This window comes from Geotrypetes seraphini, chromosome 2 (assembly GCF_902459505.1).
Source record: "Geotrypetes seraphini chromosome 2, aGeoSer1.1, whole genome shotgun sequence".
NCBI classification, from domain to species: Eukaryota; Metazoa; Chordata; class Amphibia; order Gymnophiona; family Dermophiidae; genus Geotrypetes; species Geotrypetes seraphini.
The window spans coordinates 38,021,148-38,093,236 of record NC_047085.1 but is presented as its reverse complement, the minus strand read 5'-3'; the positions used below and the strand labels follow the sequence as shown (position 1 = coordinate 38,093,236).

Below are 72,089 nucleotides of genomic sequence, written 5' to 3'. Positions count from 1 at the left end.
CCGATAATCAAAGCGCTTAGGCCTTTCCCCTGCCTCTAAACACCTAAAGTGAAAAGAGGCATTTTTAGAGGAAGGGAAAGGGCGGGAGGTGGGCCGACCTAGACTTAGTCGTACAGCAAGTATAACCAAACTTTTAATAGGTTGCCTAGTCGGAACTTATATGTTTTGACTTAAACCAAGTCAAAAAAGGTATAAGTTCCGAATAGGGGCCACTGAGCTGATCGCGGCTGCCACGATCAGCTCATCAGCCCGGGCAACCTGCCCCCTCCCCCCGCAACGATCGCGGCAGGAGAGATGGCTAATTTGTAATTTCTATTTGCAGTATCTCCCCGTTTTGAAAAAGAGTTGCGAAACGCGTCGGCAATGGGAATGAACAGATACTAAAAAGCTAAGTACCTTTATATATCATTGGACTTAATGTTATGAAACAATAAGCAAAGATACAATTATTAAATTAAATTAATTTAAGAAAAGTATATAAAATAAAGTAGATTCCAGTAGGATCAATGAGGAATTAAACCACTTGAAGATAGGATACTCGGTGGTGGTCTGAAGATCTTTGAAGAACTGGAAGTCTACTCTTTGGCATAATAGGGAAATATGCATAAGAACAGCCATACTGGGTCAGACCAATGGTCCACAGTGGCCATCCAGGTCCCTAGTACCTGGCCAAAACCCAAGTATACATACTTGTATTCACAGGGGAAATATTGTTCACATGGGAAGTTTTATTTAAATTGGGATGCATGATTTTGGTTTTTTTTTAAAAACTCCCAAGGCAGGCTGCCTACTTTGGAGGTGCCTCCGGGAGCCTAGGGATGTGTGCAAGCCCGCCTAAGACTAGGCGTTGGCGTGGTTTAGCCCAAAAGTAGCCTTAGGTGGACCTAGGTGGCCGTACGCATCTCCCTAGGCCAACGGGAGATGTGTACAATGTAGGCCAGCAAAATGCTGGCCTACATTGTATGTAGACGCAGCTGCTGAGTTTATCTCAGCAAAGAATCTCCCTACCATGATAAGTTTAGCGGCCTCAATTGTGGCCACCTGTCCCCCCGAATGATCACAGCAGGAGGGATGCCCAGTCCCTCCTGCCCAGCATCCCCTCCGTAACGATCATGGCAGGAGGGATGCCCAGTCCCTCCTATCAGAATCCCCAGACCCCCACTCCACCCCCACCCGGACCCCCACACCCCCATAGATCCCCTCCTAACTCCACCCTATGGGGAGGTTCTGGAAGAAGGTACTGGGCATCCTTCTTACCGGCAATCATTAGGGAGGGGGTTGCCAGGCATGAAGGACTGGGCATCCCTCCTGCCTAGATCATTAGGGAGGGGGTTGCCGGGCAGGAGGGATTGGGCATCTCTCCTGCTGGTGATTTATTGGGGGGGGGATCCTTCAGGAGGGATTGGGCATCCCTCCTACTAGTAGTCTTCGTGGTGGGTGGGGTTGGGTTGCTGCTATACTTATCGTGCCAGGAAGTTCCCTAACCGGCATCTGTAACATGGATGTCGGTTAGAGAATCGGATTCTTTTTAGGCAGGCTTAGGTATGATTCTGTATAGGACGCCCGTCAGCTTTTGAGACCGGGTGTCCTATACAGAATCCAGGCCTAAGTGATCTGTAAGAATCTCCCCATGCTGCTAATAAATGGCTGTTGAACTTTGAATTGTCAACGGTTTTACTATATATTTATAAATGTTTATTTTACTCTTATCGATGGGAGGGGATTCTGCCTATTCCACAATGGAACATAAATAAAAATATTTAAAATGAGTGGATAAATTAAAAAAAAAAAATACCACAAATAAAGTTTGATTAAAATAACATTTAATTAAAAAATTTTCTGAAGGTTTTTGGATCAATGAATGAGACCCCCATCCACATTTAAGCCTGTGTGAGATTGTATGATCTTTTGGCATGGATTTCTGAGATCCTTTACCTTCGATATTGATATACCTTGTTTTGGGCATCTAGTAATCACAGTGGTTTAGTCCGTTTTCACGTTTTGTTTGATTTCTGAGTTTTTACTATTCAGACCAGACTGATTATAATTGCTCTGTTTTGTACTGTATCCATTGCTCTCAACATCACATAAAGGACAGCAGGCTTCAGTTTTATTAATGTGCCTTTGACTGCCATAACCCCCCACCCCTTGAGGAAATCAGAAAGTGAACCTGGTGTTTTGTCTGTTCCATTAACATCCTACGTGTTTGCATTTTATGACACTCATCTCACCTCCCCCCAACTCCTTCTTTCCATCCCTTCCTCTCCATAAGCCTACCCACCCCTCCCTCTTCCTATCCCTGAAATGCTTTCATGTTTTCCCTATATATACTGATATTTCTCAAGATTTGCTTTTTTCTGATCTGAAGAAGAAGGGTTACCTTCGAAAGCTCATCATAAAATGCATTGAGTTAGTCCAATAAAAAAACGGTATCATCTTATTTCCTTTGGGGGGGGTTTGTTTTATTTCTTTAGATTACCACAAACCTTTCGAATGCTGGTGGTAACAATTTGGTTACAACTCTCAGCGGCGCTGTAGAAAGCCTTAATGTCCATAAAACTGTAATGTTGCTCCAAGATTAGTTCATCCCTTATTTAAAGGTTACTGTGTCCTTCCATTCTGTTTCTATGGCTGAAATGGGGAACCTGGTCAAAATGAGGCAATTTAAGTTACCAAGTGGAATTAAGATTTATGAGCACTGTTAGACACTTGAAAAGGATGGAGTGTCTCCTCCCCCACCCCCCGCGCGCCCTTTTTTCAGGCAGTTTAATTTTACTGCTTTGCTTCTCTGCTGAGGTTCGATTGATCTTTGGTCTGAAAAAGAACGACCACATTAGTCCATATTATCGATTATTGCATTGGCTAACGTTGGAAGCAAGAATACTATTCAAGTTTTCTTGTATTTGTTTTAAACTGATTTCAGGAGAGTCTCCAATTTATTGGTCCCCTCACTTTGAATTTTATAGACCATCAAGGATTACAAGAAGCTCCAGCTTATTTACCTATCTTAAGCCAAATGGTGTCAGATATAAGACCTTTTTTGAAAGGACTTTAGCGTTTCAGGCAGGCAAACTACAATGTTGGCTCGGTGAATGTCTTCATCAAGCCATGTCTTACTGTTCTTTTCGAAAATTAGTAAAGTCTGCTTTGTTTGACAAATTTATCACATAATTAGGTCTTTTTAACATTGTAATTATTTTACTAACTTTTAATCCTGGTTTTTTTAATCTTATGACATGTATGTACTTCGCTGATTGTTCAGTTTCATATTGTGTAAACCGCCTAGAACTCTTGGGTAATGGCGGTATAGAAGAATACATTTATTATTATTATTATTTCAGTATATAATTAAAAACACAATATTCTTCCATTGAAAACAAATGCGGGCTTATAAATGTCACCAAAGTGACATGAAGGAATGGGTAGAACTGAACTTCACTACCTGCTCCTAAACAGTGCAGGCTTTCCTTATGACTATTGTTAGGAGGGATTACACACTTTTCTCTGTAGGAAAATTGCAGCTGTCAGCTGAAGCTTGCGGAGATGGTAAATAACCATAACATTTTCCAAGCGAAATTCTATTACATTCTTCTTTATTTTCACAGGTCTCTGGAACGACCTTACTATCCCGCATTCCGCAAGCAACTGAAAACTTGGCTCGTCTCTAACATGTAATTCTATTTTCCCCCTTACTCTTCCATTCTCTATATAAGCTCATGTAAACCTTTTCCTTTCTCTTCTTATATATATATATTTTTTTATAATTCTTTATTCATTTTCATATTTTACATGAAGTGTACAAAATATTGAGTTACAACTAATGAATACACAATATCACTTTTATATCTATTACATAATATTCTGAACAAATTTTTTTTTATCCCCTCTCCCACCCCCCCACCCTTCAAGTACTTTCCAATCACCTTATACATATTGTATACCATATTATAACATGTTATGTAAAATTATTTTCACTACCCCCCCTCCATGTGTGCCATAAAGAAGACAAGATAAAGAAGAAAAGAAGAAGATAAATCCTACTATTCATTCAGTACAATACTTTGTCAATGGCCCCCATATTTTTATAAATTTAGGATATGTCCCTCTTTGTATTGCTATTACTCTTTCCATTTTGAATATATGACCAATTGTATTCCACCAAAATGTATAATTAAGGTTACTATGATTCTTCCAGTTATTGGTTATATGCTGAATGGCAACCCCTGTCATGACTAGTAAAAGCTTGTTATTTTCTGGTGAAATTTGACTTTTTTTTCTCATCATCATTGTTCTTGTAAACCGTGCCGAGCTCCACTTCCGTGGAGAGGATGCGGTATATAAACTTAAGGTTTAGTTTAGTTTATTGTTTTAAATGAAGACATTTTGCATGTGCGTTTTGAGCATGTCAGAGAGCAAAAATTACAAAATAAGGGTCAGGTTAAAGGATCAAGCAAAATTACAACAAATAGATATGCCAAATGCCTGCACATTTCCAACTGTATAGGGAAATAGGAGCACGTTTGAGTTGCAAGGGACGGGAGGCCTATGGGGGAGGGGAAGGAAATGATTAGAAGGTGAAAACACACTTTTGTGTCATGTCTCGAAAGTGTACTTTTCCAACTTGTTTTAATTTATGCATACATAGGGGGTCTTTTACTAAGGTGCGCTAGCCGATTTAGTGCGTGCTAAAAGCTAATGCGCCCATTATATTTTACGGCTAGCACGCCTTAGTAAAAGACCCCCATAATCTTTTAGATTGTAAGTTGAATTCTTTTGTTCTATATTGTACATTGAGAAAGTAATAGCTTTGAAAGTACTTAGAATTTAAAATAAAATTCCCCTCATGTCTAGTTTAATAAGAGATCAGTAATCCAAGTAATTAAAAATTGTGCCAATGAACTTTCCCGCCAGAATTTAAAATTGGGACCAATGTTCTTCCCCTCCACAAAATGAACTTTCCTGCCAAAATTCAAATTTGTGATCAACAAACATTCCTCAAAAAAACTCCCCACTATTTGACTAAGAGACACTATAAGACGGAAAAAAATCCCTCAGGACTCTGGCAAGCCTTCTAATTAAACTCAACCACCTCCGCCCACATCATCTTTTGTCAAAAGCGACTAATCGCCATACAAAAAAAGTTATGTAGGACCAAGATTCCATGCAACTCAAGGTTGCTATGCCTGAACTACCAGTTTATAATCTATTTAATCTTATATAGTCCTTATACTTAAAGCCGATGTTTCATGACCCTACGGCCACTTCTTCAGGGCAAACTAGGACGTGCAAAGATACACAGGCAGATTGTTGGCTCTTGATCTTGTCATGAAGGTGGTTGAGCTTAATTAGAAGGCTCGCCAGAGACCTGAGGCTTTTTCTTTATCTTATAATGACTCTTAGCCAAACAATGGGGAGTTTTTTTGAGTTAAAACATTTTGCATTCCCTCCACTTCACTCACTGGTGAATTGTGTTGTATACAACAAACTTTCCTGCCAAAATTAAAAATTCAGGACCAATGGACTTTCCCGCCAAAATTCAAATTCAGTACTAACAGATTTTCCTGCCTCAATCATCTCAAGCCCCAGTCAATCAGGATGGAGGACCCACTAGATCAGTGGTCTCAAACTCAAACCCTCTGCAGGGCCACATTTTGGATTTGTAGGTACTTGGAGGGCCTCTGAAAAAATAGTTCATGTGTTATTAAAGAATTGACAATTTTGCATGAGGTAAAACTCTTTATAGTTTATAAATCTTTCCTTTTGGCTAAGTTTTAATAATAATATTGTCATTTATAGCTAAAGAGACATATGATCAAGAAGCAGTTTTATTTTACTTTTGTGATTATGATAGACATACTGAGGGCCTCAAAATAGTACCTGGCGGGCCGCATGTGGCCCCCGGGCCGCGTGTTTGAGACCACTGCACTAGATGTAAAGACAAGCTGTAGACCTCACATCACACCCTGATGAAAGCCACAGCATGGTGGATGAAATGGCGGGTCTATCTACCCAGTTGCAATGAGTCACTCTTTTATACTAATTGCCACAAAATGCAGCCCTAGCGTAAGAATCGTGGAAGTGGCAACAGCAGCATGAGCAGCTACGTTGCCCCAGCAAAGGGGCTTATTTCAGTTCAGCTTATGAGGAAACTACCCATGGGATGAACACAGAGGATCTCTAATCAGAAAATAATGGTATATATTGAAGAACTAAGGCCAGTACTGGACAGACTTGCACAGTCTGTGTCCCGTATATGGCCAGTCAGTTGAGGATGGACTGGGGAGGACTTTGATGGCAGGCATGGTTTAGATGAGCTGGAGTGAGCTTTGATAGAGACTCTAGTAGATGGAACCTATGCACAGTAAAAATTAAATCATTAAATTATAGAGATGGTATGTTTGGGTACTCTGGATGGACGTTTGGGTACTCTGGATGCCGTCATTTACTATGTTACTATGTGAAAACCGTAAAAACTCTGTGGAGTGACCATGTTCCTAAATGGACTTTATTTGAAAGTGTCAAAGTTCCAAAGGTACACTGAAATCATCCACATAAAATAAATTCATCCACATAAAAATAAATCATCCACATAAGAGCCTTAAAGGACCTAGTCCGCTAGGGATACAGGACCCAAAAACCAAAAAAACTCTGTGGAGTGACGATGTTCCTAAATGGACTTTATTTGAAAGTGTCAAAGTTCCAAAGGTACACTGAAATCGTCTACATAAAATAATTCCATCCACATAACAGAAAATCCATTTACCATTTTTCCTCCAATGTGGGCTAATCTCTCAACCTAAATATAAAAGCTTCCTAGAATGCTATATTGATCCTCAGATGCACCACTCCACATTCAAACTTTATCATAACGTTTAGCTTGATGTGCAGAATCTTCCCTGGATCAATTTTATATGTTAATCAATTGGGGTTTTTTTTTTTAAATATCTTTTTTTTTATATATTAAATTGCATATCAGTTGATTATTCAAAAAGTATTTAAATTTTAAGAAATCATTAAAGTAAACTTAGCTTTGATTTGTGGTCACTGTAGGGACTTCTTTTGCTGATAAGTTTCGCGATGAAACGCTTTCTCAAGGCTGGGTCCCTATTTTTATCAACGCCATCCATATTGACCACTAGTTTTTAAAACTAATTTTATCAACGCCATCCGTATTGACCACTAGTTTTTAAAACTAATTTTATCAACGCCATCCGTATTGACCACTAGTTTTTAAAACTAATTTTATCAACGCCATCCGTATTGCTAGTTTTTAAAACTAATTTTATCAACGCCATCCGTATTGACCACTAGTTTTTAAAACTAATTTTATCAACGCCATCCGTATTGACCACTAGTTTTTAAAACTAATTTTATCAACGCCATCCGTATTGACCACTAGTTTTTAAAACTAATTTTATCAACGCCATCCGTATTGATAAAAATAGGGACCCAGCCTTGAGAAAACGTTTCATCGTGAAACATGTCAGCAAAAGAAGTCCCTACAGTGACCACAAATCAAAGCTAAGTTTACTTTAATGATTTCTTAAAATTTAAATACTTTTTGAATAATCAACTGATATGCAATTTAATATATAAAAAAAAAGATATTTTTTTAAAAAAAACCCAATTGATTAACATATAAAATTGATCCAGGGAAGATTCTGCACATCAAGCTAAACGTTATGATAAAGTTTGAACGTGGAGTGGTGCATCTGAGGATCAATATAGCATTCTAGGAAGCTTGATTCTGAGTTTGGATCTGGCTTTGCAATATTTATTAAAAATTGCAAACATTTTGACAAAATCAGGTGTAATATTTTATGAACAGTGGGTAGGTATTCCTGGAAGCGTGGGTTAGGCTGGTGCTGGAGCTGGCTGGGATGCATATACACACTACTACTTCTACTATCCATTCAGTCATGTCTGGCCCTTGGCTTCCAGAACTATCCCCAGTGGTTCACATATGAACATAAGATACATAAAATACTAGTACGTGCACACGTGGAAGGACATTTTTTGGGGAAAAAAACCCATCTGAGTGCAACTTGGACATTTCCAGCTGAACATCCAAAATTGGAGGAACAAAAATGGCCATTTTCGAATGGACGTCCAAATATATATATATATATAAAATTGTCTACTTAGATGTCTTGGTCACTGGAACATCTAACTTTATACCCCATTTAGATGTGGGTGGGGCCAGCATAGTAATGAATTCGACATTAGACATCCCAGGAGAGCAATGGAACACCTTAGAGGGCACTGCTGTGAACTTCACATAAAGGGTACCAGCTGTATATCTCACCATAACCCACTTATAAATTTATGGTGAGCCCCCCCCCCAAAAAAAAAAACACAACAACTTTAATATACCCTCCTGTGTACCACCCCAATAGCACTTATGGCTGCAGGTGGCACCCATATGGCAGCACAGTAGGTTTTGGGTGAGCTCACACATTCTACCATAAATGTAATGGTTAGAGTAGCTTAAGGGCCTGGGTTCTCCTCTCTATGGTTCATTAGTCCACCCACCCACCAGGCTACTTAAGACACCTGTGTGTAGCTCTACTAGGCTTCAGATGCTACTGTTTTAAAGACAGGTATGTACCTTTTTGTTCTCATTTTTGTGTGGTGGAAGGGGGTCAGTCAGCACCGAGGGAGTGTGGGGTTGTCTTACCTTGATGAATGCAGTGGTCATCTGGTCTTTTTGGGCACCTTTGTGGCACTTAGACGCTTCTAAAACAGGTCTAGTTTCATAGAAACATGATGGCAGATAAAGGCCAAATGGCCCATCTAGTCTGCCCATCCACAGCAACCATATCAAACCTCTACGTTCCGACCAGGATGTCTTGAAAAATGTTTGATTATTGCTACAAGACATCCATGTCTAACCTGCCCTTAGGCATGCCCATAGCATGCTTCCATCATGCCCAACTTGTGCTCTGGATGCACAGAGGCTGGGACACCTCAATAGACATCAAGAGAGGCAGTTTCGATTATCAGGACTTGGTGCTTAGGATGTACAAGTGCCGATGTAGGATGCTTTTCGGACGTCTATGTTTTTTAAATTGTGAAGCTGACCAAAACTACTTTTTTTTTTCCATTTTGACCAAAACTGAAACTTCCACTGAAACTGTCTAAAAGCTATTAGCCAAAACCAAAATTGAAACCAAAACTCATTATTTGGTTTTAGCTGAAGCAAAATGTACAGCGCTGTGTATGCCTTTCAGCAATATAAGTGATAAGTAGTAGTAATAAGCGTGAGCCAGTGAGATTGTTGGAGTTGTCCGGGTCTCGCTGTGTCTGGATAGGTAGAACCAATGTTTCAGCCATCATGCTGTGTCTTTTCTCTGGGTGTGCTGTGAGGTCTGCAATTTGTGTTTATATATAGTGGATCCTCAAACCTGATGGCCAAGGGTTGAGATGATTAAGGAAATTTGAATTTGACAGAAAAGAGGTTGGAAATTAATTGTGACAGAGGTGGCGTAGTAAGGGGTGTGTGGACTGCCTCGGGTGCTGTGTCGGTGGGGGCGCTGGCACCTTTCCACCCTGCCCCGCCACACCATGCCATCCCTCCCCCACCCTGTACCTCTGTAGATCTTTGCTAGCATGAGTAACCTCCCCTCCCCGTTGCTCGTGCCAGCTTGTTTCCCCTCTGAATCACTTCCAGGTCACAGGGCCAGGGAGTGACATCAGAGGGAAATCCAACACTGTCGTGAGGAGCTTGCTGGAGAAGCCACTCGTGCTAGCGAAGATTTAGAGGTATGGGGGTAGAAGGGAGAGCGTGAGTGTGGAATGGGAGGTGGGAAGGAGCGGAGGCGCAGAGAGGAGGGCGCTTTGTTTAGGGAGAGCCCTTTATCTCCACTGAAGTTATCAGGATATCTTGCTCTCTGTATTGCCTGTGAGGTTCACTGGGACTGACAGATCTTGCCGTCTGCAACCCTCTGCTAAACCCACAGTATTCAAGCTCAATTAAAATAATGACTATATTTACCTCCAAGCAAAATATCCTATATATAATAGGTGCAAACCAGTTTGGTTGTACCACAGAAAAGGGGCATATTAAATCCATAACCCTTTACATGGGCCATGGGTAATGAAAACGGAAACTAAAAGCCACAGTGCTTTTACAGTGGATGACTTTGCAGCACACCTGAAGCTGATGTCATAACTCCATAGAGAGGCTAATTTCTAAGAAGCTTATCCCAAATATACAGACTTAAATTCCTGCTAAAAATTAGTTTCATAAGCATTTAGAGCACTTTGTTTATGAAATAAACTATTGTGCAGGATCATAATAGCATTATTTGCAATTGCAAAAAAAGAGAGAATGCAAAGTTTAACTCTCTATATGCCCGCCCGGACTACCTTACAATTTGTGGTAGCCTAGTAATGTAGTTGACAGGCGCAATGGCCTAGTCATGGGAGCCAATTTGAGAGCAGAGCCAGAATAGGCAAGAGAAACTGGGGTCTGTTCCTGCCCCAATTATACCCCTAGACCAGGGGTCGGCAATCTGCGGCTCGCGAGCCACATGTGGCTGCGGCTCTTCGGGTCTCGATCCTTTAATCTCCCTCCCAACCCCATGATTTGCTCCCTCCCCGGGCCTACCGAGGTACCTGGTAGGACAGTGTGGCTCTTTGGAGCTGGAGCATGGCCCTCTTGCTTCTGCCTCCTTTTGGTTAACTTCCAAAATGGCTGCCATGACCTCTTGCTGCAGCTCGCAGTACTACAAGAAATGCTGTGAGCAGCCACAAAAGGTCCCCGCAGCCATTTTAGAAGGCAGCAACATGGAGACAGGAGTGAAAAGGCCGTCCTCCTGCCACGAAGATCCCTGCTGGACCATAGGCATCTCAGTAGGCTGGGAGGGGGGGATCATGGGGTTGGGGGGAGATTAAAGGGTTGGGGCCCAGAGAGGAGAGAGAACTTGTCGATGGGTTGGGGGAGGGGTCAGGCAGGGGTAGGGAGAGAGGGAAGAGAGGTGCAGAAATCTGCAAGGGGTTGAAGGGAAGAAAGAAGGGAGAGAAGCTAGACTTTTGGGAGGGAACAGAGATTAAGAGACCTGGAATATCTCAGACTCCCTTCTCTACCCACAGCGGCTCTTTGTAAATATTGGGTCAAATTTTTAGGATAAATTGGCTCTTAGCTTTAAAAAGGTTGCCAACCCCTGCCCTAGACCATCAAGGATTGTAACATAGGCCCAGGGAGGGCTTGCGAGGAAGGGAAACTCCTGTTTGGGGGAGGGAGAGATACAAATGGTACAAATCACAAATGTTTGGCTTTCACCAAAAATATTACATTACATTACATTAGTGACTTCTATTCCGCCTGTACCTTGCAGTTCTAGGCGGATTACAACAGAAGAAAACTGGACATTTCCAGGAAAAATGACACACTAAGGGCTGGTTACATAGTTGAGTCTTAGAGGAGAGGTTACAAGATGGGTAGCGAGCAGAGGAGAAATTACAATATGAGTAGAAATCAGGAGACAACTGGCCGGTTATAGAATTATAACAATTTAGGGGCTGGTTTCCTAGTTGAAACTTTGTGGAGAAAATGCAAGATGAGTGTCAATTTGAGGGGGGAGTTATTTTGAGGGCGGGGGAAGGGCATGGGGAGAGTTAGGATAGCTGGATGTGTTCTTTGAATAGCCGGGTTTTGATTTCCTTTCAAAATGATTTGTAGTCGCTTGTTGCTGTCAGCATGTTAGTGATGGAGGGGTCTAGTTTCGCTGCCTGCGTCGCTAGTAGGTTGTCATACATCTGCATGCGTTGAGTACCTTTGAGTGGGGGGTAGGAAAATGGGGTTAGAGTTCTCCTTTGTCTTGTTGTAAGGTTCCGGTTTAGGCGATTGTTTAGATAGGTGGGGGCTGTACCGTTTATTGCTTTGAATAATAGACAGTAAAATTTGAATTGAAGTTGTGCTTGTATAGGTAGCCAATGTGAGTCTAGGTAGGCATCGGTGATGTGGTCAAATTTTCCAAAAACATGGCCGTTAACCTTTATGTATTCATTCAGATTTATCCATTGCCTCTACCAGACCACACCATGTGATTTTGCAATAGCGTTATCATTATACAAAAATGCATTCCATCCCATCTACCTAATACAATAAATAAAATCCTACCTAGTTCTCCCACACTCTTATACACCACAGATAGACTGCTACCCTCAAATTCCATCCATTTCACTACACTCTCATGACTTCCTTTGCCAAGCTTTAACATGTTTCTGGAATTGTAGATAATCCCATTCCAATTGCACTGTTTCAGGCAATGTATTCCACTAGCCTGATGCAACCAGTGAAAAGGCTCTATGGCTTGTGAAGTGCAACCGCAGATCCTTTATTGTGGGAAACCACGGTATCTCCATTAGCTGATCTCAGCTTCTCATGTGGTTGACACACAGCCAGCAGATCTGGCAAATACAGCAGCCTCATACCACATCATTCCTTGAATACCACGTTCAAGATCTGAAACCAGCGCTTACATTCCAACGGAAGACAATGCAATCTCTCCCAAATTGGACGTAAGCATTCCTGAGTACCCAATCCACAGATCAATTGTATGTTTGTTTGGGGTTTTTTTTTTTTTTTAGCATTTGCAAGTGTCATAATGAATTCTTTAGCAAATCCGCAAATAACACATTCCAAATACAGTCTAGAAAAAAAATCAATGCATGCACAATTGGTCCCATATTAAATTCCCAGATCTAATGGATAATTGTAAATGACCCAAAAACAACATTTAATCTAATCTAATCTGGGATTTATGCATCACGCTATGCCGACATGGATGTTCCTGAAAACTCATCAAAAATGAATCCGTACCCCCTTCCCCAACTCGATATGCAGTCTTTTTATGATATTTATATCAAAAAACATCCAGTTAAATATACTCTTCAAACATTCATAAACGAAGACATGGACATGTTGGTGGAGGCGCTCCCCGCTTTAAAATAAATCTTATAAGTTAAGTAATAAGTTTTATACTCACTATTTATATTGGAGTTGATACAAAAAAAAGAAAAAAAGAAAAAAACGTTATATTTTGATCCAATGAGATCCTATGAAGATCGGGTTTGGTGGGCTTTGTCCACTAGAACCAACGGGAGATTAACCCTCTGAGGATCGAGTATCAAAGTATTTCTTTATGAATCTTCGTTTATGAATGTTTGAAGAGTACCATATTTAACTGGATGTTTTTGATATAAATTCCAGTTCTAAGTATAGCCACTAGTCTTTTTATGATATAGCATGGAAAAATGATCCAGTATTAGTATATATTGAACAGACTTTTACTCTCGCCCTTACCAAGAATGTTATGATTAGGTGAGGGATATGAAGGGATTTTAAGTTTGAATTTATGCTGAGCATATTTTATTAGATTGTAAATGTAACAGAAATTGGTTGTAATGGTTATACCATGTACAATGTGTTGTTTGACTGACTATTATGTATGTTTTGTATGGAAAACGCTTAGACTTAAGCGGTCTATACATTTTAAAAATAAATATATAAAATACTTTTTCTAGTCATAAGAGTTTCCTCCATTTTAGCTGTGTTGCCATAGGTCATTGTTCTTATGTCTCTTTGTCACAAGCTGTAACTTTCCAATCAGCAGTTAGAATTCCAGTTCATCGCCTACCTTGAGTGGAAAATCAACAGAATATCATTTGCAAATAAACAGAACCAGAATGCAACAGAATCCATCATCACATATATTTTTGTTTGGAAGGCCTATGAAAGTATTTGACAGTTTTAGATATTTAGGGGTTGCAATCAATTCAAAATGAACGTTTGATGAGCAAGTATCCAGAGTTTTACGAGGAGACTTCTCTGTCTTGTGTCAACTAGAGAATGACACGGGGACAAATTTTTCCATGTCCACGCAGGAACTCAATTTCCCTGACCCATCCTCGCGAGTTTTGTCGCTGTACCTGTCCCTGCCCTATTCCTGTAAGCTCTGCTTTAACTGCACAAGCCTCGAACACTTATGATTTTAAAATGTTTGAGGCTTGTGCAGATGAGGACGGAGTTTAGGCATTGGTGGAATGAGGCATTATGACATCACAATCTGAGCTCTAGAATGTTGCTACTTATGATTTTAAAGTGTTTGAGGCTTGTGCAGATGAGGACAGAGCTTAGACATTAGTGGAATGAGGCATTATGACATCACAGCCTGAGCTCTAGAATGTTGCTACTTCTGATTTTAAAGTGTTTGAGGCTTGTGCAGATGAGGACAGAGCTTAGGCATTGGTGGAATGAGGCATTATGACATCACAATCTGAGCTCTAGAATGTTGCTACTTATGATTTTAAAGGGTTTGAGGCTTGTGCAGATGAGGACATAGCTTGCAGGAATGGGGCAGGGACAGGAAAAGAACTCACCAGGATAGGAAAATGAGTTCCTGGGAGGATGGGGAAAAATTTGTCCCCGTGTCATTTTCTAGTGTCAATTTCATTTTTTAAGTATTTATTTAATGAATCAGTGCTTCATACATTACTACATGCAATTCTGATCTCATGGATTGATTACGGTAATATTGTGTACGTAGGTTTCCCAAGTAATAATCTTAAGAGACTTCATACAATTCAAAATGCTGCTGTGGGCAAACTGGTAATATTTGTAAATCTGATCATTACTCCATTGTTTACATATTACCATATGCTATAGAGTTCAATTTAAAATCCTCTCACCAACACATAAAACCTTCTATGAACATCAGACTTTTCCATGAACACTTTAACAGAACCCACCATACCCAATAGAACCCTTAGGCCATTACAAAACATCGGGATGGGGGTATTTCATGTAGCCAGACCCCGTTGGGAGATACCAAGAGAGGGCTTTTTTTGTTTGTTTGTTTTAGTGCCAAGGCTTACAGAATTGGCTCACAAAAATATCTTTAAGCTGAAACAAACCCGAAAAAATTTGAGAGCATGCTAAAAAGTTATTTTTCGGTCAGGCTTTTGATGTACATGAAGAGGGAAAATTGACAATATATTGATGAACCTGCGTAATAGGAGCAAATGTTTTCTGTTTATTAAAGTATGAATGCTCTTGTTGTATGTCTTTCCTATTTGTATAATGGAGTTCCATTCTATTTTTACTGCTTTTTATTTATAAACTGCCATGATATGTCTTGTACCCAGACCAGATGTATTCCATGTATTAGCAAAGGTGGAATGAAGAGAGCTGGCATGGTTAAAAGGTGAAGTGAAAGAGGCTATTAGAGCCACAAAACACCCTTTAAAGAATGGAAAAAGGATCCAAATGAAGAAAATAAGAAGAGACACAAGCACTGGCAAGTTAGATGCAAAGCATTGATAAAGAAAGCTAAAAAAAATTGAGGAGAACCTTGCCAAAGAGGCAAAAACTCAAAATAACATTTTTTTTAATGTACTACAAAAGCATATAAAACCTGTGGGGGAATCCATGGGGCCACTGGATTATCAAGGAGCAAAAGGGGCGCTCAGGGAGGAAAAGGCTATAATGAAAAGACTGAATGATTTATTTGCTTCAGTCATTAAGGAAGAAGATGTAAGAGATCTAACTGAACCAGAAATGGTTTACAAGGGTGATGATGCAGATGAACTGAAAGAAATCTCGGAGAACCTGGAAGATGTACTAAGCCAAACTGACAAAGAGTGATAAATCACCTGGACCAGATGGTATAAATCCCAGGATACTGAAAGAACTCAAACATGAAATTGCTGATCTTCTGTTAGTGATCTGTAATCTGTCACTACAATCGTCTGTAGTACCTGAAGACTGGAGGGTGGCCAATGTTGTGCCGATTTTTAAAAAGGGTTCCAGGGGAGATCCAGGAAATTATAGACTGGCAAGCCAGATTTCGATGTCAGGCAAAATAGTGGAAACAATTATTAAAAAAAAAATTGTGGAACAGGTAGACAAACATGATTTAATGGGACAGAGTCAGCATGGGTTCAGCCAAGGGAGGTCTTGCCTCACCAATTGGTGTGAATAAAACATGTGGATAAAGGTAAGACAATTGATGTAGAGTATCTAGATGTTCAGAAAGCTGTAGACAAATGTCCTCATGAGAAACGTCTCAGAAAATTAAAGAGTCATGGGATAGGAGGCAATGATAAATTTTGGATTAGGAATTGCTTATCAAACAGAAAACAGAGTAGCATTACATGGCCACCTTTCTCAATGGAGGAAGGTAAATAGTGGAATGCCACAGGGATTTATACTGGTACTGGTGCTATTAACATATTTATAAATGAACTGGAAATTGGAACTACGAGTGAGGTGATTCAATTTGCAGATGAACTAAAATGTTCAAAGTTGTTAAAATGTATGCAGACTGTGAAAAATTGCAGGTAGACCTTAGGAAATTGGAAGACTGGGCAACCAAAATGGCAGATGAAATTTAAGTGGACAAATGCAAAGTGATGCACATTGGGAAGAATAACCCAAATCAGAGTTACCAGATGCTAGGATCCACCTTAGGGGTCAGCACCTAAGAAAAATATTTGGGTATCATTGTAGACAATACGAAGAATACCCAATGTGCAGAGGTGGCAAAAAAAACAAACAAAAAAGATTCTAAGAATTTTTTAAAAAGGGATGGTAAACAGTCTAAGAATGTTGTAATGCCTCTATATCGCTCCATGGTGCGACCTCTCCTTGAGTATTGTGTTCCATTCTAGTCACCATATCTCAAAAAAGATATTGTAGAATTAGAAAAGGTTCATTGAAGAGCGACCAAGATGATAAAGGGGATGGAACTCCTCTCATATAAGGAAAGACTAAAGAGGTTAGGGCTCTTCAGCTTGGAAAAGAGACGGCTGAGGGGAGATATGATTGAAGTCTACAAAATCCAATCCAATCCAACCTGATCAGCTTCTTTGACTGGGTGACAGGGAAGCTGGATATTGGGGAGACCCTGGACATCGTGTACCTGGACTTTAGCAAAGCATTCGATAGCGTACCACACCGCAGGTTGCTGAGCAAGATGAGTTCTATAGGATTAGGTGACACATTGACGAAATGGGTTGGGAACTGGCTTGGAGGTAGGCTTCAAAGGGTAGTGGTGAATGGCACCCCCTCCAAAATGACGGAGGTGATCAGTGGAGTGCCACAGGGCTCGGTCTTGGGCCCAATCCTATTCAACATCTTTATAAGGGACTTGGCAGAAGGGCTTCGAGGTAAAATAACATTATTCGCCGATGACGCCAAACTAAGTAATGTAGTGGGCAAATGCACAACGGACAAAGATTCAATGCCCGACAACATGATGCACGACCTACTCCTACTGGAGCGCTGGTCTAGGACCTGGCAACTCAACTTCAATTGCAAAAAATGCAAAGTTATGCACCTGGGCAGCCAAAATCCATGCAAGTCTTATACCCTTAATGGCGAGATCCTAGCAAAAACGGTAGCAGAACGAGACTTGGGGGTAATCGTCAGTGAGGACATGAAGACTGCCAATCAAGTGGAGCAAGCTTCATCCAAGGCAAGACAAATCATGGGTTGCATACGAAGGGGTTTCGTCAGCCGTAAGGCGGAAGTCATTATGCCATTGTATAGATCCATGGTGAGGCCCCACCTGGAATACTGTGTGCAATTCTGGAGGCCGCATTATCGCAAGGATGTGCTGAGACTGGAGTCGGTGCAGAGAATGGCCACCCGGATGGTCTCGGGACTCAAGGATCTCCCATACGAAGAACGGCTTGACAAATTACAGCTATACTCGCTCGAGGAGCGCAGAGAGAGGGGGGACATGATCGAGACGTTCAAGTATCTTACGGGCCGCATCGAGGCGGAGAAAGATATCTTCTTTTTCAAGGGTCCCACGACAACAAGAGGGCATCCGTGGAAAATCAGGGGCGGGAAACTACGAGGTGACACCAGGAAATTCTTTTTCACTGAAAGGGTGGTTGATCGCTGGAATAGTCTTCCACTGCAGGTGATTGAGGCCAGCAGCGTGCCTGATTTTAAGGCCAAATGGGATCGGCACATGGGATCTATTCACAGGGCAAAGGTAGGGAAGGGACATTAGGGTGGGCAGACTAGATGGGCCATGGCCCTTATCTGCCGTCTATTTCTATGTTTCTATGTTTCTATGAGTAGAACGGATACAAGTGGATCAATTTTTCACTTCGTCATAAATTACAAAGACCAGGGGACACTCAATGAAGTTACAAGGAAATACTTTTAAAACCAATAGGAGGAAATATTTTTTCATACAGAGACCAGTTAAGCTCTGGAACACATTGCCAGAGGTTGTGGTAAGAGCAGATAGCATAGCTGGTTTAAAGAAGGGTTTGGACAAATTCCTGGAGGAAAAGTCCATAGTCTGTTATTGAGAAGGACATGGGGGAAGCCACTGCTTGCCCTGGATCGGTGGCATGGAATGTTGCTACTCTTTGGGTTTTGGCCAGGCACTTGTAATCTGGATTGGCCACTGTGAGAACAAGCTACTGGGCTTGATGAACCGTTGATCTGACCCAGTAAGGCTGTTCTTATGTTCTTACCCATCCCTAATTCTCTGATCTGACATATCCAACATCTGTGATGGACAGTATCAAAGCCTGCTGATAAACCTAGCCAGCATTTGCTTAACCTTATCCACTGCCCTAAAGACTTTAGGCTAGATTTATTAAGCCCACCCATCGTGTTTGCGATTGTGTACCAACCCGATTTTCCTCCGACCCAATTCACTAACCTCTGTGCCGATCATCCTCCAATCTGCACATGCAAATGAGGGGGAACGGCATGCAAAGTAGGAAGGACGCAATTCACAAATCAATTTCAGGAACACCGACTGGGCTGCCCGATCAAAAAACAAGCGACTGCTGAGGACCAGTTGCTTGTTTAAAAACTCCTGTTCTCTGTCGCGACTCCGTGGTTTTAACCCACGGTGCAGCCCCGCTTTCAACCCATGGGTTAAAACGGTTCATAGACAACGGCGCGAAAGACAAAAGTGTGCGCCGACAATTGAGCGCAGCGCGCACCGCCACGCCGCTCTAAATTACAGTTTTTAGGGGCTCCGACGGGGGGTTTTGTTGGGGAACCCCCCCCCAGTTTACTTAATAGACATTGCGCCGGCGTTATGGGGGGTTTGGGGGGTTGTAACCCTCCACATTTTACTGTAAACTGAACTTTTTCCCTAAAAACAGGGAAAAAGTGAAGTTTTCAGTAAAATGTGGGGGGTTACAACCCCCCACGCCCCCCACAACGCCCCCACAACGCGGCGCGATGTCTATTAAGTAAAGTGGGGGGGTTCCCCCCATGCCACCCCGTCGGAGCACTAAAAACAGTAATTTAGAGTGGCGTGGCAGCGCGCTGCGCTCAATTGTCTGGGCGCGCCTTTGTCCCGGCGCGCTTTTGACCTGACACCGGTTAAAACCACAGACTCGTGAAAGTTTCCAGCTCTGTGATAATAACAACAACAAAAGTTTCAAGCTCTATCTTTGCGGTGAGTGTGCGCAGACCATTTACAGGCAAAGGAGATGGTCTGCGCATGTGTCAGGATCGCTGGAGAGTGATCCGTTCGGTCGGTGGGGGGGGGCGTGCCTACGATCGACCCCATTTGCATGAGAACGCGTTGAGAATTCATCTGCTTGCCATGGATCGGACACGATTGGGTAGGTCCTACCTTGACAGAACCTTCATGTTCCAAGCTAACCGACAACAATCCTGGATGGAAAACTACATAAATAAAACCAGACAGACCTACAATGCATTCCGAAAATCTATCAAAACCACTCTGTTTGACAAATTCATCACCTAAACAGACCATTCCGCGCTCTCTACGCCTTTTCCCCCTTCAAATCCCAAGCAATCTTCAGGCAATTCCTACCCCCCCCCCTTCACTCCCCCCCCTTACTTGCCCTCCCCTACAACTCTTTTCTTCTGTAACATTCACCTCATGCATTTGTAATTCGCTGAATGTCCAGCCTTCTTTCGATGTGAACTGCCTAGAAGTCGACTGACTATGGCGGTATAGAAAAAATACGACTTATCCAGAACACCGCCGTCCGCCTCATCTACGGGCTCAAAAAGTCAGACCATATCAGCCCTTTCTATAGAAAACTTCACTGGCTACCGTTCGAAGCAAGGATCATCTTCAAATTCACCTGCCTCTGCTTCAAAACCCTAACTGGCTCAGCCCCGATATATCTGTCACGCCACTTCGCCTTCCCAGGCTCTAACCGTACACGCAATGCCCACCTGTTTGCCTACCCCTCCCCAAAAGGATGCATCTACAAAAGATTCTTCGACAAGACCCTCTCTTTCCAAGCTGGCAAATGGAATGACTGCTTGTCCACCCTCATCTCTCTTGCCCCAACTTATCAATCCTTCAGGAAATCTCTCAAAACATACCTCTTTGATAAATTCCTCTAACCCCCGCCCCCCTACCCAAACTAATAATCCCAACCTCGCCTCCCTCCCTACCCTTCCCCTCCCCGGTTGCACCCCCCATGCAACAATTATTGGATCATTTTGTAATTGTTCACTGATTTATACCATACAATTGTTAATTACTCTCTGCACCTGCATTGCATAATTTGATCTGAACTGTTTTCTGATATACTGTAACTTCGCTGTAAATGTACAGTCTCTTAACCTGTAAACCGCTCTGAACTGTTTTGTGGTATTGCGGTATACAAAAATAAAGTTATTATTATTATTATTTGTTCATAAGGGACACATGCACAGTCTCAGTACTAGAAAACCTGAGGAATCTAGTTTTGCTCATATTAGGTGGTATATTAAGTAAACAATAAATATAAACCTACCCAATGCTAATCTTGAATTTATTTTTTTTTTTAATGTCTAACTTTACCTCTACTGCGTTTTCTAGCAATTTTGACAGAGCGATTAGGTTGGCTACTGGCCAATAGCTACCCATCTCTGCCAAATCCAGTAACAATTTCTTCTTCATTGAAGAAATGACTGAGCATTTTAACAGATGTGGTATTGCCTCTAGCCTTAAGAAAGTATTCACAGTTAACCTCAACTGCTCAATCACACCCAGTCTGAAGGCACGGATCAAGCATAAAATTAAACAGTTACCACAGGATGCGGTAAAAGCGGTTACTATATCTGGGTTTAAAAAAAAGTTAGTCTGCTGTAGAGATAGAAATTGGGAAAGCCACTCCTGCCCCTGGGATTGGTAGCCTGGAATATTGTTACTATGTGGGCCTCTCTGGAACGCATTGCCATAGGTTGTGGTGAGAGCGGATAGCGTAGCTGGTTTTAAGAAAGGTTTGGACAATTTCCTGGAGGAAAAGTCCATAGTCTGCTATTGAGAAAGACATGGGGGAAGCCACTGCTTGCCCTGGATCGGTAGCATGGAATGTTGCTACTCGTGGGATTCCGGAATCTTGCTATTCTTTGAGATGCTGGAATCTTGCTACTCTTCGGAATCTTTTGTTATACTTTGGAATTCTGGAATCTTGCTATTCATTAGGATTCTGAATGGAATGTTGCTACTCCTTGGGTTTTGGCCAAGTACTAGGGACCTGGATTGGCCACCGTGAGAACGGGCTACTGGGCTTGATAAACCATTGGTCTGACCCAGTAAGGCTATTCTTATGTTCTTATGTTCTGTCAGGTACTTTTGACCCGGATTGGCCACTGCTGTAAGTAGGATACTGGACTAGATGGACCATCAGTCTGCTCCAGTATGGCTATTCTTATGTTCAAGTAGTCTTCTGTATCTTGAATAGTCTCTCTAAAATCTCCTGTTCTGTAATGTGTGATTTAAATCTGGGTCCAGCTCTAGTGTGATGAAAAAGGCTTTTCCTTTTAAAATGGCTCTCTGGGACTCAGCTATAAATATACTGGAGACCACCCCCCTAAGACTTAAGGTTCCTTTTACGAAAGTGCACTAGCGGTTTTAGCATGCGCTACAATGCCCTATGCGCTAGACACTAGCGCCTCCATAGAGCTGGCGTTAGTATTTTCCGTGTAGCGCAGGGTTAGCACGCGTGGCATTGTAGCGTGCGCTAAAAACACTAATAATAATAATAATAACAGCTTATATACCGCAATACCGTGAAGTTCTATGCGGTTTACAAAAGATTAAGCAAAGGTACAAATTGACTGACTTCAAGAGGGGAAGAGGAAAGAGAAGTAATTAGACAGGAAATTCATTGTTGAGGAGAAAAGTGATCAAAAGGACAGTAGGTCGCTATTGAGAGGAAAGAGATAAGTGGATCAGTTGTCAAGATGTTTTAGGAACAGGTGTGTTTTTAGACGTTTCCTAAATTCCTCATAAGTAGAGGGCGAAAGTAATTGTTCTAGGTCTTTACCCCATGATGCTGCTTGATGTGAGAGAAGGAATTCATGGTGTTTTTTCAGTTTGCAACCACGTGGTCAAATTTTTTTAGTCCAAAGATTAGTCTGACTGCCGCATTCTGCAACAGTTGTAGGCGTTGCATATTTTTTTGGGAAATTGCCAAATAGGCGATGTTATAGTAGTCAAGCAGGCTTAGTACGAGGGATTGGACTAGGATTCTAAAAACCGATCTAACAAAACAAGCTTTAAGGGATCTGAGTTTCCAGAGAGTGAAAAATCCCTTTCTGATTAAGGAATCTACTTGGTCTTTCATGGTTAGGCATTGATCCAGAGTTACACCTAGTATCTTTATGGAGGGCTGGATAGGGTAACTAAGGTTATTGATACAGAGGGGTGATTTAATGTCAAGTGGATGTGGTGAAGCAATGAAAAAAGTCGTTTTATTTGAATTAAGTTTGAGCCTAAAGTTTGTCATCCATTGTTCCATCATGTTTATAGCTTCTGAAGCTTTGGGAATAGTTTCGGAGACAGAATTGGTGAATGGGATTATAATCGTAAAATCATCTGCATAACTAAATAGTTTTATCCCCAGCTGGGTTAGCTTCGTGCCCAGTGAGGACATGTAGACGTTGAAGAGCAATGTGGATAGTGGAGAGCCTTGGGGCACACCGGATGGATTGCTCCAGGTGTCGGACTTTCATAATGGACTTTCATAAAAGGAGCCCTTAGTACTGGTTAGTCCATAATGCTTCCCATACTTGATACCACACCAGCTGCTGTACCCATAGCCAACAGACCCTTCTGTTCAAAAGAAGACAATGACTTATGGCTCCTCCCTTCCCTTTTTCAAGTGACTAGGAGGAAGATTCTCAAAACTTGCCATGTCCTTAATGACGGTCGTTAAACCTGTTCCAGCTGGCTTAGCGTACATGTATTCTAGCAGCCGATTATCAAAATGGCTCACCGCAGTCTTTTCCAAGCTTTCTAGCAGTCTCCGACTCTTCCATGCAAATGCAGCACAACGAGGTCATTAATATTAAAATGGAAAATGGAAGCTCATCAATATTCAAAGGAGCACTCTAGGTGATTCTTTATCATCGCCATATGATGCCAGCTTTTGGTGACCACAAATCACCGACTGCTCCGGTGGTGCCGGTACTGTGAAAATCGCATGTCAGGCACGTGTTTCTAGCTGTGGCTTATGATAAAAAAAATTTCTTCCGCTGTTTAATTCATTTCAACACTATTGTAGTAGTATTATGTTCATGCAAGTTTTTCTGCAAGTTCATGCAAGTTATATACCGCAGTACCGAGAACTTCACGGTACTGCGGTATATAAACTGTTATTATTATTGTTATTATTAATCTGTCAGCTTTTTGCAAGAGTGGGAACAAGAGAATATTCCCAGCTGATTGGGGAGTTAAAAGCTAAGTACAACATTTGCGCGCTAGTGGTTTTAGCACGCACTAAAATGCCCCATGCACTCGCCGCTACCACCTCCTCTTGAGCAGGCGGTAGTTTTTCGGGTAGCGCACACTATAGAAAACCACCCCACAACACAAAGAAGTCAGGTCACAAACTCTCCCATACTTCCAAGAACCTCCTTCACCCACAGCTTATTCCCAACATCCACAAGAATCAAATCACAATCCCCTGTGCGTATATGAACATAAGATCAATCAGCCCAAAGGCAGACCTATTAAAAGACTGGATAGTTAAAGAACAGTTAGGCTGCCTTTTCCTAACCGAAACCTGGCTATCCTCCGACTCGGACCCTAGCATTACAGAATTCTGCCCTAAGGGATACAAACTCGAATTAGTCTGCCGAGAAAAAAAGCGAGGGGGCGGTCTGGCTATCCTAGTGAAAAACAACCTTACCATTACAGTCCTAGACAAACACTCCACCCCCCAATCAGACCTGCTTGCCTGTCAACTCTCCAGTAACTCACTCAAAGATACCCTAACTTGCATCCTCTGCTACATCGTTCCAGGAAAATGGAATACCACAAAACATGATCTTGAAGATTTCATCTTCCGGAACTCATTAACCTCAACACACAACCTGCTTCTTGGCGACATAAATCTCCACCTAGAAGACAGCTCCTCCAAACAAGCTGAAGGCATAATCTCATACCTCAATGCACTCTCCTACCAAATTCTGTATCCGCAACCCACACACGAAAAAGGCCACCAACTCGATATTGCAGCTTACATGGCCCAACACCCCCATACACCTAACATTCATATCACCAATGGGGCTTGGCACCCCTCTCTATGGTCAGACCACTTCAAATTCACCTTCAACATCAACTGGACACAAAGCACAAGCAAACACGAAACCCACAAAACCACCTTCAAAACCCGACCAAAAATCGACCCCTCTACCTTCTGGACCACAGTAGACCCCGCAATCGCCTCCATAGACCACAAAGTATTCATTCGCCAGTGGCGCTCCCTGAGCGAAACAACCCTGAATGGACTAGCCCCAGAAAAGACAAAACACAAACTTTGCAGATCCTCTGACAAATGGTTCGACACAGAACTTCTTCAACTAAAAAGACACTGTAGACAACTCGAAAGAGTATGGCAAAAAAAGAACCAAGAACTAACCAAAGTAGCTTGGAGAAACCTAATAAAACAATACAAAGCCAAACTTAAAGAAAAACGAAGAGCTTACTACTCCAAACTAATAGGCACAGAATCCATAGACACAAAGAAACTCTTCCAACTTGTGAAAAGCCTCACAGACACTCAGCCATTCCTAGCCACTCAAGGAATCCAACCTCCAACGGCCACCCAACTAGCAGACCACTTCAAGAACAAGATCGCTACCATCAGAGCCTCCTTCCCCAATTCACCGACCCTCCTAGAAGAGATCATAATAAACCCAACAACTGATGAAGCCACTGCAGCCGACAGACACTGGTCCAACTTTAAAAAGGTGCAATGGTGGGACTTTAATCAACTCTACAATAAATATAGTCGAGCCTCATGCGACCTGAATAATTGCCCCTCATATTTACTAACAAATGCCTCCCCCAAATTTAGAGCTTGCCTATTGCAATGGATCCAAACAACGCTCACGGAAGGCCAATTCCCACAAGACCTAGGAGAAATCATAGTCACTCCAATACTGAAAGACCACAAAGGACCAATAGACACCCCTTCCAACTACCGACCCATAGCCTCTATTCCATTTTATGTTAAACTAATAGAAGGTCTGGTTGCCCAATACCTCACCAACTACCTTGAAGACCACAACCTACTCCACCCAACTCAATCAGGGTTCAGATCCAACCACAGCACTGAGACACTGCTAGCCTCCCTTCTAGATACAGCCCGACAACACCTTAGCAAAGGAAGAAGGATGCTGATAATTCAACTAGACCTCTCAGCCGCATTTGACCTGGTTGACCACAGTATACTTCTTCAGATATTAGAAGCAATAGGGATCTCAGGCGGAGTATACAATTGGTTCCAAGGATTCCTCAAAACAAGAACATACAGAGTAAAAACAAAAGATCTAATATCGGAAACCTGGACCAATCCCTGCGGAGTACCTCAAGGTTCACCACTCTCACCCATGCTCTTCAATGTCTTCATCGCCTCCCTTGGTACCCTATTAGACAAACTCGAAGTAACCTCATTCAGCTATGCAGACGATATAACCATACTCCTTCCCTTTGACTCACAAGACCCCACTACAACAGATAACCTGGTAAAAACCCTAGAAATAGTGGAAAACTGGATGACAGAACACAAACTGAAGCTCAATCCAGACAAAACTAAATTTCTACTGCTTGAAAAAGACAAAACCCCTTCGATAACAGAACTAGAAATAAAAACCACCAAATATCCTATACAGACCACTCTCAAACTCCTTGGAGTAACAGTAGATAGATGTTGCACTCTTCAGGTGCAAATCAACAAAATCACACAAAAAGCATTCTTTACCATGCGCAACCTTCGCAAAATTAGAAAATTCTTCGGCAAAGAACAATACAGACTCATAGTTCAATCCCTAGTCCTAAGTCTACTGGACTATTGCAATATCCTCTACCTTCCTTGTCCCACCTACCTAATAAAACAACTACAGACTGTCCAGAACACTGCCCTCAGACTGATCTATTCCCTTCGAAAATTTGACCACATCACCAACGCCTTCCTAGATTCACACTGGCTTCCAATACAAGCCCGCATCCAATTTAAACTATATTGCATAATATTCAAAACATTAAACGGAACGGCACCCTCCCACTTAAACAACCGCCTAAATAGGAACCTCTATTCCAGACAAAGGAGAACCCAGTCCCCTTTCTCCTACCCCCCTTATAAAGGAACTAAGCGCAAAAAGATGTACGACAACCTACTAGCAACACATGCAGCTAAATTGGACCCCTCCATCACCAACCTACTGACAGCTTCAACTGACCTCAAAGCTTTTCGAAAAGAAATCAAAACCATACTATTCAAGAAATACATTCTAATTTCCTAACCCCATTCCTCTCCCCTCTCTCCCCTTCTTAGGATCCTCCCTTCAACATGTGATTTAGACCTAACGCCTTTAACTGTATTCCTCTTCCTGAAAACGTCCAGCTATCGTTTAGATGTATTAGGCCCTAAGCCGTTAATTGTATTCCTATTCCTGGAAATGTCCAGTTATCTTTTTGTTGTAATCCGCTTAGAACTGCAAGGTACAGGCGGAATAGAAGTCATTAATGTAATGTAATGTAATGTAATGTAATCCGGTGCGTGCGCTAAAAACGCTAGCGCACCTTAGTAAAAGGAGCCCTTAATAAATATAGCTTGACTACCCTATAAATACTAACACACTGATAGTAGTTAGATAAAATCTTTTAATGAATTGAGTAATAATAAATTAGACAAAATAAAAAATATTTAAACTAATTCCCAGAAAAACTTGCATGAACATAATACTACTACAATAGTGTTGAAGTGAATGACAAAGTGGAAGAAAAGCCTATTGATTGTAGAACCTATCGATTGATTTAAGGGTGATTAGTCACGGACAATTTTTATAGGAGGATTATATTATGATAAAAATTGACATTAAAAAAAAAAAAATTACAAGTGTATTATAGGTGTGTCTCATGTGTTCCTGGCTGAGGCTCATGATAAAATTTGACATTAAACAATTAAAAAAAAAAATTCAAAAGCCTGAGCCGCCCGTGGTTTGTGTTACAATAGTGAAATGCATTATAGACGGTGATTCTTATCTTTGCGCTTTCCATGTTGTCCTGATATGCGATGAGACCCGAAGATGATGATGACGGCGTTGTTTTTTCCCGGCACATTTAAGCCTCTTTTCATTGTGTATTCTATGCGTGTGCCGATCGCTGACACCAGCGACTCATCGCATGTAAATTCAGCCACCCTTTGCGAAACTGAGATTGAAGCAGGGTTAGAAATTTAAACACGGGAAATCTTGTCGTGGTCTGAAGCTTCTGTGCTGCTTTCTTGTCGGCTTTTTGAACCTAAGGAGGGCTGCAACTCCCTCCTGGTATCCTCTTTTCATGGTAACCCAGAGTTATTCCTCCATGAGAAAGGAATACATTAATCCTAAACAAGCAAGGTAAACCTCTGATCTGTAAATCTTTAATTCGATTCATAATCCTTTTATACTTGAGGTTGCCCCAAAACAAACAAGCTTGTCATGTGCAATATCAGAATCCAAGGTGTAGACCTTTCATGCAGGCTGCCGGCAGCAAAACAAAGTCTACAAACGTTGGATGATACAAGAGTTTCTCTCCTTTCAATCCAGCTCTTTCAGTTACTCCCATTCAAAAAGAACAAACACAGGGGTGCAAACACCATTAGACTGTAAAAAACCTAAATATTTTCCTAATTACCCCCTCTTCAACTTAGCTTTTCCTGGGGTTCAACTATAAATGCTTCTACCTAACTGACTGGATCTTTTGCTTTAAACCCAAAAGGGAATTTGTTTTTTTTTTTGGGGGGGGGGTTCCCACCTTACTGGCTATTCCTTCATTTTCTCTCGCCTCAAATGTCGAAGCTTTTGTGGAAGAGGAGCGGGACTTGGGTGTGATAGTATGTGATGATCTTAAGGTGGACAAACGGGTTGAAAATGCAATGGTGAAAGCTAAAAGGATGCTCAGATGCGTAGGGAGAATAATAATCAGTAGGAAAAAGGAGGGATCGTTGTCCCAGTATAAGACTCTGGTGAGACCTCATTTAGAATATTGTGTACAATTCTGGATAACGCACCTTCAAAAAGATATAAAAAGGAAGGAGTCTATCCAGAGGAAGGCTACAAAAATGGTCGTCATAAGGCGTATGGGGACAGACTTAAAGATCTCAATATGTATACTTTGGAGGAAAGATGGGAGGGAAGATATGATAGAGATGTTTAAATATCTATGTGGCATACATGCACATGAGGCAAGCCTCTTTCAATTGAAAGGAAACTCTGGAATGAGGGGGCATAGGATAAAGGTGAAAGGGAATAGAATCAGAAGTAACCTCAGAAATATTTTTTCATGGAAAGGGTGGTGAATGCTTGGAACAGCCTCCTGGTGGAAATGGTGAAGACAAAAAGTGTATCTGAATTCAAGAAAGCTTGGGACAAGTACGTTGGATCTCTAAGGGAGAGGAGGGGATAGTAGATGGCATGGCTAGGCAAACTAGATAGGCCATATGGTCTTTATCTGCCTTCGTTTCTCGCTCTGTTTCAGTACTAGTGTCCATTCCTCTGGCTCTGGAAAAGGTTTACCTGGGCACTGCTGCCCTGCTCCTCTCCAGGGATTTCTGATATACTGACTGACATCCCCACCCTCTTCTTTGGTTGCTGTTTCTGACACCTGGGGTTCAACTGAAATGCCTGATTACATTTTGGTAGCTGAAATTGGAGGCCTAACATTTCATGTCACTTATTAATTTCATTACAATCATACGACATAGTCATAAGAACATAAGAATAGCCTTACTGGGTCAGACTAATGGTCCATCAAGCCCAGTAGCCGGTTCTCACGGTGGCCAATCCAGGTCCCTAGTACCTGGACAAAACCCAAGGAGGAGCAACATTCCATTCAGAATTCTAAAGAATAGCAAGATTCCGGAATCCCACGAGTAGCAACATTCCATGCTACTGATCCAGGGCAAGCAGTCAAATCAAAATAGAACTACCTGCAACTGGTACACATAAATATTGTAATGTGGACCAATTAAGGAAGATGAGTCAGTCCAGGTTTTCCAGTTAACCACAACTTAATGTTCTTTTATTATTTTCTCATACACAGCTCCCGCTGGCAGGAACTCAAAAGATTTAAGGAAAAAAAATAACAACCTCAATCTCAAACCCAAACAAAACATTGTCTTTGGTGTATGCTTCTTAGCAGCAAAAATTAATACAGTTCGTTCGACACGAGTCCTCCTTTTCTTTTTCCCAGCAGGGGTTCAGGCATGACTCACAGGAAAGCACCATTGTATTGTACGTAATTTATTACATTTGATATACCGCATACAAGCGGTTTACAAAACTAAACATATTAGCCACTTTGGACTTCACTCTACGTCCCGAACAGGCTCACAATCTAAACTAAAATGCCTAAGAGAAAAAGAACATCATTCATATACTCCAGAGTCCTCTTTAAATGTGCCTGTTTAGCCTTCAAGATCCTAGATGGCATCCGCCTTCCCGTTATCCCACTCTTCTGGAATTCCTCTAACCCTAATTCCACCAGATCCTCCCAAAAACTGAAACTATCATTCCCCTCTACAAAAGGTATATCCCGCGTAGGAAAATTAGGAACATCCCTCCCCTTTAGAACCACAGAACTCTGGAACAACCTCACATCCCCACTCAGAGTTTCAAGTTCCCTCCAATCCTTCCGCAAACACCTGAAAACTTGGCTCTTTTCAAAAATCTAACACTTCCCGCTTTTTGGTTCCCCGTCCCTCTTTATCTTCCTAGCTCCTTTCCTATAACCCTTCATTGTAGCTCCTTTTCAACCTAACCCTGTAAACCGTACCGAGCTCTACGCTTGTGGAGATGGTGCGGTATACAAACCTAAGGTTTAGTTTTAGTTTAGATAAAAATAGAAAAAAGGTGAGAAGGGAGAATGAGCTCCAGAGAGATGTAGAGAACCAGGGAAAGTGAAGCGGGGTGGTTACATTATAGAGAAAAAGATAGAATAGTAAATCTAACAAGATAAATATAAATTACTTTATCGGGAAAGAGAATTGAAATAGAAAAAATAAAATAAGACCAACCCAGAAAAATAAAAACAAAATAAGATATGAACAGTCGGAGGGAGAAATTGCAGTTAGTGAGAGACGCTCGTTTGTGGATTATGGGGAGTATCGCATAGAGTTCCACAGTGTTGATGAAATAGAATTGATTTCAATAGCTTTCGGAAGGAGAAGTAGGATGTTTCCTCGAGAGGGCCATGAAGCATGGAGTTCCAAAATTTAGGACTTGCAAATGAGAAAGCTCTCTTTCTAGTTGTTTGTGATAAATTTCTCTGACCCCCACCTCTGCCTTGATGCATTTCTAAAACATTTCCAGACAAATTTGATTAACCTTAACATGCTCTAAAGTAATTTTGAAAGCTTCTGTATACAGTCTCTTCCTCTGTAAAGCGCTCTGAACTGTTTGTGGTATAGTGGTATACAAAAATAAAGTTGTTATTATTATTATTATAGTTATTTCATTATGTCTAACAAGCTCATAAAATGATAAATGACTTATCTTTACATGTTCATTTTTACAATTGCACTTTTGTGAAAAATGCACTTTCATAGCCCAGAGAGGCCTGTTTCACCTTCCAATTGTGGCTTCTTCGGGGGATTTAACTGTGCAACTGATCACAAACTTTACCAGAGCCCATAAAAACTAATGTGTCACTTCCTGGGCACCAGCTGGTACTATTGCCCCTGAAAGAGCCAGATTTTGGCAAAAAGTGGCCATGTTGGGCAACTCTTTTTTTTTTTTTTTTAAATCAAACTGTGGTGCGCAAAACAAGAAGACCCAATATTCCACAGAAGAAGGAGGAATCCAAAAGAAAACACACTGTGGAAAAACACAATGGCCTGGATTCACTAACCTGCCCGATCGGGCCCGATCCGTGGGTTAAAACCATGGGATCGCTGGGCGGGGAAGGGCAGGAGAACGGCGATGTGGCAGGAGAGATTCAGGGAAGGGCAGGAGAACGGCGATGCGGCGGGAGAGATTCAGGGAAGATTGAGGCAGAGCAGGGCGGCATGAGGGCGAGCAGCGGAGATAAGAAGCAGGGCAGAGCAGGGCAGCATTCGGGGCCAGTAGGCAGGAGAGATTGCATGGCTTCCAGACGGAAAGACGTTTTCGACTGGTCCCCAGCAGTCGCTTCTTCAGGTGATCGGCCAGCCCAGTCGGATCGGAAATTTGGTGTAGTGAATTGGGTCGCTGTCCAATTTGCATGCGTTTCACCTCATTTGCATGCACCGATTCGAAGCGGATCGCAGGAGAGGTAAGTGAATCAGGCCGGATGGAAATTTGATAGTAAAGGGGTCGCAAACCGATTGGTACACGATCGGTTTGCTTTGTGAATCTAGCCCAGTATTCTTGACTTTCCTTTATTTCTTAAAGATATCTTCAGACAATGGTACAATTTGACCACATCAAACATGTAAAAAAACTACCAAAACCATACACTCGCCTCGTTCTCCCCTTCATGACTGCCATCAATTTCATTTTACCATCTACCTGCTTTGATTGGACCCTTGAAAAAGGCTCGTCAGTCGAAACGGCCCGTGCCATGTCATGGTAGTTTTTTACACGTTTGATTGGTCCTAATTGTGCTTTTCCACAGTGTGTTTTCTTTTGGACAACTCTTTTTTTATACCAGGGAGTTTTCATGTACCAATAAAGACTGCTTTTCTTTACAAGGTCTGCTTCTTTGCCTTTTACAACATTGAATATGGTGAACCGTCTGCTTTGTTGTTTTCTTACGCCTTTTATTTCTCTTCATCCATGTGTGCGAGATTTGTACCTGTTTGTCTAACATCACTAATTCTCAGGCATGCAAAAAAAACATCAGTCTCAGTTTTTCTAGCGTTTAATTAAATTAATTGTACATATTTAATTTCTTAATGTCTTCATTCTGTTTCTCTGGCAGACTTCCCAGACCAACCAGCAAAACTGGGCTGAATTGCACCATATCAGGAAATAGTAAACATGAGAAAAAAAATATTGGCCAGTGGTGTGAATACAATCCCTGTTAGAAAGGGATGGCGCATGAGGTCAATAATTACTTCATGATGCTATCAGAAGCAGTGATTGAACAATGCTGAAGATGAAGCATTGTCATCCATCACTGGGCAGAGATTAAAGCCCTCCTCTCAACAGATCTACCCCCCCTTATCATGGGTTACATGATTCGACATGTTTCGCAACAATTTGCTTTATCAAAGATCCCCCAGAGCCATTGTGTCCACCATCTTACTCAAAGTTTTTTGCAAGATCTTTCTTAAAACCAGTAAGATGGTGGACACAATGGCTCTGGGGGATCCTCGATAAAGCAAATTGCTGCGAAACATGTCGGATCATGTAACCCCGTAGCATGATAAGCTAAGTATACACCTTATTTGAACATTTTTAAATAGAATAATCTCAAGGAAACTTCTAAAAAGAGCACGGTGGATAAAAAAAGTTTAAAAGTTTTAAAAAAAATTTACTTAAATAATTGCAAAAAAAGAATGTGAGCCAATGAGGAATGAAAACACCAGTATTCCCACTGATATTGAACACTACTAAGGGTGGAGGAGGTGTACCTGAGGCCACATTTTGTTACATTTGAAATATATGAGAGTATGTTTAACTATTTGTAATTCTACGGAGGGGAACGCTGGATATTTTGGAGGTTGGGTAAAGTATTGGAGAGTTGTGTTATACGATTCCCAACCATAAATGAAACAGATTTAAATAGTGCCATCTTTAGTGTGAGTGTTGAGTAAGAAACCAGCAGCACCGTTGAAGTCTTGTGGCACAGGCAGTGGCGCAGCGAGGGTGAGGCAACCGGGGCAGTGGCGCCCTCCCCTGATCCCGCCTGCCTTGCTCCACCCCCCCCCCTTCCCTTGAAGTTGTTGCTCGCGGCGGTCAACAACATGCTCCTCACGACCCCGTCGTCTCTCCTTCTGACATCACATCCTATGCGCGGCACCCGGAAGTGATGTCAGCGGGAGAGCCAACGGGGTTGCAAAGAGGGGAGGAATGGGAAGAGGCAGGGGGGCGGAGAAGAGGAGGAGTGCTGGTGCCCAGGGCAGACCATCCCCTTCACACCCTCCCCCCCCCCCGGGCACAGGCCATGATATCACACACTTGGTACTCCAAAAATCAGGTCTGGATCCTCCATCTTTTAAGAAACGTGTCGAATTTAGCGCTGTCATGTCCGCACTCCACCCCCTAACATACTGCCTTAGATGAAAATTTAAAATATTTTTTTAGCACGTGGTGTATGCAAACAGAGAGGCAAATTTATTGTGGGACACCAGCACACGTCCCTCTGCTAGACCTTTTAACCTGTGGTCAGCACGCACTAGCACTCACCAAAGATTAGTAAAACATAGAAATATAGAAACATAGAAGATGACGGCAGATAAGGGCCATAGCCCATCAGGTCTGCCCATTGTATGCAAATGAATCTCATGCATATTCATTGTGGAAATCTTGGAAAACCTAACTGTGAGCTGAGCTTATAACCTTAGGTTTTCATACATGGCATCTTTATTAACATATTAATTAGGCTTTATTTGCCACCTTATTGTTTATTGAGATTTAGTAACCGCCTGTTTGAACAGCTTCACTCAAGGCGATGCACAGCAGGCATTGCTAAATTTTGCAAACATATGGGATCTATTCACAGAAAAAGGTAGGGGAGAGTCATTGGGGTGGGCAGACTAGATGGGCCTTGGCCCTTATCTGCCGTCTATTTCTATGTTTCTATGTTTCTATGATTAAGTCTAGGACTTGTATCCATTGAGATAAGACTTAAGTCTAGGACGGCCCACGTCCCGCCCAAATTCTGCCCTCACCACTCCTCCTAAAACGCCCCTTTTAGCTCTGGGCGTACTGCAGCACTGTGAAGGCCTAAGTCATTTTTAGATACATCTAAAACCCGGTTCGATTATCGGCACTTGGACAACTGATCGTCTCTAAGTGCCAATTTAGGCCGGTTTTTAGACGTATTTCCGTTTCGATTATGAGCCTCATAGTGTTTTAGCGCCTAACCACAGACATACAGCTGGAGATAACCATCTGTCTCCCGCTGAATATTCATGGTTAGCAGCTATATCATGCAACATAGTTGGCTAAGCGCAGATATTCAGTGTCAAATTGGCTACGTTTAGGAGATAAAATAGGCCACATAAATAACCACTAAGGCCAGGATCCTCTAACCAGCACCCATTTTTTAGGCATCAGTAAGCGCCCAAAAAGTAAAAAAATGCCATTGAGACAATGTTTTTTTAACTGAGTTTCAAGATACCTACCAGCGCCTAGAAAATTGTTGCCGGAATCGTGACTCTATAGGCACCTTAGGCCACCTGTCACTGTGGGCATGGCTAATACCAGAAGTGGTGTTAGGAGGCCTAAAGCACCTATGGAGGTGCAATTCACATCATAAGTAGGCGCCGGAAATGTAGGCCAGGAAAACCCTACCTTTGCCAGAGGAACGATTCTGTACCCGGCACCATCGTGTGATGGACATGCAATCAGCAGCCGCCAACAATGGTGCCAGTTACAGAATCCAGGCCTAATGATGCCAGTTATAGAATCCAGGTCTAAGTACTTAACTGGTTAGCAGGGAATATTGGCATAACCGGTTATGTTGCCACAACCTAAAAGGAAGCTGGTTATTCCATACCGGTCACCAAAAACAGTCCAGAATTGAATATCCGGGCTTAACGCCTACGGCAGACAGCAAAAGCATACCTGCTCCCAGCCGAATATTGGGCTCATGCTTTACATCAGTGGTTCTCAAAGGGGGTGCTACTGCCCACCGGTGGGTGCTGAGAAGTCTAAGGGGGGCATTTTGTGTCTTAGTCATATTGAGGGGGCGTTGAGGACCAGCCAACGCCCCCTTGACCAATTGGCGAATCCAATGGCAGCACTGTCATCTTTGTTTTGATTCTTCAACTTTTTGACGCCACAACAACGTTCTCACCAAGTCACGCACGATCGCCCCAAAGTTTTTCCTTTGACACAAGCCACCCAGGAGAAACAGGAAGTGTGTCAGAGAAGCTTTAGGGCAGTTGCACGGGACTTGGTGAGAATGATGCTGCGTCCGGACACCTCAGAAAGAGAAAACTATGAAGAGCACCCGCAAAGGTGAGGGGAAGGGAGGAAGGTGGCCCGATGAGGGGAAGAGGTTGGGTAGCACTGAAGGGAAGTAGAGGGATAGAGAGGGAAGGGTAACATACGCTGAAGGGAAGTGAGGAGAGGAGAGAGAGGGAAGCAGACGCTGAAGGGAAGTGGGGAGAGAAGAAGGAGCAGATGCTGGATGGAAGTTTCATCACATCAAACTCAGGTCTCTCACTAATAATATTCTATTCATTTTTTAATAACATTTTTTTTTTTTAAATATATAATATTTCTTTATTGAGCAAACCAGTATATACAAAATAGAACAGAGTAAAGGGACATCCAGTAAGCCATCAAAAACTGCCCCTTCGGGCATACAGGGAGCCAATGGTAGAAACATAACCAGAATCAGATGGCTCAATAACCAGAGGTGCTCAATACATTTTTCCACGTAAGACCCTCCAAAAACCCCCCCAGAACAGAGTGGAACACCCCAGTACCATAACACACAGTAGAATACGCCTTAAAACACCGGGTCCATTCCACCCTCCAACCCCCCCACCCACCCCCTCTCCCGACCTGTGGAAGACATATACGAAATACACAAAATAGACAACCAGGAGACAAAAAATTTACAAATATAGACAAAATATGGACAAAGAACAGGCATAAAATAGACAAATTATAGGCACAATATAGACCCAAGGGGGAGGAGAACTAGATCACAAAGGGGAAAAAGAGGAGACAAAATAGAGAAAGAGATAAGGGAACCCCATTAGAGAATCCAAGGCAGAAGGAGTCTGAAGAGGGAAAGTACCGAGGAGGAAAGAAGACCCCTAGTTAGGCTAACAGTTTAAGAGTAGACTCCTCTCATGATGGGGAAGGGACAGCCAAAACTCCTCCCAGACATCCTGAAATCGAGACCACCTGCGTTCATCCCGAGTGCCCGCAGCCCGTCTTTCCAAGAGAGCTAAGTCATAAAGAGACCCCTGCCATCGAGAGAAAGAGGGAGCATGTGGCTCTCGCCAAAGAGTCAAAATGGCTTTCTTAGCCAGCAAAAGGGCCTTAGACAGCAGCTGCCGCTGCCCAACAGTGCAACCATGAAGCTCATACTGTAAGCAATACATCAATATTGTTATTATCTTTTAATAAAATAATTTTAAAAACGTGCCCTTGTTTTTCAATAAATAGTATGTACAATATAGTTTACCCAAGGGGGCGCTATCGAAATCATTCACTGAAAAAGTGGGCTCTGGCAATAGGCGCATTACAGATTTCATTGGGGACTCAAATCCAGCAGATCTCTTCTCACTGTAAAGAAATATTGTCTGACTCGATGGTAATTGAAAAAAGAGTTAGTACTTTGAAAAATAAAGTGACTGAGTTAACACCCAAATGGAATCAGTTGAAGTCCAAGGACAAACCTGGATTAAAGAAAGTGGGAATATTCACTACAAACTTGAGATTAGGGAGAACAGTATCAGAAGACATACGGCCTCTTTTACAAAGCCGCACGGCAACAAGCCTCGAAGCCCTTTAAATCTCTTTGGGCTTCGGGGCCGTTAGCGCAGCGCAGCCGCTAGCGTGGCTTTGTAAAAGAGGCCGATAATTTAAGATTAATAAACTTTCCTAAAATGATATCTGTACCAGCAATTGACATGTTTAAGAAATACCTGTCGGAAGTGTTAAAAGTTCCTGAAACTTCCTATCCACCGATATCAAAAATATATTATCTTCCACAGGGGAAGAAGAAGAGTTTGCCAGCCCAGCAGGGTCTATCTTTAGTCTGGACTTAACAAATATTCCTGAAAGATCGGATGTGGAGGCAGTTTTACCAACATCATTGTTAATACAGCTGGCACTGGACTCTGATAGGGAATGGTTATTGAAATTTTTTTTTTCAAATACCAAAATGTGTTGTTTTTAAATAAAAAAAATGTATATGTATCTGGATGTAGCTAGGGTCACCCCCAAAAAAAAGAGACAACACTTTTTATTGTTATGTCCTCAAGTTCTACAGCTGGGAGCAAAATATTTCTTCAGATACCTGTGTAAATATTTAATTATATTTCAAGGAATTAGATATGGTTTTTTTTTTGAGCCTGCTCAATTAATTTAATTTAATTTTAATTTATTCAGTTTTCTATATTGTTCTCCCAGGAGAGCTCAGAACGGTTTACATGAGTTTATTCAGGTACTGAAGCATTTTTCCCTGTCTGTCCAGGTGAGCTCACAATCTATCTAATGTACCTGGGGCAATGGGGGGGATTAAGTGACTTGCCCAGGGTCACAAGGAGCAGCATGGGTTTGAACCCACAACCCCAGGGTGCTGAGGCTGTAGCTTTAACCACTCAACGTTTTAACATATCTCTAGGAATCACAGACGCTATCCTAGGGAAATTGATCAATCGTAAGTTATTATTATGCAACTAAATTTATTTCAGGAAAAGCAGTGGTATCCTCAAGCACTCCCTCTAAGGTTTAGCCATGTGCTTCGATTTAATTTAGAATGTTGGCTGGGTTCCATATCAGGCGCCAGTTTCCTTGAGTTGATATAAAGCAAAATGATTCTGTCTTTTTCTTGTTAGCCCTCCTAGTGAACTAACTAGCAGGGTATATTATATTGAAGTTTCCTTGGATTGATCCTTGATATTGTCATTTACTTTGCTTATTTCTGAATGATTATTTTATCATGTAAAATGCAGACCTGAATAAATAAATAAAAAAATTGGGCTCTGATTTAAAAAAGGTTGGGAACCTATGGTTTACGTCTGCATTTGCAGACAATTCAAAACGCCACTCGGAGAATTTTGGGCAACGTGAGGAAGTTTGACTATATTACTCTGTTTTTCTTGAATTTTCATTGGCTACTTTCTCATGTTATAGAATTTGTTTTAGAATTCTTATCATTGCTCCTAGCGAACACTATGAGCCTATTTCTGCTTATTTAAGCACTCTTCCTTTTCCATCTACGTCATCAAGAGCGTGGAGATCTTTACAAGATCATAGAATAATTCCACCATCGATTGCTAGTGCTGGATGGTAATCTACATTCGCAAGTGCTTTTACTTGGATTGGCCCCACTTTGTTGAATAATTTGCCCCAAATTATTTGAGTGGAAATAGTTTTGAAAAAATTTGCAGCATTATTAAAACCTTATTTTTTTTTTTTTTTTAACTGGCATTCAATTCATAGTTTGAGAAGGAATGGAAGGTTTACTAGCGTACCTGGGATGCAGAGTAATAAGGTGTACTAGGACTCTCTATTCTAGTTTTCTTGGAATGTATGAGTCAGGCCTATCTCATTTAAAGGTTATTACGTTCTTTTTCTAATCATTTGATTATATTTTTATTGTAAACTACCTAAATCTGCTTAAGCTTAGTGGCATTTCAAACTTTAATAAACTGTAATAATAAGAAACACCTACCATTTTAGTAGCTACTCGACTCCATCTGGTTTGTATCTTTTTGAAGGTGTGGTCTCTGGAACTGCAGCTGATGTCTTAACAAAGACTTATACAGAGGTGACATCACCTCCTTTTTTCTGCTAGCCATTTTTCTCCTGTAGAAGCAAATACAAGGTCAGAAAATTACTTAGGGGTCTTTTTTAATTAAAATGCGCTAATGGATTTAGCAAGTGCTGGGCTTTTTAGCATTTAGCACACACTAGACGTGTTAAATCTGTTAAAGCACCTTAACAAAAGGACTCCTTAGATAAGTAATTACTCTGGACTCCTTTTGCTAGAAGCATAACCTAAATAATAAAAAAAAAAAGATGACTGCACTTAAGGTGGCCCTAATGGTTCAGGAACTGCTCTCCCAAGAAGGAAATAAGGCAAGGTGGGAATATATTATATATACAGGTACAGTGTACATATATTATGGCTGCAGGAAGATTAAAAATTTTAATCAAGATTAATTGCACAATTAAAACTTTTAATCACAATTAATCATGTGATTAAAAGATGCCCTCTCCCTCTCTGCCTTATCCCGTCCCTCTGCCCCCCACCCACCACTGATCCAACATCTCTCCCTCTCTTCTCCACCCTTTCCCTCTGTGGGCATCACCTCTCTCTTCTTTGATTCATCCCCTATAAGAAATATGCCACCTAAACATTCAGCATGCAATAGTGTCTGTCCTCTCTTTCTCTGTTGTCTAAAAATGTCTGCCCTCTCCTTTTCTGCACTCTCTCCCTCTTCCAGTTACACTTGTCCTCTCTCTTCCACTGTAGTACCCCCTACACACACAAAAAAAGGCTCACCTGTTGGCAAGAGTGGTATAGGCAAACAAAATGCAGTGGGACTTTCCCAAGGTAACATAGTAACAAAGTAAATGACGGCAGATGAAGACCTGAACGGTCTAGCCAGTCTGCCCATTAGTTATTCTCTTTAGAGGACAAGTCCACTACTTAAGAAATTGCACTGGCTACCAGTCAAAAGCAGGGTTCAGTTCAAAATGGCATGTATGGTCCATAAAGCCATATATGGAGAGAACTCAGCCGGACTCACTTCTGCCATCCCGGTCTCACAGTCCTTCAATGGCTCGAGGACAACTCGGCGCTGGAAGCTACCACACCCATCCCCACGCCAGGTCCGGAGAAAAGCTCTCTTCGAGACCACCTTTGAATTCCAAGGACCCAAAGTCTGGAACTAACTCCCAAGCAGCTTACGACGACATACCACATACAGTGGAAGCTTGGTTTACGAGCATAATTCGTTCCAAAAGAATGCTTGTAAACCAATTTACTCGTATATCAAAGCGAGTTTCCCTATAGGAAGTAAGGGAAACTCACTTGATTTGTTCCACCTCCTCTCCCCCCCCCCCAGCCACCGGCGCTGCTGCACCTCACTACATCCCCAAAAGACCCCCCCTTCCGACGCCACTGGTGTGCTTCCAAATACCCCCCCCCCCCCCGCGAACCAGCATCGACCCCCCGCCCACAAACGTCGTCCCCCTGCGAACCGGCATTGCCTCCCCTCGCGAACCGGCATCCCTTGCCCGCACAAACCGAATGCTTACCTCCAATGTGGCACCGGCACGCAGCACCAACCCATAGGAGGTGCCAGTGCCCAAAGATCATGCCTCTCTCCCGACTGGGCCTTAAGCATCTGCGCATGCTCAAGGCCTTTTGGTTCTCGTTCTCTCCGAGAATCTCGGAGAGAGGCAGGAGCCAGAAGGCCTTGAGCATGCGCAGATGCTCAAGGCCCAGTCGGGGGAGAGGCATGATCTTCGGGCACTGGCACCTCCTATGGGTTGGTGCTGCATGCTGGTGCCACATTAGGAATAAGCTTTCAGTTTGGGCAGGCGGGGAATGCCGGTTTGCGGGGGGGGGGCGACATTTGCGGGCGGGGGGGGGGGGGCGATGCCGGTTCGCAGGCGGAGGGACTCGCAAATCGAGTCAATGCTCAATTTGCGAGTCACGATTTGTGAGAATGTTTTGCTCGTCTTGCAAAACACTCGCAAACCGCGGCACTCGTAAACCGAGGTTTGCGGGAAACAAGAATCAGTATGGTGAATACATGATTACATTAACATCTCTTCTTTGATATATCTGGGCCATAGGCTAAAGTCCACCTGGCAACATGCTTAATAAGTGACAGTACACGGTAGACAGAGGGAAAAATGTGAAACCCTCCTGCTGCAGTTTCCGCTCCGTCTGAGATCTCCTGGGGTAATTTGTAGGGAAGAGAGAGGATGACAGAATTTGGTAGTGACCAGGGACACACATTTCAGTGAAGAAGCATAGGCAGCAGATGCAACACTAGAGAGAACAAACATTACAGACGTGAGCCTATACAAAGAAATTGTAGCAGTGACATTATAGGTGTCAGGCGGCATTAGATGTGATGGCTTAGGAAATAGTAAACAAAATATGTTTCAGAAATAAGGGCCCCAATGCTCAAAACCTAACAGCAGTGTTAGAGGCGCGTAGAATGTTTAGGACTCGCGCACGGGAAACAAATGTGAACACCAAAAATGGCTGAAAATTGTACTCAAATGTTATCAAACTGATGTTAATTAGGTCATTTTAAATTTCCTTCCAGTTTTCAGAGACCAGCGCAGAAACAAGTGCTGTACTTAACACTTGAAGCCTACCATACAGCTTGGGGGGAGGGGGGCTTTGAAGGTTTTGAACAGAGGATTTCTCCAGAATTTCTCACTTTAAATTGCTGGTTTTGTCTTCTTTTAGAAGTGGAAGGAAGCCTGTAGAATCTATAAATGATGATAGTGAGAAACAAAAGTGTATGAGTTAGAGAATGACACGGGGACAAATATTCCCCTGTCCCTGAGGGAACTCATTTTCCCATTCTGCACAGAGAGTTCTTTTCCTGTACCTGACCCATTCCTGCAAGCTCTGTCCTCATCTGCACAAGCCTCAAACACTTTAAAATCCTAAGTAGCAACATTCCAGAGCTCAGATTGTGATGTCATAATGCCTCATTCCACCAATGCCTAAGCTCTATCCTCATCTGCACAAGCCTCAAACCCTTTAAAATCCTAAGTAGCAACATTCTAGAGCTCAGATTGTGATGTCATAATGCCTCATTCCACCAATGCCTAAGCTCTGTCCTCATCTGCACAAGCCTCAAACCCTTTAAAATCAGAAGTAGCAACATTCTAGAGCTCAGATTGTGATGTCATAATGCCTCATTCCACCAATGCCTAAGCTCCGTCCTCATCTGCACAAGCCTCAAACCCTTTAAAATCAGAAGTAGCAGCATTCTAGAGCTCAGATTGTGATGTCATAATGCCTCATTCCACCAGCGCCTAAGCTCCGTCCTCAACTGCACAAGCCTCAAACACTTTAAAATCCTAAGTAGCAACATTCTAGAGCTCAGATTGTGATGTCATAATGCCTCATTCCACCAATGCCTAAGCTCCGTCCTCATTTGTACAAGCCTCAAACACTTTAAAATCATAGGTGTTCAAGGCTTGTGTGGTTAAGGTAGAGCTTACAGGAATGGGGCAGGGAAAGGAACAAAACTTGTGGGGATGGGACAGGGAAATTGAGTTCCTGCGGGGACGGAGAAAAATTTGTCCCTGTTTCATTCTCTACTATAAGTCCAAGTAAATTCAAAACTGAAAGAACACATCAACTCTTGTTTTTCTGCACTTAAATACGAGTCTTTCAAGTGAAACAATTTTTGAAAAGCTTATATTTAAAAGCGCAGAATAGTGCCGATGTGTACTTGGCACCTCCAGTCTTGCCTGGAAATGCACACAAGTAGGGTTACCAGATTTTGCATCTGGAAAAAGAGGATGCATAGCCCCTGCCCCGTTCCACCCCCGTTCCAGCACCACGCAAACCTCGTCCTTTCGGGCTGGAGTGCATCTGTGCATGCGCAGATGCGACATGACGTCGCACGCATGTGTGTGATGTCACCGCGTCACATCCGTGCATGCGCAGATGCGGCATGACGTCGCACGCATGTGTGTGATGTCACCGCGTCACATCCGCGCATGCGCAGATGCGGCATGATGTCGCACGCATGTGTGTGATGTCACCGCGTCACATCCGCGCATGCGCAGATGCGGCATGACGTCGCACGCATGTGTGTGATGTCACCGCGTCACATCCGCGCATGCGCAGATGTGCTCCAGACTCGGGCCCCCGATCTCAAAAGTTTTTTTCAAAACCTGGACAAAGTGCCGGTTTTTGAAAAGCCATCTGGATCCCCAGATGTCCAGGTATATCCGGATATCCGGCAACCCTACACACAAGATCTGTGCTTACCAAGAAACTCTTGTGTACACGTGTCAAGTATGTTCCTCCACCTTGTTTTCAGTTTCATGGCATGCATATCATTTGAATACTATTTCCTTTGAGGGCTAAATTTCTGCTCTATTCTGGCAGTATGGGATGGGTGCTGTTGGTTTTACTACGGGAGTCCTGAGAATGAGTTCCAAAGACTGGAACAGCATGTAAGGATTACACGTATGAAGAAAGGCTAAAAAAACTGCGGATGTACTCGCTGGAGGAACGAAGAGAGAGGGGAGACATGATTGAGACCTTTAAGTATATTACGGGACGTATAGAGGTGAAGGATGATATCTTCTGTCTTACAGGGCCCTCGGTCACCAGAGGGCACTCGCTGAAAGTCAAGGGAGGGAAATTTCATGGTGATGCCAGGAAATACTTCTTCACCGAAAGGGTGGTCGATCATTGGAACGAGCTACCTCAGCAGGTGATTGAGGCCAACAACGTGTCAGATTTTAAGAGAAAATGGGATATCCACGTGGGATCTCTAGGGGAGTAAAAGTCAGGGAGTGGGTCATTGGTATGGGCAGACTTGATGGGCCGCAGCCCTTTTCTGCCGTCAATTTCTATGTTTCTACACTTCTCCCTCCGTATTCGCTGCGATAGGGGATTAACAGAACCGCAAATACAGAAAAACTGCAAATAACCTTTTCATACATTATTCGCTGTTTTCTATTAAAAACCATTGTGAATATGGTGAAACCACGAATAACGTGGTGGGAGACCTGGCCTGTTCCTGAAGGGGAGGCAAAACACGGTGAAGAAAGCGCCGGGAATGAGCGATTTTCTCTGTAAACGCTTAGAATCAGCGATTTCTCTACGCAAGCTGACATAATTTGGTGGGAGGAGCCAGCAAGTTATAAACCGTGAATAATCAAAACCGTGAATGCTGAAACCGCAGATACGGAGGGAGAAGTGTATTTGATCTGCCCAATTTATTTATAGAGATTTATTAAATGCCTTTATGAAGAGACTCAACCAAGGTGATGTACAGCAAGTACAATTCAACATAAAACTTACAATTTTGTTAACAGCATAAAGGTAGTCAAAAACCCAAATATAAACAAAAAATACAATGAATGAGGTAAACTCAAAATCAACAAACAAACTTAATACAGTAGAGTCTCCGTTAACCGGCACTCTCAAAGAAAATCCCCCAAGACCACCTTCACTGTTACCCTCCATTCCAAACCCTCCTCCGAGGCCAGTGGCACTGCTACCCTCCACTGCAAATTGCGCCCCACCCCCCTCCCCAGACCACTGGCCCTGATCTCCTCTCTTCATGCCCAAGAGGATCAGTGCTGTTGTCCACTTCCTCCCTCCACTCACCAGCGCTGTGCTTACCATAAGCATGCCAGTGCTGAAAGAGTCTGACACCACTGTTATACGCTGGGCCACTCCAAGGCCATCAGCACCTGTGCATGCTCAAAGCCTTCCAGCTCCCACATTCGCCGAGAATCTCATGGGTTTGCAGTGGAGGACAGCAGCACCGGCGGCCTCAGAGGGAGTTTGGAGTGGTCTTCAGGGGGAGGGGGACAGCAACGACAGTGGTCTTCGGGTTGGGGGGGGCTTGAAGGTAAACTCTTAAGCAACCAGAAACTACATTTATCCAGCATCTATCAATCGCCATGGGTGCAGGTTAACTAAGAGTCTGTAATAGGACTGCCATGAAAGAGTTTCAAAAATATGCTTATGAACATCACAGAAATTCAAACGAGAGAGGTATAATACAAGGTGCCCACAAAAACTCGCCTTGATTTTAAATGGTTACGAAATCAAAACTTACTGGAATAGGTTTCTAAACAAGATGACAGCAAATGCAAGTCCCAAAAAGCACGGGTTTGCAAAATCTTATGCAATCGCTTGCACTTTCACCTTTATAAGCTGCAACCGGTGCAGAAGTTACAACCTTCAGACAAATGCGACGCGACAAAACGACCAGGTGTTCCTCGTGTGGTCCCCGAGATCACCGGACGTTACTGTTTGGGACTTTTTTTCCTTGGGGGGGGCACGTGAAAGACAGAGCGTACGTACTTCCACTAACCGCAACTATGGGTGATCTGCAGGAACGCGTCACTGAGGCTATAAACGCGATCACACCGGACGTGCGTCGGAGAGTCTGGTCCGAGCTCGATTATCGCACCGATGTTTGCCGAGCAACAGGTGGAGGCGCACATCGAGTGCATGTAATCAACAGATACCATATGAAACTTGATGAGATGATGAAACTGTAGCCTCAAAGGTGAAAGAATAGTCCAATCAATTTTGGTTTTGCACCCATTTAAAATCAAGGAGTGTTTTGGGGGGCACCCTGTACAGTGCCAGCATTATAAGGTGACAGGACTAAATCGCGCGAGACAATGGCGCGCAAACAACTGAGCGCAAGGTTGACGGCGCGCCGAAGAAAAGCACTATTTTAAAGGGCTCCGACGGGGGTGGGTGGGGGAGGAACCCCCCCCACTTTACTTAGCAGACATTGCGCTGGCGTTGTGGGGGGGTTGGGGGGGTTGTAACCCCCACATTATACTTAAAACTGAACTTTTTCCCTAAAAAATAGGCAAAAAGTTCGGTTTCAAGTATAATGAGGGGGGTTACAACCCTCCAAACCCCCCACAACGCCAGCGCGATGTCTCTTAAGTAAAATAGGGGGGTTCCTCACCAACACCCCCCGTCGGAACCCTTTAAAATAGTGCTTTTGTTCGGCACGCCGTCAACCTTGCGCTCAGTTGTCTGCGCTCAGTTGTCGGCGCGACGTTGTCTCACGCGATTTTGTCTATGAACCGTCACAGACAGGGATTACCCATACCAAGGAGTGAAACACCTAATAAACACACAGAACATTAAAATAACACAGATATGACACTAAGGCCCTCTTTTACAAAGGCGCACTAAGCGTTTTAGCGTGGATTTAATGTGTGCTACATCAGTGCGTGGGCTAACTGCTAACACGCCTATAGGATAACATGCACGCATTAGTGTGCGCTAAAAAGCTTAGCACACCTTCCAACGAAACAGCTCGTATCATTGATTGCCTGGAGGATACTTTAGGCTGGGTATTGTTTGTTTGCTGGGAGAGAATGGTATTCTTCTTTTTTTGTTTTTAATTTATAACATTTGTATTGAAGAAATCAGTAAATCTACAATATTAGAATACAAATAAAATAGTCATTCAATTAAAATTCATCATATTAATTTCCATCAAATATCTTTCATTTCTTCAAAATATATTTCCAAAATACCCATTGCATCTCTCAATACCCTCCCCCTAATTCCTACCCCCTCTTCCCTTTTCCTATTGACCTCTCCCCCCTATCCTCCCCCCAAATTTAGTTTATAACTTTTTTTATTGAAAGAATCATGCTAAACCCCCCCAAACCCAATGAAAGTTGACAAAAATAAAGAATAATAAAAGTAAAGAACTTTTTTTGTTTTTAAATGTTATTAATGGATTTTGTTTTAATTTTACAATTGTAACTCTGCCTTGCGTTTATTATTATGTATGTTTATTTTTTATGGAAACCGCTTTGTTTATAGGTGGTATATAAATTTTTTTAAATAAATAAATGCATTGATATAAATTTTTTTAAATAAATTAATGCACTGATTGGCGCAAGTGAAAAAATAGTAAAGGATCTAAAATTTTGTTCTAAACTACTCAGAGTGGCCCTAGTTGGAGAGGGAGGATGGTTTGTGCGGTGGGGGGGATGTTTGTTTTTCTTTCGACTTTGGGCTCCTTTTATCAAGCCGTGCTAGCGGGGTTAACGCACGTGACTTTTCATCACGCGTTAACCCCCGCACTAGCCAAAAACTACTGCCTGTTCATGAGGAGGCGGTAGCGGCTAGCGCGTCCCGCGGTTTAGCGCGCGCTATTACGCGTGTTAAAACCGCTAGCGTGGCTTGATAAAAGGAGCCCTTTTTTTTCTAAACAAATATGTTCTACGGACAGAAAGAAGGGGGGAAAAGCCAAATAGCTTAGCAAAGTTTAAGAATGTGGTTTTTTAAAATAAACCACCTGTTTGGGCTGCAAAGCCACAGGAAAAAGGAGCTCAGGGGCTGCCTACTGAAACTGCAGCCGAAATCTTATGAAAGTGGAAAACAAGTTTCTTGAAGCTTTCCTTTAGAGAAAAGTAGGTCAGTAGAAATGGGCTGCCAGTTTGGTGGTGGTGGTCCACAGAATACCTGAAAATAGGCGCTAGATGCTTGCAGAGGGCTTGTTAGATGACGTGTGAATGTCGTCAGATTTCACACCCACTGCACAGCCTTGTTGGCTTTTTGTCCTTCATTCTTGATGCTTTTCCCACCCCACCCACTCACAACTGCTGATGGCCTGAAATTTCTCCAAAGGTCTCTTTACCTCCGAGCAACACAGACAGGCCTGATAAGAACCTAACAACATTTAAAATAAATTTGCCATACTGGGACAGACTGAAGGTCATTCAGTCCCAGAATCCTGTTTCCAACAGTGGCCCAACCCAGGTCCCAAGTACCTAGCTAGATCCCAAGTACCGTGTTTCTCTGAAAATAAAACAGTGTCTTATATAACTGCCTAGAAGTTGCAAGATTATCGCAGTATAGAAAAAATAAAGTTATTATTATTAATTTGGGGTCCATAAAACGCATTAGGGCTTATTTTCAGGGGATGTCTTATTTTTTTTTCATGTACAACAATCATCTTTCCCTTCCTTTCCTCTACCCCATTTCTTCCTCTTTCTTTCTCCACCCCCACCCCCTTGTGCAGCATCATTCTATCCCTCCCTCCCATCCCCATATGCAGCAGAACCCCACCGACCCTCCCACCATGAGACTGACATCCCTCCGCTCCGCAGCCTCCTAAAGCAGCAGGGGGGAGGATTTGCTGCATCGAGTCCAATTTTTTCGGCAAGTCAGGTAGCACTAGTGTCAGGGATGGAGTTGGGGACATTCGGGAGGGACTATGGGGGTCGATCTTAACTAGGGCTTATTTTGGGGGGTAGGGCTTATATTAGTGGAGGACCCGTCTGCAGGAGGGAGTGGGTATTCCTCCTGCCACTCTTTAATTTAAAGGTGGGTGTACATGGAAGACCCTGGCGGCAAGAGGGAGTGGGCATCCCCAAGAACCCCTGACAGTCCCACCTTTAAATTAAAGAGTGACAAGAGTGACCGGTATTCCTTTTTTTTTTTTTGTTTCTTTTAATGAAAATATTGACTCCGCAGGAAAACCAAAGGAGTGAGGGCACTGGGGTGCTGAAAGCACAGTTACTTACCGTAACAGGTGTTATCCAGGGACAGCAGGCATATATTCTCACACATGGGTGACGTCATCTACGGAGCCCCAGCGCGGACAGCTTTTTCAGCAAACTTGCTAGAAGTTTCAAGTTTGCACACTGCACCACGCATGTGCTAGCCTTCTCGCCACTAGAGGGCGCATCCCCACCTCGTGGTCCTCAGTTCCATATCCAGCAAAGAAAAGCCATCCCCGGGGAGGTGGGCGGGTTGTGAGAATATATGCCTGCTGTCCCTGGATAACACCTGTTACGGTAAGTAACTGTGCTTTATCCCAGGACAAGCAGGCATGATATTCTCACACATGGGTGACCTCCAAGCCAACCAGACAGAGGGCAGGTGGGAAGATGGCAATTTAGGAAAACAGGTTACGTAACACCGACTGGCCAAACCGGCCGTCACTCCTGGACAAGGAGTCCAGACAGTAGTGGGAGGTGAACGTATGAACCGAAGACCAGGTGGCAGCTTTACATATGTCCTCCATAGGAGTAGAACGGAGGAAAGCAACCGAAGCTGCCATCGCCCGGACCTTATGACCCGTGACTCGACCCGAGAGCGGGAGACCAGCCTGAGCGTAGCAAAAAGAGATACAAGCAGCTAACCAGTTGGACAAGGTACGCTTGGAAACCGGATGTCCTATCCGATTAGGATCAAAGGACAAAAACAATTGAGGAACCTTCCGATGAGACTTAGTACGTTGGAGATAAAAAGCCAACGCCCTCTTACAGTCAAGCGTGTGAAGCGCCGTTTCACCAGGATGAGAATGGGGCTTTGGAAAAAATACCGGAAGAACAATGGACTGATTGAGGTGGAAATCAGACACAACCTTAGGTAAAAATTTGGGATGGGTGCGAAGAACCACCTTGTCATGATGAAACACCGTGAAAGGAGGGTCCGCCACCAAAGCCTGTAGCTCGCTAATCCGACGAGCGGACGTGAGCGCAATCAAAAAGACTACTTTCCAAGAAAGAAATTTAAGAAGAGCTTTATCGATAGGCTCAAAAGGAGGTTTCATCAGTTGAGCCAAAACCACGTTAAGATCCCATACCACAGGGGGAGGCTTGAGAGGGGGATGAACATTCACAAGACCTCTCATGAAACGAGAAACCAGAGGATGCAAGGAGAGGGAACGACCCTCGAGATGTTGATGAAATGCAGCAATTGCACTAAGATGCACTCGAATAGAAGTCGTCTTCAGACCAGAATTCGAGAGATGCAACAGATATTCCAGGACCGAAGACACAGGGACTGAATCCGGGTCCAGGTGGTTGGTGGAGCACCAAGAAGAAAATCTGGTCCACTTCTGGGCATAGCAAAGCCTAGTCGATACCTTGCGAGAGGCCTCTAGGATTTCCCGCACTGAGTGAGAAACCGGAATCGAAGTCAAGGAGAAAGGAACCAAGCGGTCAGATGTAACGACTGAAGATTGGGATGTAACAGCGAACCCCGACTCTGAGACAGCAGAGAGGGAAAGACAGGCAGAAGTAGAGGCTCCCTGACACTGAGTTGAAGGAGCAGGGAGAACCAGTGTTGTCTTGGCCAACGAGGCGCAATGAGAATCATAGTGGCTTTGGTCGATTTTAGATGAACCAGCGTTCTCAAAATCAGAGGAAAAGGAGGAAATGCATAAAGGAACCTCCCCTCCCAGTCGAGAAGAAAAGCATCGGCTTCGAGACGGTCCTGGGAGTACATCCGAGAGCAGTAGAGGGGTAGTTTGCAAGTCTCGGGCGAAGCAAACAGATCCACCTGAGGAGTCCCCCATCGGTCGAAGACCTCGCGGAGGACTCGGGAATTCAGAGACCACTCGTGCGGCTGGAGGAGACGACTGAGCTTGTCTGCCAGACAATTCAGCTCTCCCTGAATGTAAACCGCCCGCAAGAAAATGTTCTGAGAGACGGCCCATGTCCAAAGCCGTAGGGCTTCCTGGCACAGAGGCCAAGAGCCCGTCCCGCCTTGTTTGTTGACGTAATACATGGCCACCTGGTTGTCTGTCCGAACGAGAACCACTCGATCGTGCAGGAGGTGACCGAAGGTCCGAGCGGCCAGATAAATGGCCCGAAGTTCCAACACGTTGATGTGACACCGACGATCCGTGGCCGACCATCGGCCCTGCGTTCGTAAACCGTCCAGATGAGCCCCCCACGCATACTCCGAAGAGTCCGTGGTTAGGACCTTGCAATGCGGAGGGACGCGAAAGAGCAAACCCCCGGACAGATTGGTAGAGCTGGTCCACCAACGGAGCGAGCGTCTGAAAGACGGAGTCACCGTCAAGCGTCGAGACAGAGGGTCGCGGTCCTGACGCCATTGCGAGGCCAAGGTCCACTGAGGGATCCTCAGGTGCAACCGAGCAAATGGGGTCACTTGGACTGTCGACGCCATGTGCCCCAAAAGCACCATCATGCGTCGAGCCGACACTACCTGGAGTTGCGAAACCTGCCGGCCCAGGCGGAGCAGGGCCTCCAGTCGTGGGGAAGGAAGGAAGGCACGGAGAAGAACCGTGTCCAGCACGGCCCCTATAAACTGGAGGGATTGAGTCGGCTGCAAGTGAGACTTGGGAAAGTTCACCTCGAACCCCAGACCCTGAAGAAACGTGATAGTCTGTTGGGTCGCTGAAATAACCCCCTCCCTTGTCGGGGCCTTGATCAGCCAATCGTCCAGATAGGGAAAGACCTGCAACCCCCGGGAACGCAGAGCAGCCGCGACCACTACCATGCATTTCGTGAATACCCGAGGGGATGAAGCCAGACCGAAGGGTAGTACACGGTATTGGAGGTGCAAATCCCCGACCTGAAATCTTAAAAACTTCCGAAAGTCGGGATGCACCGGAACATGGGTGTACGCTTCCTTCAAATCGAGGGAGCACATCCAGTCCCCCTCTTCCAACAGGGAATATAGAATCGGAAGCGATAACATACGGAACTTCTCCCGGACCAGGAACTTGTTGAGCTTCCGGAGGTCTAAAATGGGGCGTAGGTCCCCGGTCTTTTTGGGGACCAAAAAGTAACGGGAATAAAATCCCCGGCCTCGCTGATCGAGAGGCACCCTTTCGACCGCCCGAAGGCTCAACAAGGCCCCGGCTTCCTCTCGGAGAAGGGTCAACTGGCTTCGATTGGACGGGCACGCCCCGGGGGGCCTGTCTGTAGGCTGTTTGGAGAAGTTTAACGAATAGCCCTCTGAGACGGTCCGGAGCACCCATGCGTCTGACGTAATCCCAGACCAAGTCCCGGCAAAAGCCGTGAGCCGACCCCCGATGGGGAGGGGGTTGAGCGACCTCGCGGCGGGGGCCAGCCCCCGGCCGCTCATCCCGTCAAAAAGACGGCGCCGGTTTGGACACCCCCTGCGCCGCGGGTTTGGCGGGTCCCCCTCTACCCTGTTGGGTAGGGCGACGGGGTGGAGGCCTCGAAAAGGCCGGTGTGGATTTTTGAGGGTACCGCCTAGGCGGCTGTTTAAAAGGCCTCTGAGCCGGCGGCTTAGGCTTTGGACGAACTAGAGACGCCAGAGAGCGTTCCTGCTCAGAAAGCTTCTTGGTGGCCGCATCCAGGGAGTCGTCGAATAACTCCGACCCGATGCAGGGTAGATTGGCCAAGCGCTCCTGCAAGTTAGGGTCCATCTCGAGGGTCCGTAGCCACGCCAGCCGGCGCATGGCTACCGCACAAGCCGAGACCCTCGAGGCAAGCTCAAAGGCGTCATACACCGCATGAAACAGATAGAATCTGAGCTGGGATAGGTTTGACGCAAAGGTGGCAAATTTATCCCTGTGCGACTCCGGGATCACCCCCTGAAAATCCGGCAGATCCTTGACCATGGACCTGAGGTAGGAAGAGTAGGCGAAAGCATAGTTGAGGACCCTTGTGGCCATCTGGGAATTCGCGTACAGACGACGGCCGAATTTATCTAGGGTCCGACCCTCTCTCCCCGGGGGGGCAGCAGCTGAGACTCTAGAAGGCTGCGTGCGCTTAAGAGCCGACTCCACCAAGAGCGACTGATGGGAGAGTTGCCCCTTGTCAAACCCTTTAGGGGGAAGGGTCCGGTATTTGGATTCCATCTTGGTGGGCACTACCGCCACTGTAAGAGGGGTCTCAAGGTTCCGCAGCAAGGTTTGAAGGAGGACCTTGTGAAGTGGGAGGCGGGGGGATTCCCGTTGAGGGGCAGGAGAATCCTGTTCCTCCAAAAATTCTGAGGTATAGTGTGACCCTGCCGACAGGTCCACCCCCAAAGCCTTCGCCATGTCATGGACAAACTTAGAAAAAGAAGAGGTCCGTGCAGGCGGGGAGGGTGACCGAGACTTCTCGACGGAGCCGAAAGGAGAGGCCTGGCGAGAATACCCGAACTGTCCCCCGGACCCCGAACCCCAAGAGGCACGCTCCCGTGACCTCGAAGGAGTCGGGGACACCGTCCGGCGAAGAGACCCCCGTGGGGAACCCCCCGGGGTACGGGGTATGGAGGCCCGTCCCTTCCGCCTCGGTGAGGAGGCACGGGAACTCTCCCTGATCGGGGACCGTAAAAGATCTGGATTGTCGAGGCGGAGTTCCTCGACACGTAAGGCTCCGGTCTCGGGCGGGGTCGAACGACGACTCCTCCGAGGCGAGGCTCGAGACCGCTTAGACCTTTTAAGACGGTGCTTCGCCCGAGGCTTACTCGAGGGCGAGGATCCCCGTGACGACCTCGGGGACGAGGAGGAGGAGATCCGGCGTACCCGGCGCTGCTTGTCTCGGGATCGCACACTGACCTCGGGCTGTCTCACCGGGGTCGGGTCCGAGGGAAGCGTCGAGGTCGAGGCTGAGGGAGCTTCAGCCGCCGAGAGGCCGGTGCCCGAGGCCGAGGTCACCAACTGCGGGGCCCCCGAGACCGAAGTCGAGGCCGAAGCCTGCTGCAAGGTCTCAATGGCCCCGGAAAGCTCCGAGGAGATCAAAGCGCGAAGCAACTCCTGGAACGCCGGGATAGTGAGACCCGGAGGCAACACCTGGGGGCGCTCCGCAGAGGGCGACCTCGGTTTCGAGTATTCCCTCGGGGCTAACCCCTTCGACACCTTGGGCTGGGTCGAGATCTGCGGTCCCGCCGAGGACGAGCCCGAGGATGGCTTCCTGTTAGATGAAACTGAGGAAGGAAGTGGAGACTTACCCGGGGCTTGCTTCTGCGAGGCAACCAGCTTCGCGGGAGCCGAGGGGTCCGACGTCGAGGCCGAGGTCGAGGCCGGGGCCGAAGCCGAGGCCGAGCTCGAGGCCTTCCCCGTCGGGGTATCGACGGTAAAGAGATCCGCCATGCGGGCCTTGCGCCGAGTAAGGGCCCGTTTCTGGAAAGTGGCACACTTAGGGCACGATGCTGTCGGGTGATGGGGCCCCAAACACCGAATACAGCACCTGTGAGGGTCAGTGATGGACAAAAGTCTATCACACTTACCACATTTTTTAAAACCCGTTACGGGTCGGGACATGGGCCCAAAACAAGGCCGGGAACAGACGAGGTTCCTCGGCCACGGCTACCGGGAGCCCCCGGAGCGAAAGAAAAAAGAGATGTTTTTTTTTTTTTTGAGAATTAAAGAAAACAAAGACAGAAAATAAACGTAGCGCAGCGACCGCGTCGAAATTCCGAACACAGCCGCGGCGACAGAAGGCAAAAGTAGCACAATTTTATCCACAGGGCTTCTGGCTCCGCGGATGAAAATGAACTGAGGACCACGAGGTGGGGATGCGCCCTCTAGTGGCGAGAAGGCTAGCACATGCGTGGTGCAGTGTGCAAACTTGAAACTTCTAGCAAGTTTGCTGAAAAAGCTGTCCGCGCTGGGGCTCCGTAGATGACGTCACCCATGTGTGAGAATATCATGCCTGCTTGTCCTGGGATAATAAGCCTTATGCCAGAGTATTGCATACTGTGTGCCCCAGCAGATTCTGGTGACGGGACAAAAGCGCACGAGACAAAACGCGCGCCGACAGTTGAGAGCGGACAACTGAGAGCAAGACTTCAGCGCGCCGCTCTAAAATCTTTCCCCCACTTTACTTATTAGTGTTGGCGCTGCTGTGTTGGGGGAATGGGGGGGGGTTTGTAACCCCCCCCCATTATACAGAAAACTTTTAGAGCGTCACGCTGAAGTCTTGCGCTCAGTTGTCCGCTCTCAAATGTCGGCGCACGTTTGTCTCGTGTGCTTGTGACTATGAACCACAGATTCCAGGTGTGTCGTGAGATGTTGGAGAGGAGGCAGCGCCGGCTGACTGCTTACAGGACACGCCTCTCACAGCGAGAGGCATGTCCTGTAGTCAGTCAGCCGGCACCTCTGCTCCTTCTCCTCACCTCTCCTTTTGCAGCACCCCCCTCCCCACCGGCAATAATAGGAGGCTCGGGGCCACGGCTGGAAGACATCCGCGTATGTGTTGGCATCTGCGCATTCCTGGGTGCCCTCCAGCTGCAGCCCCTAGGTTAGTGCGCCACAGCTTAAAAAGTTTGCGACACACTGCCTAATACAGGGATCTCAAAGTGCCTCCTCGAGGGCCGCAATCCAGTCGGGTTTTCAGGATTTCCCCAATGAATATGCATTGAAAGCAGTGCATGCACATAGATCTCATGCATATTCATTGGAGAAATCCTGAAACCCGACTGGATTGCGGCCCTCAAGGAGGGACTTTGAGACCCCTGGCCTAATACTGTTTTGGGGCACAGAGACAGAACACCTAACACACTTCTCCCTCTGTATTCGCTATGATAGGGGATTAACAGAACCGCAAATACTGAAAAACCGTGAATAACTTTTTTATATGTTATTTGCTGTTTTCTATTAAAAACCATCATGAATAGGGTGAAACCGCAAATAACATGGTGGGAGACCTGGCCTGTTCCTGAAGGAGAGGCAAAACACAGTGAACAAAGTGCTAGGAATCAGCGATTTCTCTATGCAAGCTGATGTAATTTGGTGGGAGGAGCCAGCAAGCTAAAAATCGGGAATAATTGAAAGCGCGAATGCTGAAACCGTGAATACGGAGGGAGAAGTGTACACTCAAAACCTCTTTCACACATAGTCCGACTCTCACAGCCTCTAACATAGGGTTACAATAGGGCTCCATAGAAAGAAGGACGGATTAAGACATCCGGGTTTTACTTCCATTGCTTTCAATGCAAATGTTGAACTTCAGAATTCATAAAAGCTAGTGTAACATAGAACCAAGAACAGTGTCTTCCTCAACCCCTCCCCCCCAACAATTATCTCTTCACCTCCCATACCATAGGAGCCAGAGTAATGCTCCTTAGAAGCTTACCTTTGATATACTTTTAGTCACAGTTGCTGCTGGTTTAAATTCTAATCCCATAAATCTTTTTCTAATTCCCCCTCCCCTCTTTTACAAAACCATAGCGCGGTTTATAGCGCCAGCCATGGCGGTAACAACTTTGGATCTTTTCCAGATAAGCCCCGCCAAAAAGTTAACCCCCGCCACCCAAAAAAAATTATAAAAAAGAGGCGCGATCTGTAGAAAGTAAAGTGGGGGGGTTCCCCCACACACACCCCCCCCCCGTCAGAGCCCTTAAAAAAATGGTCGACAGTTTATCCTATTTTTTTATAATGTTAAGTTTCATATCCTCTTTTTTATAATATTTTTTGGGTGCTCCGACGGGGGGCATGGGGGGGAACCCCCCACTTTACTTTATACACATCGCGCCGCGTTGTGGGGCCGTTGTGCTGAGAACTTCACTGGTTAAGGTTGCGTGCGCTGGCAAGAGGTGGCGGGGCTTAACTTTCGGCGCGTCCACTTTTTCCATTAGTGGCGGGGCTTATCTGGAAAAGATCCACAACTTTGATGCTCATAGGAATTCTACGAGTGTCGGAGCTTTTACCGCCGCGCCCGGGGGGGGGGGGGGGGTTGGGGGAGGGTAAATATGCACTCTGAGATCTTTCTATCCACTTTAGTATTTAAGGCTCCCAGCACCTTCCAATTACGGTATTTAAACTCACACTTATGTTGCGCCGGATCTCACCTCTTCATTTTGAAGCCAGTGATTAAGGACGACTGCAGCTTGGTGAAGAGATGTATTACATTATGTTAATAAGGAGCAGTTATTTATCCTTCCAATTACTGCAAGGACTAGAAGGGACACGCAATAAAACTAGGTGACGGCAGATTTAAAACAAATTTAAAGAAGGATTTTTTTTTTTTCCAGTCAATGTACAATCAAGCTATGGAACTTGTTGCCGGAGGATGCAGCTTAGGTTAATAGTACAGAAGAATTTTTTTTTTTTTTTTAAAGAAAAGGTTTGGTTTGGTCCATTAACAGTGATTAGCCTTTGCAGACTTCAGGATCGTCACCTCTGACTCAAAGCAGTGAGCAATGAGAAAAGCTGTTCTGGTAAATTGGATTATAAAATCCATAAATTATATTAGGAAATGGACCTGCCTGTTAAGGAAGCCAGTTTGACCACTGCTGTGGCACTTCTTATGTTCATACTGGCAGAAATAAATCCTTATTCCCTATCACCTTACCTGTACTCTCTTGTACAAGATCCCTACTGTTGTTGTCATACTGCTATTTAAGTATTTTTAGAAACATAGAAATATTATGGCAGATAAAGGTCAAATGGCCCATCCAGGTATATTAGATAGATTGTGAGCCCACCTGAACAAACAGGGAAATATGCTTGAGTACCTGAATAAATTCATGTAAACCATTCTGAGCTCCCCTGGGAGAATGGTATAGAAAACTGAATGAATGAATAAATATAGCAAGGATTTGCAGAGCACTTTGGTTTAGTGAAAGTTTTGGATGAGGCTTCGAATTCTGTCGGGAAGGAGGGCTAATGGGAGCTGTAAGTTTGCTTTTCTGGCCCTATAATTCAATAAAAATAAGCACTTGCTTCCTTTTGCCCTTGCAGGGCAGATTTCGGGGGCACATCTAACATAACATAACATTGTGCTTCTTGACCGTGTAACCAGAAGTTCAACGCGGTTTACAAAAAGCTATAAAAGTAAACATGTTACATGAAATAAGATGATTCATTAGGCAGTCAAATATTTGGAAAAAAGATAGGTCTTTAATTCAGTGGCATACCAAGGTGGGGGGCAGGGGGGGAAGGTCCGCCACGGGTGCACGCTCCAAGGGGGTGCACAGCCGGCTGGAACCTCCGCGCTGCTGCAAACGGCACCTCAGCGTGGCTGCTGTACTTAGAGCAGAGTCGGCAGCCGTGCTGAAGTGAATGAAGATCCCACGAAGATTGCGCCATCTACCACCTCTGTTCCGGAAGAGGTAAGTGACGTCGGGGGGTGGGGGTGGACTGGCAGCCGCAGTCATCGCGGGATCTTGCCGCAACTAACTGCGTCTGCTGGCCCAGCCCCCTCCGACATCACTTACCTCTTCCATCCGGAGCAGAAGCAGTCATTACGGGACCTTTGGGATGGAGAAAGAAAGGAGCATAGTAGGGTGGTGAAAGGAGGTCAGGGTGGCATGGAAGGGTGTGGAGGGTGAGAAAAGGAGTCAGGGTGGTATGGAAACATGGTTAAGGGTGAGAAAGGGAGTCAGGGTGGTATGGAATCATGGTGAAGGGTGAGAAAGGGGGTCAGGGTGGTATGGAAGTGTGGTGGAGGGAGAGAAAGGGACAGATGCTGATGGAATTGCAGGGTAAGGGGAAAGGATACTGGGTTAGAGGGAGAGAAAGGGGGCAGATGCTGATGGAAGTAGGGGGAAGGGAGAGGAGAGAGTGAAATGCCAGACCATGTGGGTGTGGGAGAGGTAAGGGAAGAAGAGGAGAGGAGAGATGCCAGACCATTGGAGGAGGGAAGGGAGGAAGATGGATGCCACACTAATGGGGGTGAAGGGAGAAATGGAAGGGGGATGCATAAGGATGCATAAAGGAATAGAAAGAGGAAAGATGCCATGTAGAAGAGGCAGAGAGAGGGTAGACAGTGGATGAAAGGAAGAGAGTGACAAAAAGATGAGGAAAGCAGAAACCAGAGAAGACAAGGTAGAAAAAAATTATATTTATTTATTTTTTGCTTTAGGTGAGATGCATCGCTGTTTCTGTGATGTTGCATTGTATGCAGAGTCCAGCTTCTTGGTGCTTCAGTTTAACCTTTGTCTACGTATTTTTATTCTATCTCCCCATTTACAAAACTGTAGAGCGTTTTTTAGTGTTGGCATCTGAGCTGTTACCACTGTGGCTAAAAACACACTACAGTTTTGTAAAAGGGGGAGGAGTTAGTTTGTGATTACATACTAGGCGAAGGTGTTTTCTGTGTTTGAAAAGACATGGTTTTCTATTAGGATTGACTGTGTAGGATTGATCTGTACTAGTCTGGCTTGTTTAGTTTTACAATGGGTTTATTGATGTACTTACTGCTCACTGCAGTATGTAAGATGCTGCCTTTTCCTAGATATTCATGTGTGACATGTGGATTGTTACTAAAAATCATGTTTTTCATACAGATTGGGGGGGGTGTCAAAAAATGATGGGCCCCGGGTGTCACATATGCTAGGTATGCCACTGCTTCGATTGTTTTCTAAAATGGCCATAGGAATGGGTAGTAAGCATCAATATTCGGAATTTGTTGTCATGAAGAGCTGCCTGAGATGCCAAGGGAACTTCTGGAACTGATTCAAGTATATCTAGGCCTAGAACGTGAAAAGTGGACTATGAGTTTGGTTGCAATGCAATTTCTGTACTGTATGTGAATTGAGTTTGTGGATTTTCTAATGCATACTGAAATTGCAGATCAGGTAAAAATTTTCTGACAGAACAGATGACATTGAAATGCCAATAAATAAGGGTCACATTCAGATTCTTACATTTAAATCATGTGCCAGGGCAGAAAGACTGTTGTACAGAACGGCCCCCCTCTTTCAGAACTCACCACACCAGGTCTACCTGAAGTTGCTGGTTTTGTCCTGAATTTGTGCAACTGCATGCATAGACATGTAGTCATATTTTTCGGAGAGAAATAATAATTACACTGCAATGCAAGATAAGGGGGCAAAAGCCAGCACTTAAATCAGTATCTTGGGGGAGGTGATAACCTGTCTTGGCTCCATCCTCCATATTTAGGAAAGGATTCAATCACCTCTTTCACTTTTGACAATAACCTTTGTTTAAGACAGAGAAGCAAATTGGAACCATTCAAATATTTTACTAAGAAGCCCTATCATTTATTACAGTTCTCTATGCCTTCTGCTAAAAAAAAATCTACTCCATTTTAATGTTTTAATGTTATAAACACTATTTTGTATTAATTTTTAAGTGCAACACAATTAAAAAGAAAAAAAATAGCTTAACACCAAATACTAGTAAGTATAGCTTTCAGAGATGAAAGCTGCCTAAGTCACATTCTCATCCTGGGCAAGGTCCACCCTCATCTTAACGAGCTGCAAAAAGTCTTTCTACCTTCAGTGAAAGAGTTGGGTGATTAACAACATTATTATTTTTTTTAATGCTAGAAGGAACACCAAATTAAGAGCAAATGGGATTTGGAATATAGAACTTTTAACAAAGGCTGAACTATGCAGAGAAGCACTGGGAAATAGGGCATCCTTCAGAGGAATGCAGGCCCTGGAACACTTCAAGCAGACTATCTTGCCTCTTTTGGGGATTTCCATTGAAATAGCATGTTAAGTGAAATAAGCTCTCCAATAAGCTTTGATTGTTTTATCCTATAAATAACTAAGTAAATGTAATAACTCAGCTTTTGATATCTAATTAATGGCAGTCTCCTCCACCTCAATTTTATTTCAATATACACTTACATTGTTAACGAATAAACTAGATTTAATAGTACCAGGTTATAGTTTTGTTCACAAAATTCTAAAGGCCTGGTTGCAGAATTCATATAAGGTTGGTGCAAAATTCTAAGGGGCTCATAGAAACCCATCTAAAAAGTGGCCTAAATGGGTACTTGGACGATCAAAAAGCCTGATCGTCCAAGTACCCATAACCAAAGCTGGTTTTAGACGTATCTAAAACCAGCTTAGGCCTTTCCCCTGCCTCTAAACACATAGAGCGAAAAGAGGCGTCTCCCCTGCCGGCGATCCTCACCCCGAAGTGCCACGGTTCGGGGGGGGGGGGGGGGGCGATCACCATCGTGGCAGGAGAGATAAGCCATCTCTCCTGAAGCAATCCACCCCTCCCCCACGACTCGATCCGGGTAGGAGGGAGCCCAAGCCCTCCTGCCCAGGCGACCACACCACCCCGCCGATCCAATCTGGGCAGGAGGGAGTCCAAGCCCTCCTGCCCAGGCAACCACACCACCCCGCCGATCCAATCTGGGCAGGAGGGAGTCCAAGCCCTCCTGCCCTCGGCGCACCCCCCCTCCCACGATTGCCCCCCCTGAACCCCTGATCGGCCCCCCCACCCGCCAACCTCGCAACCCCCTGCCGACCCCTTGACCCTCCAAACCTTGCTTGCAGGCTGTCCCTCTCAAGTTTAGGCAGGTTTGGGGGCTCCCTCCCTAGCATCTATCCTGGGGTCCATCATGTCTGGTTACAATGAGTTTAAAACAAGGAGTAGGAGAGGAACAAATCTCCAAAAAATATGAAATGCAGGTATTGAACACTAAACTTTAGTCATCATAACTTCTCCAGGACAATAAACACAGCAAGGCAGTAGCAGAAAAATTAGATACAACGCTTGACTGCCTTTTGCCACACTACACCCACTAAAAGGCTATTTTTCATGTTCTTTCAACCCACAACCCTACAGTGGTCCTTCGGATGAAAGTCTCTTGGTTACCAAAAAGCAGGTTGCCAGTTATTTGGCCTTTAAATTTAGGCACATCCTTCATGCTGCTGATCAGGAAATGGATACTTCAAGCAGCTGGAGTGTGTGTGTGTGTGTATCCTTTTCACAACAGAACAATAGATTCTTATCTGGAATTCTCTCCATTGAGATAAACTGTCATCGGGCTGCATGCCAAATGACAAGCACAGCATCTTTGGAATCAATTTCCAGCTACCATCGGTCAAAAGGGGGAGCCACAACCCAACAAAAACACGGGGCTGCTGGTAGATCTTTTATTCCCTGCAGTATAATATTCGAGAAATTGACGAACCTGAGCTAAACTTTACTGCAATCACAAGAGATAACCATATACTCAGCGTGAGTTGACAAGGAATTCCCCCCTCCCTTTTTTTTTTTTTCTTCAGTGCCTGGTTTTTCTCATTGTCTGAATCCTAAGATAGGAATATTTCCTTGAACTTGCTCTCCGGGAAGCTGCGAGTGTAAACATAAACACTCTTCTAGGACATGCATTCTAAAGCCCCGTTTACCTGGGGCTGGATTCCTGGAATCGACGCAGGATTTTCAGGAGGAACACGACGGAGGAGGGGGGATGGGGGGAAGAGAGAGCTGGGCTGCTACTTGCGCCCCGCCCAGAACAAGATCTTTCCCAAGCAGCCACTAGAGGGCACTCCTGCTTCGCTCCCGTAAAGCGGCGGGAAGTGGCGCGAACACCCAAGCAGGGCGCGGCCTCGAGTTAAGGTGGGAGGGAAGCGGGGCAGGCGATGGCAAGTTCTCGGTGCCCCTGGCCGAACCCGGTATTGCGACATTGTGTTTACATTGCTGTGAAAGAAAAAGCGTGCCCCCCTCCTCCTCGATCCGGTTATCTTTATGCACACCTGGTTCCCTAGATAAACTTTCTATGGCGTCGGTTTGCCTTCTGCAGCTGTCGCTATTCATCCCAGACTTGTGAGAAGGGGGAGGAGTGTTCGCCTTCTCTGCATTGATCCTTACGGGTTGCAAAGCGTAAGGAGGATTCTTCAATCTTGCACTACATTAGCGAGGATCTCTCTTGACTCCTGCTGATTAATTAGAATAGGGGTGGGGCGCATTTGCAAGAGCCTGGAACCCCGAACGGCTTTTCCTGCCGGTTACCCCAGATCTCATCTCTTGGGATTGCAGATAGGTGGGAGTGGTATTTTCACGAAGGGAAAAGTTTACGAGATCTACGATGAAATAAGTAGGGGAAAGGTTACGGTGCTTTTGCTTGCAGCAAAAGCCGGTCTCTTAAGTGGTGCACACTTATTTTTCTACAAAACCAATAAAAATATTGAACACACACACAAAAAGTGGTGCACCACTGCATGACATTTGGGAGGAATACATGAAAAGGGTGACCGGTGGAGGAAGGAAGTACTAAATATACAAGATGTGTGTCTCCCCCCCCCCCCCAATCTCGGGGGAGGAAAGAAAGTCAACACCTCTGCCTAGAAAAGCGACTCCCACCCATCTCCCAGTAGCTTAAGAGACGTCCGGTGGGGGAGGGGACGTGCTGAGTGGCAGCGAGCGCCGCTCTTGTACCCAGCGCACTACAAACAAGCGGCAGAACGCACTTGCTCCGTGGAATTTGGGCTCTGTGAGATCGCCAGAACCTCTGGCTGGCCATGGATTCCTCCTGAGCCTCTCCGATCAGTGAATTTAAAACCACATAGACTCTAGGAAACATCCACGTGATTAGCAATTGCACGGCCTTTCCACAGAGGTCTTGCGTATATTTTCCGCATCACATTTACAAGTCGTGTCATGTTCAAATTAAATTCAGAGAGCTCAAAATTTGTTTTTAAATTATGCAGATATCTTTATTTAATTGTACAAGTTATGTGGTAAATAACGCACCTAAGGGAAATATATCGCTAAATTACGCATTTTTCCAAATACGTTAATCCAATACAGGCATCACCTGCAACATTTGTTAGCTCCTTGTTAAGAATACAGAGCAGCAGCAGCAGAATAAATGTGATGAGTCAATTGCTCCCACTTGTTCGAAGAATTGGAGGAGGGGAGGGGGCAACTACAATCATTGGGTAGATGTCATCGGGAGCTCCCACTTTATTCATAAATACAAAATCAGATCTGAATGAAAACAGACCAAAAAAATAATGCCTCCTTTTTTTTTTTTCTTTGCATACTCTTGTCGGGAAGCTAGACACATATACGATTAACTAACTCTTTTTAGTCATTATATCTGCAGGGATTATTTTATTATTATTATTTTTTTAATCCGCATAAGTCTCCATACAGATGAGCAGACATTTGATAAAACTGGTCGATGTGCTTGGGCAGCTGTTCAGGAGCTCTTGCAGCTGTCCGGGTAGCTGAAACGTCGGTCAACCAAATTCAGACACACTATTTGGACAATTACAAAAACCACAACAGCAGCCATGGTAGCCTAAGAGAATAAGCTGCTCATAACAGTCGTAGTAGTTTACTATGTTTACTTCCGCGCGTAGATACCTGAATGAGTTAAAACACCGCCCTTTTCGTGTCTTTACTACTACAGCCCCGCCCCGCGCAATAACACTAAAGTAATCCATTTTTTTTTTTACCCACAAACTTCGAAAATGGAGTGAGAAGAGTCAAGTTGCAGCAAACGAGCTGTAGTCATCGCACCCCCTTTGCTCCTTCCTCCTTTTCAAGTTCACCTCGCTTATCTCCCGACCGAGGTGGCAGGGAGCTGTCCGCCCCTCCCCCCTCCCACTGAGGAGGCCGGGCCGAAATAACATTTCGCGCCAAAACGAGCGGAAGGATTCGCCAATGAAGCTATAAAAGGAAGCCTCGCGCCAACTTTCTCTTTACAATCGAGCCTGGCTTGTACTGCGCCAGGGAGAGCGCGAGGAGGGGGTGGCTGGAGCTTCAGTGATTGATTGGTTTTGATCTTTGTGCGCGCGCGGCTAGCGCTGGATTTTACAATTACCCTGGGCGAGGCGAGTACGGGACGCACAGGCTAATATAACAGCAGCAGGAAGCCGGCGCCAGATTTATCGCCGCGCCCGCACAAGCTGACTGCACGCTGGTAAGAATGGAGCTGTGAGAGCTTGAAGCCCTTTTCGCGGTCTCGGGGCAGCTGACTGCTTTATATTCCGCTGTTGTCAGCGTTACGCCTATGACTTGTATTGCTTGTAGTAGTAGGTCTTGCATTTTTTTTTTTATTTCTTTAGTTTTGTTTTCTTGACCGTTCACCTAGGGGAGCTCAGAACGGTTTATATGAACTTGCGCAGGTACTGAAGCATTTTCTCCAGTTTGTCCCGGCGAGGTCTAATGTATCTTACTTAAGCTTGATTTATGGTTTTTTTCTAAGAAGTGTGGGTGAATGTTTCTTGGCTGCAGATGTGGTGATCTGTCTTCTCCCTATGTAGATCTCTCTTGGCTGGGGAACGGAGACTGTTGAAGCTGGTGGTCTTATCCCCTAACCTTTTTTTTTTTTTTTTCTCTCTTCCTATGGGAAAATGAGTTTTTGTTGTAAAATCACCTAGAACCTCCGTTTGGCTATCTTTCTAATAGTCTAAAAGTTTTTCAAACTTAATTTTAAAGAAAATTCCTTTTTGGTACTGTGGTTGTCTTACCGGCTTTTTTTTTTTTTTATTTAAAGCTCTGTCACGGGCTCTGCAGTTTTTAAGGTGGACGTAATGAGTCCCTATTGTAACTTAAAAGCCTTATGCTTTTTGCTCGGCATTTTCGGAAAGAAACGGACTTTAAAGCAGAATGCTGTTGGCCCCTTCTGTGATATTCTGGTCATGTCGTCTTGCTATTTCTGTATATTTTATCCCGGTTTTGCCATTATAATTGCGGTGTGCGCCAGCTTTGGCAGCGCCTCCTTTTCTTTTCTTTTTTTTTTCTTCCTTAAACTGAGTTTCACGGAGCAAAGCTTGTGCCAATTAAAAAAGGAGAAATTCAAGATGTGTAATTAGTTTAAAGAGAACGCAGATTACAGACCAGGTTTAGTGGGAGTGGGGACACTCGCTTGAAGCCAGCTTGGGGGGGGGGGGGTAACGAAATTAGAATTATCAGGGAGATCATGGTTGAAGTGCAACTAATGTGTAATATATATAAATGGATTAGAGTTGATTAGATTTTAATTTTTTGGGCGAGTGATATTCTAATTTTTACGGGAAAACCAGAATTTTAATTGCACGTCTTATCTTTTAACCTCCAAATGTCTTAATTTAACGTTTGCTCAAGTCTCAAACATTTTCAGGTCATAAGAACAATCTCGTTAATTTTTAAGTTAATTTTTTTTTTTTTTTTTTGCTAAAATTCCGCAAGGCTTATGCCTGATGCATCTCTGGCTTCTCCCTCTTCCCCCCCCCCCCCCCCCCTTCCAGGCAGGCACCACAATGCCGCTGACCTGCAGCTTCCTGAGCCGGAATTACGACTACGACTACGACATGGTGCAGCCTTACTTCTACTACGAGGACGAGGAGGAGAACTTCTACTACAGCGGGCAGCAGCAGAGCGGGCTGCAGCCGCCGGCGCCCAGCGAGGACATCTGGAAGAAGTTCGAGCTGCTGCCCACGCCCCCGCTCTCGCCCAGCCGCCGGGCGCAGGGCGGGCTGGGCGGGCTCGACGCCTTCATGTCCGACCGCCTGGAGATGGTGACTGAGTTCCTGGGGGGCGACGCGGTGAACCAGAGCTTCATCTGCGAGCCCGACGGCGACGCCCTGGCCAAGTCCATCGTGCTCCAGGACTGCATGTGGAGCGGCTTCTCGGCCGCCGCCAAGCTCGTCTCCGAGAAGCTCGCCTCGTACCAGGCGGCGCGGCGCGAGAGCTCGGCGCAGCAGCCGCCCTGCGCCGGGAGCGGCGGAGGGGGAGGGGAGAGAGGAGGAGGAGGAGGCGGGGTCGGCGTCCTCTCCGGCTCCAGCCCGGCCAGCTATTTGCAGGATCTGTGCAGCAGCGGCAGCGGCGCCGCCACGGAGTGCATCGACCCTTCCGTCGTCTTCCCTTACCCGCTGAGCGACGCCCTGCCCAAAACTGCAGCGGCTGCCGCCTCTTCTCCCAGCCCTGCCCTTGGAGGGGACTCCCCGCCCTTCAGCAGCAGCAGCAGTAGTAGCAGCAGCAGCAGCGACTCGGGTAAGAGCCTACAGGGCCAGGGGTAACTGAAATGCGCTTAAAGTGTTGGGCAAGGTGGGGCGAACGCAATGCTTTCGGGAATCTTTCTGCATGGGAAGAGTTAAAAACTCGGTCTTTATGGCTGGGTGTGTCCTAAAAAGAAAATGCTTCTCCTGGGGCGGGGAGGGATTTATAGCTGTAATCCAATGAGAGTCGGGTCCTTCCCCTTTAGTAGCAGAGAATTTGTGCTGTGATTAACAGGGCGTGTAATCTCTTCAGTAGCTCCTGTCAGGGCGGTACTAACGATTGACAGGCAAGAGTTCAGCTGCTTTCAACTTAATGGGATCTTTTAAACAGAAAACAGTAAAACAGAAGCCCAGTTCAGAAAAAGCTAACACGATTTAAGGCAAATTTTTCAAGTGGCATAAATCACAGCTTTGCCATTTAAGATAGCCATAGCTGCTTGAAATATTGTGTAGTATGGGTCAAAGCTAAGTAGTTTTTGTAAGCATTTTAAATTGTTAGGAATAGGGGTGACGGGATAATCGCGCGCCAGACACCAGCGCGCCGACAATTCAGCGCAAGACAGAAGCGCGCGGGGGAAAATAATTTTTAAAGAGCTCCAACCAGGGGTTTGGGGTGGCAACCCTCCCCCACTTTATTGGTTAGTGTTCGCGCTGCCATTGCAGGAGGGTGTGGGGGGTGAAACCCCCCACATTATAGAGAAAACAGAACTTTTCCTGAAAAAAATCAGAAAAAGTTCCGTTTTTGCTATAATGGAGGATTCGAACCCCCCTCCAACAGCAGCGCAAACACTAACCAATAAAGTGGGGGGGGGGTTGCTACCCCAAACCCCCCATCGGACCTCTTTAAAAATTACTTTTTCCCCTGTGCGCTTCTGTCTTGCGCCAAATTGTCGGCGCGCTGGCGTCTTGCGCGCCACTATCTATGAACCAGGAATAGGTCATGTGTTTGATGGATGGGATTCTAACTTTAGACTTCACTGTACTAGAGGCAGGATTCATGAACTCTTCTACTGTATTTCAGAAGAAGAAGAGGAGGAGGAGGAAGACGACGACGAAGATGAAGAAGAAATTGACGTTGTGACAGTAGAGAAGAGACACCCTGGAAGAAGGAAACCTGAATCCAGTACGCTGTCAAAGCCACACAGTAAGCCACACCTCAGCCCCCTGGTTCTTAAGCGGTGCCACGTTTCCATCCATCAGCACAATTATGCCGCCCCACCTTCAACCAAAACAGACTACCCATCGGCAAAACGGGCAAAATTGGACAGTGGCAGAGTTCTGAAACAGATCAGCAGCAACAGAAAATGCACGAGTCCCAGATCATCGGACTCGGAAGAAAATGACAAGAGACGGACACACAATGTCTTGGAGCGCCAGAGAAGGAATGAGCTCAAGATGAGCTTCTTTGCACTGCGTGATCAGATACCAGAAGTAGCCAACAATGAAAAGGCCCCCAAAGTTGTTATCCTCAAAAAGGCTACAGAATACATTCTCTCTATTCAGGCAGATGAACAAAGACTAATTGCAGAGAAAGAGCAATTGAGGAGGAAGAGAGAACAATTTAAACATAGACTTGAACATCTACAGAATTCTGTATAAACCAGACACTATTATGGACTGTACAGAATATAGACTGTTTGCCAGGCATGAAACAATTAAACTACACAACCTTGGCAAGTTCTTGGATGGACTTGCCATAACCTCAAACTGCCTCAGTAAAGACTTTTGGGCATAAGATAAATGGGACTCACTTTCATGCTTGGGCATGAATTTCCCAATTTTGTTCTACAGATGTTTGTATTTAAAAACATTTTTTTCAAAATCCTGCTGTTCAGAAAAGGTTGCATATCTTATTGCTATCTTTAATAATTTCTTTATAAAAAATTTGTTAACATGAATATTCAGCTCCTAACAGTTCTGGCAAAAGCAAGCAGGATGTTCATTCTTGTTTTGTGCCATACTTTTCAAACATTTGTAGTTTTATTTAAATGCATTTCTCAAATTCTTTGGTTCATATTTTTGTATTTTGGATATCTAAATAAATTTTTGGCTAAAATGTAGTAAGCCACTGTGTATATTCATTGCTTTCAGTGCTAACCTGATTGCTACCAATTTATAGAGTAGACTTAAACTGAGTTTGCACAATTGGGAAAGTCATTTCTTTGGATTTAGGTAAAACTTTCACTAGTGAGATGAGAACACTCATCTTTCCCTCTACAGAGGGTTTCTGTTTGTACCTGAGGAAGTAGTGGGTTAAGTGACTTGTCTAAAGTCACAAGCATCAGTGGAATTTCAGCAATGTTTCCCTGGTTGTCAGCCTGGTGTTTTTCACTCTGTTAAAACTTTTTTAAAAATAAAAGCAAGGGAGCTCTTTAAATACAAGCTACACTCAAACAGGGAAGGGACCATAACCCTATTTTCTCAAACAAGCAAATTCAAGCTCCCAATTTGCATATATGCCTGGGGCAGGATGGTGAATGAATATAAAAGCTCCATTTAAAGAGCCAACTTAAAAGTGCAAAATTCAGGAGCTTTCCTGCTCAGCAAATTAATAAAATTTGTGTTCTTCATTGTTAGACAGGACAAAATTCATCTACTAAAATTTTTGACGTTTTAAAATGAATGCAAAAAAATCTGAGTGGGGTTGGCCACAGTTGGTCCTTGAAACCACAAAATGAAGTCTACTGCCAAACTAAGGGGTCCTTAGCCGTTTTAGAGCACAATTGGCACGTGCTAAATGCCATGTCCATAGAATATAATGGACATGTTGGTGTTTAGCGCATGCTAAAATGGCTAGCGTGCCTTAGTAAAAGGACCCGTAAAAGATGTGCATTTTTCATGTGATGCAAGACTTGATAAAAATCCAGATGCATTTTTTTCTATAGCACCACTAGATAATCACTAGTGGGCCAACAATGTAATAGTTATATTTGGAAATTTTTTTTTTTGTAGCTGAGGCAAAGGAGGGTTGACTATATGCAGGGTCACATGGAGCTGCAGTGGGAAATTAATCCAGATCCCCCCCCCCCCCATTATTAGCATATCACTAACCAGTAGGTGGCTACTCCATTCCATTTGTAGGTATTCATCACTTCTGCAGAGTACATCTTGTCAAATTCACATTTGCCCCCTCTCTTTTACAAAGGCGCGCTAAGCTTTTTAGCACGCGCTAAACGTTAACACGTGCATGGTATCCTATGAAACGCTTAGCGCGCCTTTGTAAGAGGGCCTTAATCTTGAATTTAGCTCAGATTTAAAAGTATGCTTTTGAGAGAGTTCACAAAGGTTCCTGTCTGGCTTTCTACTTCATTTAGTTTACATGTTTGCATAAACATTAATGTATTTTACTTGTTCTTGGATATTCTGTATTTTCATCCCATCTTTAGCTTCCGTACTAATACTGTTCTGCTGGATGCCTTGGAAAACCTTGGTAGATGTGGGTCAACACATGCTGCTGTGATATTTGCAGGTTTAATAGGGCAAGACACAGGTGCTCATCTGTTTCTAAAACAGGTTTACAGGAGGAAGCCACTTTCCCAAATATTTTTAACTAATAAAATAACAAATGAGAAGTACTATGTTTCCCTGAAAATAAGACACTGTCTTAAATTAATTTTGGGTCCAAAAAAGGCATTAGGTCTTATTTGGGGGGTAGGTCTTATTTTTCATTTATCCTCTCCTCCACCCCAATTCTTCCAATTTCGTTTCTCTCCCCCACATGTGCAGCATCTTTCCTTCCCTCTAACCCCATCCCCTTGTGCAGCAGAACTCTTAAGGCTTCTATCCCTCCCATCCCATGCTACTGCACACCCCCCCCCCCACTCTGACCCTTTCATCTTTCCCAGCCAAACCCTGATCTGACTGCAAATCCGAAATACCTGGTAACAAACGGCAGTGTTGGCAGCTCAGGCTGCATTGTGGCCTTCTCACGCCCGGGCATGAAAAGGCCACGATGCAGCCTGTGCTGTCGACACTGCTGTTTGTTACCAGGTATTTTGATCTTGCAGTTGGAGTTCAGATGGGAGGGAGAGATGGAAGGGCTTGGGGGGGGGGGATGAAGTGCTGGTGACTAGGGCTTATCAGGGGTACATGGACAATGCTTGAGTAATCTTCCTTCTAAAAATTATTTGTTCAACAACCACTCTGGTGAATCCTCTTATATTGGAGAAGGGATACCTCGAGTGCCTGTAGCTATTTATGACGTTAGAACTAGTCTTGTCACCATAGCCTTAAGGCAAGCTATCATTGGTCCCCTTAAGTTCCCTTTCTTAATTTCTATTTATATCTTTGTTATAAATGCCACATTTTCAATGTAATAACGTAGGCGAACAGTCTTTAAAAAATGCACTCATTTTAACTTTTTGTACTTAGCTTTGTTTTCTTGGTCACAATATAGGCAGCTGATTGTATGATCTTCTAGTTGAACTGGACAAAATGCCTTAAAAGTGCTAGATTGTAAACTCAAGTGCTTCTTTAAAGTGCTCAAATGCTCCACAGAGTGTCTCCGTTTCACTCTATATAGAGCTGCTTCAGGAGAATTATAGCTGTTAGCTTAAATGCTAGTACTATCATGAAACAGAAGGGGGAAAAGAGGAATACAATCTGCTAGGAAGGAACAAGAACTTCAAGGATTACTCAAGCATAGTCCATCTATTTTTTTGATTGAGTAATTAGTCAGACTTTTTTTTTTTTTTGTGTGTGTGTGCAGGGTGTTATATTAAGACCTACCCTGGAAATCACAGGTAGGTCTTATTTTGGGGGAAACAAAATAGTTCTGGAGATGCAAGTTGGAACATCCATGAATTGCTGTATGTAGTAATGAGAACAGTTAACCCAGTTGAACATTACTGCAAAATAAATCCAGATACCTAAATTCAAAAGGCAGCCACTTTTAGATGCCTAACAAAGGTACGTAACTTATTTAGTATAGAAAATATGCAGAACTCAAAAGTAGTGAATCAAGTGGACACAAACCAGAAGCAATCTGACTGCTAGTATCTGATTTAAAGGGTAGTAAAGCAGCGGCTATTGTGTATAAGGAACAGTAATATCCACATGAGTTGGTTAATTTTGGCATAGGTTATGCACAATTCTAGACTGAAAGGTACATAGCTTTGAAGTACAGTACTCCCCCCCCCCCCCCCCAAAAAAAAAAAATTGGTTTTAGGCAGGGGAGATGGGAGAGGGCAGCCAGAGCGGGAAATCACTTGCTGTATGCTCAGACTGCCTCTTCCTGTACTAAAGTCAGGCCTCACCACTTGACAGCTGCTTTGACATGCAGCTCCTGATGGGTAAGGCCCAACTTTGGTACAGGAAGAGGCAGTTGGAGCATAAAGGCAATAATTTCCTTCACTCGCCTGTGCTCTGGCTGCCCTCTCCTGCCTCCACTGACTGCAAATTTGCAGGGGAGCATTTTATTTAATTCAGGGAGACTTAGGCCCTCTTTTACTAAGGTGCACTAACAGATTAGCGTGCACGCTGCTAATGCATGCATAATAGTCTATGGATACGTTAGCACACCTTTGTAAAAGAGGGTTAGTGATCTGGGATAAGAATCGACACGTCTCCCTCTATTCGCTGTGATAGGGGATTAACAGACCTGCAAATACTGAAAAACTGCAAATAACTTTTTCATGTGTTTGCTGTTTTCTATTAAAAGCCATCGTG

At 44.3% G+C, this 72,089-nt stretch overlaps 1 protein-coding gene and 1 long non-coding RNA gene across 3 annotated transcripts; one reads left to right on the top strand and one right to left on the bottom strand.

Annotated features, from left to right (window-relative positions):
• Nucleotides 1-13,447: 13,447 nt before the first annotated feature.
• On the bottom strand, nucleotides 13,448-63,996 carry LOC117355352. The gene is made up of 3 exons (XR_004538344.1): nucleotides 61,842-63,996; nucleotides 39,018-39,151; nucleotides 13,448-13,643 (listed from the first exon to the last, which is right to left on the bottom strand). It is a non-coding gene; the product is annotated as an uncharacterized LOC117355352 (long non-coding RNA).
• Nucleotides 63,997-64,141: 145 nt separating this feature from the next.
• Nucleotides 64,142-68,486, top strand: MYC (MYC proto-oncogene, bHLH transcription factor). 2 transcript variants are annotated; one of them, XM_033933783.1, is made up of 3 exons: nucleotides 64,142-64,363; nucleotides 65,673-66,417; nucleotides 67,444-68,486. In XM_033933783.1, the coding sequence occupies exons 2-3, from the start codon at nucleotides 65,685-65,687 to the stop codon at nucleotides 68,019-68,021; spliced, it is 1,311 nt and encodes a 436-aa protein (XP_033789674.1). In that variant the 5' UTR covers nucleotides 64,142-64,363; nucleotides 65,673-65,684; the 3' UTR covers nucleotides 68,022-68,486. The 2 variants fall into 2 exon arrangements, with proteins under 2 accessions (XP_033789674.1, XP_033789673.1); XM_033933782.1 differs by having other exon boundaries at nucleotides 67,441-68,486.
• The last annotated feature ends 3,603 nt before the right edge of the window (nucleotides 68,487-72,089 follow it).

Coding starts and splice junctions, on each gene's coding strand:
- MYC (XM_033933782.1), top strand. CDS start 65,685: ATGCCGCTGACCTGCAGCTTCCTGAGCCGGAATTACGACTACGACTAC. Junction 66,418..67,440: donor CAGCAGCAGCAGCGACTCGG/GTAAGAGCCTAC, acceptor TCTACTGTATTT/CAGAAGAAGAAGAGGAGGAG.